Source organism: the organism of the source record quoted next, unplaced genomic scaffold, assembly GCF_019419815.1.
Source record: "Pyrus x bretschneideri cultivar Hongxiangsu unplaced genomic scaffold, Pyrus_bretschneideri_v1 Contig102, whole genome shotgun sequence".
Lineage (NCBI taxonomy): Eukaryota > Viridiplantae > Streptophyta > Magnoliopsida > Rosales > Rosaceae > Pyrus > Pyrus x bretschneideri.
In genome coordinates, this window is record NW_025999394.1 from 731,572 (window position 1) to 803,660 (window position 72,089).

Consider the following 72,089-nt stretch of genomic DNA (forward strand, 5'->3'; position numbering starts at 1 on the left):
TTGCCTATACAAATACTATACTAGTTTATTTTAATTTTGGACAACAACATATTAAGTAAAATTTATCCTAGTAATGATAATAAGTGTGACAACCCGTTCCAAATTTTACGTTTTTATTTTATTTTAAAAGAGTGAATTTACGAAAATGCCATAGAGACAAAGATTTTGACTTATGTTGACCATCGTCTAGATAGACGTATGACTTATTCTTTTAACATATTCTCGTAGTACTTGTTGGTGTAAACATAGGCGAAAGCCGTTTGCGAGTCCGGATTATAACGGTATAGTTATGGACGTTTGAAATTGGTTATTTAAATATTTGAATTCCCACCTTGTGGGATTAGTGGACCAATTAAATTAAAGGGACAAGGAACCAATTAGAAGGGAGGAGGAAAGCCTTCATCCAATCAGAAAGAAAGAAGAAAAAAAAAAAAAATGGGAAAGCTTCCCGTGCACCCATGCCCGACCTATGTGACCACCCATTTTCCAAGGTCGATTCTGGCCAACTCCGATGGAATTTTTCGACGCCACCACCACCATCTTAAAGCTCTTATTCCCCTCTACAAAACCCACCCAAGAACCACCTTGATTAACCACGGTATGTGGCGATTTGAGGCCACGAAAGTTGGCGGTTCTCACGGTACCCCGGGCACCCTTTTTGATTTTCCGGAAAATCGACAAAGTGATGGCTGATGCCACCACTTGGGCTTTGTAGCCCATCATCCTAGGAGCAAAACCCAACCAACCTTGACCCCGTTGGACCACTGTAGAAGATGAATCGACACCGGGAAGTTTTAAGTACCCGCCGGCTTTGTGGGCAAAATTGATCATCTTCTGTCCACTTTTGGACTTTATGGCAGGTATGAAAGTTGCTCCACTCACTGAGATCTTCATTTCTGTGAAGTTTGAGAATTTTTGGAAATAGTTGGATTTTCCGGCGAGTCGGGGCAGCCAACCGCCACCCGCGGCGGCGCGTGCAGCGTCACGTGGCCAGTGGGCCTCCAATGCTATTTTTAGGCTATGTCAAATGTGTTGAATTCAGTTTTGTTATTTGAATGACGTAGGTTGATCGTTGGAACCTAAATTCGTTACGATACGTTACTTGATAAAAATGTGAATCGACGATCCGACCGTTGGATCGTCACCAAAATTGGATACATTATAATACATAATATCTAAAGATCATAGGAATTTATGGATCGGGAATCTGACATACGGATTTTCCTGAATTAGATTTGTAAGTTAGTAAAATAAATGTTCACGGCCACTTGTTTTAGGCAATTGGTGGAGATCCGACCTTTGGATCGTAATAAAATTTTAATATATTATTCTAGAAACATATTGTGGATCGTTGGGAGTTGCGGATTGGAAATCTGATATGCGGATCTTCTGGGTCGAGTTATACAAGATTGTAGACCCTACCGCCGATCTTTGATCGACTGTTGACTTGTGGTCAATGGGTCTCAAACTATTTTAGAATGCCCTTGAGGTTGTGTTTTATGTGAATTACGTATTCTACGGATAAAAGTTCTGAGATGTGATTTGATAATTGGTCACAGGGACCAATCATTCAGGACGCCTCGATGCGTGCACTAGAGAATCATATCGTGGACTCCAGGTGAGTGGATCTTTTCCTTTTTATCGTACATATTATTGAGAGTTCTATCGACACTTTTAAATTGATTAGGTATATTACCTTCATATACAATTATTGTGAATGCTTGAAGTACTATATGAACTACGAATGGCTTGATCACTGTTTATGGTACATAGGCAGTCTAACGAGACGTTAGATGTAGCCATAATATATTTGAGATAAAAGCCTTATTTGGGAAATTGAGTAATGCGAAGGAAATTGGTAAAGGCAAGTTCTAGTTTTGTGAATTGGTTAGTTAAATTAGTGTTAATTGGGTTGTCATGGATAATTATCCCTGAAAATAAGTAGTTCGGGAGTAGGGCGTTATTGATTGTACATTTCACACCGTATTGTTTATAATTGAAAATGCTACGACATGGTTGAGTATTAGATTGCATCACGGTATATCCATATGTATATTACTTGCATATAATTATTGGGAATGCTTTCAAGTGCAAAGGTAAACGCAGGACACCTAGGGAAGTCAGGTGAGTTTTATGGTATTAGTTGAATCGATTGTGTTATAACATGACTACATTTATGTGTTAGGCAACTCCGATACTCTCGTACTGGTTGCCATGAGTTGCACATGTTATATTGAGATGCATTGAAAGCTCATAAACCTGCACCCCGGTGTTAGTGCTCCCGCCTGTGGCCAGGGCACAGTCCTTCATGTGATGTTCACCTCTCGCACCTTACACTCACCTTGGACTCAAGGTAGGTGCACAGGCTTGTCGTACAGACCACTATAGGTGGTTCCGACTCATAGGTGACCCGCGATTATTCGCATAGTTTTCACGTGATCGTAGCACTTGAGCGTACTTATTTACACCCAGTCCTGTCGTACATACCACTAAAGGTGGTTCTGACTCGTGTGCAGAGATGTTTGATGAGCTATAGATTAAGTCGTACAAGTCACTATAGGTGACTCCCGACTTGTATGCTAGTATTGATTGATAAGATGTGGATACCTGCACCCTGGTGTTAGTGCTCCTGTCCGTGGTCAGGGCACAATCCTTCACGTGATGTTCACCTCCCACACTTTACGCTCACCTTGGACTCAAGGTAGATGCACAGGCCTGTCGTACAGACCACTATAGGTGGTTCCGACTCATAGGTGACCCGCGATTATTCGCCCAGTCTTCACGTGATCGTAACACTTGAGTGTACTTATTTACACCCAGTCCTGTCGTACAGACCACTAGAGGTGGTTTCGACTCGTGTGCAGGGATACTTGATGAGATATAGATAAGTCGTACAGGTCACTAGATATGACTCTCGACTTATATGTTAGTAGTGATTGATGAGATATGAGTACAATCGTACGGGTCACGTTAGGTGATTCTGGCTGATGTATCATTTTATATTGATTAAGTTCATTTGGCCTACTTGTTAATGCATTGTAGAGTCTATGAACATGGCATACTCGTGGTTTTGGCCATTTTTGAGCATAGGTGGATATATATATATATATATATATATGTGTGTGTGTGTGTGTGTGTGTGTTGTACTATCCTATAGAAAACGATAAGGGAATTACAGTGAGGGGTTATTACTGATAGAAAGGTAATAGTTTTGGGAAGCTTGGTTTTACTGTTTACTCACACTTTTTGTTTTGTACCCCCTTCAGGTTTTAACTGCTAAGTTCGTATCGACGAGGATATATGGCTAATCTTAGTATTGGTGGCTACTTTTAAGGGTATGATTCTTATCCACATTACTGTACTTTACTTATGCTCTGACATCGCGTGTGAAATGGGTTCGCTCCCACTCGTAACGCACTCTGGTATTTAGACACTGTTAGGTTCAAATTTATTCACATTTTATACACTATCACACTTTATGGCTTCGTCACCTTCCAGGTGTCGGCCAACACAACTCGATTTGGGGTCCTAGTGGACATTCCGGGTCAAGGTGTGTCAATAAGGAACTCTCATAATAAAAATAAATAATGACTAAAACTTTTATTTTTTTTAACTTATATCGAATAATAATACAAAACTATATATTTAATATAGAATATATTGTATATATTAATATGGCTATTGTATTTTATAATAAATCTTTTAGTAATTAAACTTTAAAATTATCAAAATAATTTTTTTCTTAACAGGTCGAAATGGGTTACCCACGTGTTACCCGCAAGTATACCCGTTAAGAACCTATTATTAACGGGTCATCCGATAATGACCCGAAACCCATTATTTTTGTGTCATTTTTGTGTCATATCATCGTGTCGTGTTAGAAACTGCTGGGTTTTTCTTTTGCGTGTTACAAGAAGGGATGAGGTGTTCAATGCTTATTCGTATAATAATAAGCCTTTTCAAATAAATAAGAATTTGCCCATGAGCCTCAACTCTAATGACAAAAGATGAAATGAAAAACTGAAGGTAAGAAAATAGGCGTTCATTTTACTTTGTAAACAAATAGATTACAAAAGCCACCATCCAAATTTCACTGTGTATAATCCATCTATACATATATATACAGGAATTTTTTTTTTCTTTAAAAGCAGCGGCATATATTCATTAGAATAGAAATAAAAGACTGCAACATACAAAACAAGCTGGACACCAGCAAATTAAGGGTTAGAATCAGGAAACAAAACATCAAGGAGGTTGTCTGGGGGTTCCTCAGACTAGGGGCAAACGCAGGAGAAGGAAATGGCACTGTGAGCGAGAGTAGCTTTGGTAGCTTGGCGACGCGTGTGGGTAGTAGTAGCTCCTGTGATCCCGAGCAACAGAGCCTTAGAGTCCTCCATATATCATACACGATCTTTAAGGAAAGAGATTTTTATATTTTATTTTTCAAAAATGAGGATAAGTTGTGGGATCCACACCACATTGAATTTTAACGAGGTGACACGTGGACTTTTGGGTTAAGAGGACAAAATTACCCTCGAGACACACCGGGATTTCCACGCGCATCCAACGGACAATAACGGCTCAAATCAAGGAAGAGTCAAAGGTGATCAAAATGATATTTAATCAAATCCCTCTCATCACTCTTCATCATATCCTCACTCAAAAGTTAACTCTCAATTTTCCTATTCAATTTAGGATTAATTGACATAATATCTTACAATTATACTCATATTTTCATCACATATGAGCAGTCCCTATTCTCCAAATAAGGTCGGCCACTCCCCTATATATGGCTCTATTCTCCCACTAAAATGCTAAGCCATTCTCTACCCAAAAATTCCCAAACACATTCTCTTTCAAATTCTAACTTTGGCATCAGAGATTCTTTGGCCAAAGCCCCCTCCCATTCATCGTGGGCGCGTGAGGTTTTTGGCCTTAATATTAGGTGTTATTATTTTGCAGGTGCATTTTCGTCAAATGAGAAGAAGACGGAAATTTGCATCCAGAAATTGGTGTTTTCATTGAGAGTTTGATTCACACGCTCGAAGAAGACTCTCGCATTCAAAGTTTTTAATTTCTCGTTCATTTATAGATTTTTCGTATGTTCTTATTCCTATAATTTTTTATAAAGTTCTTTGAATAAATGTAAAAGAAAAGTACAATGAATAGAAATTTAGAAACCACAATGAACGAAACTTCCTACGTTCAAGGATTTGAACCACGACAATCCATGAGGCTCAACGCAACGACGAGTGGAGTGGCACCACCCCCACGGGGCATCACCATGGCAGCCACCATGGTAGCAACCACGGCAGCGGCCTTTAGCGAAGCTCAAGCCCACAGGGAAGGCGTTACCTTGCAGCCGCAAGCCTAGACATGTGCCACCTTGCAGCAGCGAGCCCAAACTTGCGCCACAAGGGAGCTTAGCATGGCCCAACTTGAGCAGGCCCATAACCACACAACTGTTGTAGGAGAAGCGGTACAGCACTCGTGGGCCTAATGCCAGCGCACTCTCGATCCGAGCCTAGGCCTAGAGCCCACTTGCACCGCTAACGTGGGCTGGGCCATGTGCTTACTTGCTCTGACGACCTGACTTGCTTCTGCTACCCAATTTAAGATCTAACCCACTCATGTGACCTTCCAAGCAATCCAAGACTGGTTCAACTATCCTGGCTTCAGGTTTCTGGACCGACAATTGAACTGTGGGTATTTTCTCTCCATTTCTCTGCAAATTTGACATATCTCAACTCAAATCTCATGCTTGAAGTCTATTACACTTCCATTACTCAAGGAAACGCATGTCGTCCAAGCTCTTCCAACCCAAATGGCAAACAACACTTGTCCCGACAAGTCATAAAGTTGACAAGCGCCCTCACACAGCAGACGACCTTAGTGAATCAGCTCTTGCAACATACCCTGGAAGAGATGTCCAGAAGTAGAACAAAGGCAGACGATAAACCTTTTCAGCAACATCCTAGTAAGCAGCTCTTTGACCAGCCACGAATCGAGCGTTCGTGTAGTGTACACTCCTGATTGGGTTCGCAAGATAGCGTATACTCTCGTCTTAGCACGCGGAGGAGCGTGCACTCTTGGTTAAGCCCACGGACAAGCATACATTCACGGTTGGGGCCACACTCTGATAATCAACATGAGCAACCTTCCAGGCAAAGTGTTCATATACGGTTAGGCCCACAAGGAGCATCATCTACCTCACAGCAAAGTCGGTAACACGATAGATGGAGAGAAACAGTTACTTAATCTAGCTCAAATTCAACCGACAGCCTGCGAAGAACTCACTCACCTGCTAGAAACGTACCACATGCACCGTAGCCGCAACATAGACGAGCCAAACACATGGAAAAATAGCCTAGACCAGTAGGTCACGACTGGGGGTAACCGAGAGCTCCACCACCCCCAACAAAGGTAAATTCAGGAAGAAGTAAAAAGGCTCTTGACCGAGCGATTGTGCGATTTCCAACGCAATGAGGCCACTGATAAGGCACTACGACGGGACATGACCAACATAAACAGGTCACCCTTCATAGACGAGATCAAGTAGGCAGAGCCCCCATGCAAATTCAACATGCCACATTTCACATCCTTTAAAGGAGATAGAGACCTAGAGAGAGAACTAAAGCACTATCGAAGTGCAATAATCCTCTATTGGAACAACGACGCTCTCATGTGCAAGATATTGCCACTACTCTACAAGACAAGGCGCAAGATTGGTTCCACACCTTGCCACAACAGTTCATCCGGATTTTCGATGAAATTTCTTTGGTTTTCACCAAGGAGTATTCACCTTATCACTCGATCAAGAAGAAGTTTGATCACTTGTTCAACGTGAAGAAGAACCCAAAAGAGTCGCTTCGTGATTATGTGAAAAGGTTCAAAGTAGAGAAGGAAAAGATAGTCGGATGCAATAATTCGATAGCTACTGCAGCTTTCCAAAAAGAACTCCCAGAAGACCAAACGTTGTTCAGGTAATTAATCATGAAAGAAGATCTAACTCTAGCAGACTCTTTCGCTATGGCAGAGAAGCATGCACTTTGGGACAAGGCTCGGCGAGCAGACAAGGCACCTGAGTAGCCTTGAAAAGAATCAACAGTAGCTTAAAAGAAGGAGGACGGGAAGTAGTACAACAACAAAAGCAGGCAGGAGGCCAAGCGAATGACTGATCTTCGACTAAAAGAGGTCTGATACCCAAGAACTACTCTAAGTCTTCGATCCCGATCCACCAAATCCTCCATGACATCAAGAGTGAACCTTGGTTCAACCTGCAGAAGCAATCAAATAGAGATACCTTCAAGTTGGACTGTAACAAATAATGCGCATTTCATCAAGGTCCCGGTCACACAACTGATGATTACTACACTTGGAAGAACTACTTAAAGAAGCTGGTGAAATAAGGCAAGGTCGACATATACTTGGACAAGCCAACTACGCAGCCTAGAAAGAACGCAGACACTGACAAAGAGCCACCAACCAAGACAATTCGGATTAATGGCATTTTCACCAAGTCCAAGCACTTGGGGGGCCACCAACAACTCCAAGAAGAGAAAGATCCAGCATTCTCTGCTAGTCTCACAAGTCCAAGCAGTCAACACCTAACCTGGACCCATTATTGGCTTCACTAAGCAAGATGTCAAAGGCGTCAATTTCCTACATGATGAAGCAATAGTGGTATTCGTCCAACTAGCCCACGCTATAGTCGACAAAATGATGGTTGACAATGGAAGTGCGGTCAATCTACTTCAGCTCTCAGTAATTCAGAAGATGAGCTTGGAAAACACAATCATACATCGAGCTGAGGTACTCACCAAATTCAACAGACACACCTCAACTGCCATCGGCAACATCACACTTGACGTGAGAACACCACCAATTGTCTTAAAGCAGATGTTCATGATAGTAAGAAACCTGCCTCCCTACAATGGGATTTTAGGGCAACCTTGGCTAATAAAGCTGGACGATGTAACCTCCGTCAAGTATCAAAAGATCCGATTTCGCATCTCGGGATGAGGAGTCGAAGAAATCAAGTCTGACCAAGCCACATCTCAATGATGCACTATTCAAGTACTGAATGAGTAGAAAAAAAAAATACCTTTAGCCCCGTAGAGGTTACCGAGGTCCAAAGGGACGACGAAGCTACCAAATAACAATTACAGCAAACGGATTAAGAATATGGTGTCCAAATCAACACGCCAGTAGACAAGACGGGATAGAAACCCAAAGAGGACGTTGAGCACATCTTCCTTGATCCCCAGCAGGTGAAGAAAACTGCTATAATAGGCTAACGTCTGAACCCGAAAGAAAAAAAGGAACTTGATAGAAGCATAGTTATACGACTTTGTTAGCTTATTTCTTTGCATTTACTTAGTTAGTTTCTATTTATTATAGTGATTTAAGCTATTTTCGTGTGTTTGTAGGCCCAATTGACAAATGTGACAATTTGGAGCAGTTTTGGACTTGGATTGGATAGCATGTGTATGGAGCATAATGGATGGACGTTTTTGGTGACAAATGATGCTAAAAATGTGCTACAAATCTGGAAGAATTAAATTAAGGCTTGGAAGACAAGGAATCAGCTAAAAACAAGGATATCTTATCCAACCTTATCCTTTCTTATCCAATCTTATCTTATCCCATATTATCCAAACATTATTTTATTTAATCCAACATTATCTAAACTCATCTCCAGCTGCAATAGGAGTCCTTATCCTATTCTAAATCCTTCCCATTTGAATTTAGGAGTCCTTATCATGTTTTAACAATGCATATCTGATTCTAGAAATCTTGAAATCATGCAAACAATTTAATTCATTTTCTCCTAGAATTGTGCCGTGCTCTATCCTTGTCCTCCAAGGATTGGTGCTGTGAGTCTGCATTTATATAAATTACATTGTGCCACTGCTTTGAGGGGGATTTTTGATAGAGAGAGTTTTAGAGAGAAAATACATCAATGTGCACAGGTTTCTGAGAATTTTAGAGACTTGTGCCTTGCTTGCAAGGAAGGAAGGAGAGAAGGAGTTTTGAGCCGTGCTGCATCCAAGGATTGTACAATCTGCCATTGGATTGCTGGAGCGTCTTGGGTTCTTTCTATCCTTAGTTTTAGTTTCGATGTTTATTTTAGATTGCTTTTCAACTATGACAAACATGTGTAACTAAATTTCTGTTTAGCTAAAGGTGAATTTGAAGCCATGGACATATGTTTTATATGAATTGATTTCCTTCAGTTATTGTTTCATAAAGCATGAATGTGATTTACTTATCTGTTTTATAGAGACCTTATTCTTGTATGTTTATTAAGGAGGCCTACTTAGTATGCATGCAAGGATTTGATGCTAGAATATAAGGGAATTTCACCTAATTGTTATGAACTTATATTTACAAGTAGTAAAGGTCACTAGTCATGATTGTGTTAAGTAAATTTTTGGCAGGAGTATTATGCAGTTCATAGTTACGAATGCCTTGTCAATGCTTATGATTTTCACAGAATTTAATGATCCTTGATATGTATCTCTATCATGCTGTTCATATAGGAAACTTGATAAGAATAATTTGATTGCATCGCTGAGTCCAATTCAATGAACTTAGGAAAATCTGAGAGTTAATTTGTGCAGTTCACGGTTAATTTGGGGCATTGTCATTCATGGTTTATAGGAATAATAACTGGAAATCGATTTGTATGCATATGGTTCATGTGTGGAGAAGAATCTTCTAGCTAGCCTTTCACCCAATTTTCGTACCAAACTTAATTTGTTTCTTCAATTTACTTGTTTTAAGTCGGAATTCGTCCAAACCCACCCCCCCCCCCCAATTGTTTTGTTGTTAGTTTAACTTCAGATTGCTTTTCATGACTTATCTTTGAATTACATCACCTATCACTTCCAATGTTGTTACTCACTGTTTTTAAGTGTTTTTATTGTGATTTAAAGTCAAATTTTGAAAATTTTGAAAAAATAAAAATTGAAAAAAAATCGAAAAATTTTGGAAAAAAAATACCAAAAAGAGTCGTCTTTGTTGCTTGTGTGTGTTTTAGGGTACCTTCCAACATAATGATGAGGATTTGGTTTTTAATTGCATGATTATTAAAGAAAGTTACAAACATGGGTGGAAGTTTGGTATGCTCTTTGGTTAATACTTAGTTGTAGTTGTCAATTATGAATTCACATGTAATCACAAAAAGAAAAAAAAAAATCAGTTTTTGTAACATGCTTGAAGGAAGAAACTCAAACTAAAGCTACGACCTTGTGAGACTTGAGCCTATTCTTTGTTTGGAGAGTTATTAATATGTTATATTGTTGTTTTCTAAAGTCGTTGCATGATCTCATTATTTCTTTGCTTGATTGCTACTTAGAATGCTTTTTCATTATTTTAGTTCCAAATACCAGAACTCATGCCCATTTCATTCAAAGCATAAAATTGATTGCGTAACAAATAACAACATGAAGTCGTTTAGTTACCACCAAAGCCAAAAAGCCTTATCCCTTGCATATGTATTGTAGGTTTAAGCCCATTGAGCCTTATTTAGCCTATTTTCTTTGTTAGCCTGCATTATCCCTACCTAGCCTAGTATAGGACTATCCGTACCCTTGTTCTTCAAGAATAGAGGAGCATGACTTGTTGGGAATTCCTTTTGATCTACAATATGCAGAAAAAAAAAGTGTGGGGGAAGAATTTGTCTTTGTGAATTGGTGAAGGAGTATGCTTTGTGTTTCAAAAGAAAGAAGAAAAAAAAAAAAAAGAAAAAAAAAACATGGAAAAAGAAAGAGAAAAGAAAAAGTTGTGTAGAAAAAGAAAAAAGACGTTGAAAAGAAGTGAGAATGAGCTTTCAAGTGTTGGTTGTTGAAGAAGGGTCCAAAAATGTGAATCTAACCCTAAAAGTTGTATAAATCTTCCCTTTATGTTTAAAGTTGGTAGTTGCAATCAAAAGTTGAATTTTAAGTGTTGATTTCATTATGTTGCTTACTATCACTTTAAGAACCTTTGTTTATCCTTAACCTTTCTTTATTAGCCAATACCTTAGCCCCATTACAACCCTTAGACTTCTATCTCGATTGTTATATGTTTCAATATGTGGAGTTTGAAATTGGTACGAGCATATGGGATCCCTGGTTCTCACTTCTAAGTAGTGGCATTCCATTCATGAGATCATATACATGTTGTATTAATAATTCAAGAAAGTGCCTTCTTTGTTATAACATACGTGAGTGTTAGTCTACATGTTTACATCAATCTTCTCACATATATTTAGTATAGGGAGTGTAGTCAGAAAATCTATGTGAAAATATAGAGTATATCCGGTGAGGAATTGAGTAAATTCTCTAAGGTATGTTACTACATTCAAAATATTGTTTCAATTGATTAAATGTGAGCTAGTGAGTGGTGACTGCGGTTTAATGTATACTCAAGAGTAAGGATGGCTAAAACCTATGTGGGTAGTGATTTTTAACATGTCATATTTCATTGGAAATCCCTGAGGCAATTGTTGGAAGGTTTAGGTTTTATTTTGTTTCTTTGTTTTGCTCGGGGACTGGCAAAAGCTAAGTGTGAGGGAATTTGATAGGAGCATATTTATGCAACTTTGTTAGCTTATTTCTTTGCATTTACTTAGTTAGTTTCTATTTATTATAGTGATTTAAGCTATTTTCGTGTGTTTGTAGGTCCAATTGGCAAAGGTGACAAAAAAAGGGCAAAATAGAGCAATTTGGAGCAGTTTTGGACTTGGATTGGATAGCATGTGTATGGAGCATAATGGATGGACGTTTTTTGTGACAAATGATGCTAAAAATGTGCTACAAATCTGGAAGAAATAAATTAAGGCTTTGAAGACAAGGAATCAACTGAAAACAAGGAGATCTTATCCGACCTTATCCTATCTTATCCAATCTTATCTTATCCCATATTATCCAAACATTATCTTATTTAATCCAACATTACCTAAACTCATCTCCAGCTGCAATAGGAGTCCTTATCCTATTCTAAATCCTTCCCATCTGAATTTAGGAGTCCTTATCATGTTTTAACAATGCATATCTGATTCTAGAAGTCCTGAAATCATGCAAACAATTTAATTCCTTTTCTCCTAGAATTGTGCCGTGCCCTATCCTTGTCCTCCAAGGATTAGTGTTGTGAGTCTGCATATATATAAATTACATTGTGCCACAGCTTTGAGGGGGATTTTTGATAGAGAGTTTTAGAGAGAAAATACATCAGTGTGCACAGGTTTCTGAGAATTTGAGAGACTTGTGCCTTACTTGCAAGGAAGGAACGAAGGAGAGAACAAGTTTTGAGCCGTGCTGCATCCAAGGATTGTACAATCTGCCATTGGATTGCTGGAGCATCTTGGGTTCTTTTTATCCTTAGTTTTAGTTTCGATGTTTATTTTAGATTGATTTTCAACTATGACAAACATGTGTAACTAAATTTCTTTTTAGCTAGAGGTGAATTCGAAGCCATGGACATATGTTTTATATGAATTGATTTCCTCCAGTTATTGTTTCATAAAGCATGAATGTGATTTACTTATCTGTTTTATAGAAAACTTATTCTTGTATGTTTATTAAGGATGCCTACTTAGTATGCATGCAGGGATTTGATGCTAGAATATAAGGGAATTTCACCTAATCGTTATGAACTTATATTTATAAGTAGTAAAGGTTACTAGTCATGATTGTGTTAAGTAAATTCTTGGCAAGAGTATCATGCAGTTCATAGTTATGAATGCCTTGTCAATGCTTATGATTTTCACAGAACTTAATGATCTTTGATATGTATCTCTATCATGTTGTTCATATAGGGAACTTGATAAGAATAATTTGATTGCGTCACTGAGTCCAATTCAATGAACTTAGGAAAATCTGAGAGTTAATTTGTTCAGTTCACGGTTAATTTGGGGCATTGTCATTCGTGGTTTATAAGAATAATAACTAGAAATTGATTTGTATGCATATGTTTCATGTGTGGAGAAGAATCCTCTAGCTAGCCTTTCACCCAATTTTCATACCAAACTTAATTTGTTTCTTCAATTTACTTGTTTTAAGTCGGAATTCGTCCAAAATCCTCTCCCCTTTTTGTTTTGTGTCAGTTTAGCCTTGTTTTCAGTTTTTAAGTCTAATTTGTGTTAATTAGCATCCCTTCTAATCCCCCGCCTAGAACGATCCCTACTTGCTCATACTACAACTGTCTAAAAAGGATTTAATTTGTGTGTTAGTTTCTACCACATCAGAACTCACAGCTTTCCTTAGGGAAAATCGTGATGTCTTTGCATGGTCACCTTCTGACATGCCCGGCATTGATCACAAGATAACTTGCCACAAGCTGCACGTCGAACCTACTGCTAAACCAATGATCCAAAACAGAAGGCATTTCATACCCAAACGAGCGGCGATCGTCGAATCGGAAATCGACAAGCTATTGGAAGTTGGATTCCTAGAAGAAGTAGCACACTCAACATGGCTTACCAACGTCATGATAGTAATAAAGAAAGTGAAGGGCAAATGAAGGGTTTGCGTAGACTACACCGACCTTAACAAAGCATGCCCAAAAGATCCTTATCTAGTTCCCCGAATCGATCTACTAGTAGATTCAACTTCCGGGAATCACTACAAGAAAACATGGATTAGGTGACAAAATTTTTTGTGGCGCATGCAAATTCATCACATTTGGATAAAATGGGTGACGCTTTTTTGAAAATCATCACATTAAGATTTTCGTAGGATACCAAAATATTTTGCGTCACTTATACTTTTAGATTCGTCACAAATAAGTGAGCGGGAAAGTTTGCCGCCCAATGAAATGTTAATATGTGACGAAATTTAATATTCATCACATAACAAAAGAAAAAGCCACCTGACCATTCCTCACATATAACATTAAACTAAAAATATTGAAAGTAATTATCAAAACCACCAAATTGTAAAACCTATTTCATTTTGTTTACACCCATCCCATCTTCAGTACCCCTTTGTTCTACTCCATCGCCTTCACTCCAAGGACTAGCCATCTGGTGGTTACCAACGACGACGACCACAACCTCTCATTCGTCTCCCTCCCTCAACCACTCGTCTATCTGTTTTCTGTCACTGTCGAAGTGCCCGGGCATTCAAGCTCTGAAATCCCCAATACAAGGGGCTTTTTTGCATTTCGTTCTCCAAAACTTTGGGTATGTTCTCAATCTCTAGATCGTATCCTTTTCCCTTTAGCTTTTTCTTTAGTCTCAACTTTATGGTGCTTTTCTTAGATTTGTTATATCACTGTAATTTTAAGTTATTTTAGGTAGTGAATTTGGTTGAGAATCTTAGTTAGGTTTGTAATTTTTTTTCTTCATTGCCTGGGTTTGAGGATGATTAATCCACTTTCTAAATTTTAATTACTTTGAACTTTGATTTTTGGGAAACTACAATTTTAAAAATCCAGACATGATTATATCTCCATAATTTCTATGACAAAATGTTCGCAAAAAGATTCACATGCACTGCCTGATTAGATTATTTGTCCTGAATCATGAGGTAGATCTATAAATGTGGACATTTTGCTTAGACGGAATAGCTTCCACCTTAATGCTTCAACCATGTTTTGTGTCCTTAAATCCAAGAAAACTGACTAAACTAAAATAAACCCTCCCAGTCATTTAGCATGGGTGGTGAGATGAAGACCGAAGGAATTTATAATGATGGATAGTTTTGCATTAATCAAAGAATTTACATGGTATTGACAAAATCAGGGGTGGAACCTAGTCTGGTCTAAACCCTTGAGCAAATGCAAGTTTTATGGCTGGTGTGGAGCATTTAGCATATGTGACCCCTTAGGAACTTAAGGCTTGAGCGAGTTCGAGTGCAAATGCCTCCCAGGGTTTCAACCTTTGTTGGAAGTTGAGTGGAACATGAAAAATGCTTCAAGTGGTTGCGTGAGGAAGCATGAGACATGCAGAAATGACGAAGATTTCATCAAAGTTGCCAATGTGAGAACTCCTAACACATCATGGGCACTAGTGGATACGAATTCGAGTTGGAAACAATGTGAGGATGAGTGCTTGAGAAACTGCTCTTGCTTGGCATACACAAAATTACGAGTTGGCTTAATTTACAAAATCCTGCTTCTTAATAAATCCCCATAATTTACAAAATCCTAGTTAACATTAGCCAGAATATTTCACAGTGTAAGGCTAAGTTAGAAGTCATAACCTAAGATTGTACGATTAACAAAATACATCCCATGCCAAAAGGCACCACATTGACACATTGCCTTTATATTTGAATTGAGACATAACACATTGATAGCTTTTGCTACTTCAATCAAAGTACCTTGTTTGAAAGCACCTGCGTCACACCGTTGCCTCCGAGCAACAAAATCCTCAAGAACAGATAGTAATGCTTCTTCCTCAAATGCTTCCTATTTACGCCTCATTCCTTCTATCCATCTATTATTGGTAAATTCTCCATTGGATCTATAGACATCTCTTGCCTAATAAGATTGTGTAGTAGGCAACAAGCGGTAATTATTCGACCTTGTGTCCTTATTGGATAGAAAGATGGACTCCTTAGTATCGCCCCCCTTTCTTTTAGCAAGCCAAAACGGCGTTCAATTACATTCCTTGCCTTAGAATGCTTCATGTTAAAACATTCTTCCTTATTGGAAGGTGTTCATCCCTCCCATTCAGATAAATGATAAGGTATTCCTCTAGAGGGTGCAAGGAATCCTTCACCATTTGTATAACCACCATCTACAAGGTAATAATAACCTAATAATAATAATAATAAAGGGACCTATTAGTATTTGCAGTTCACAAACAAAACTAGACCTAACTTACAAATTTGAGACTAACTAATAGTCTTACCTGCTGGTACCTTTAAACCATTAGGCCTAGTAATTGCATCATGTAGCACTCTAGAGTCTGATGCGGAGCCCTCCCACTCCGGAAACACATATATGAACTACATATCCCTTGAACACACCTAACACATTAGTTGCGACTCGACCCTTTCTTGTTCGGTATCTAGATTTGTCAATATCAGGTACATGCACATCAATGTGCATTCCATCTAATGCTCCCAAGCAATTCAATTCTAAAAAAATAAAAAATAAATAGAAAATAAATAAATAAGGCCTTTTGTTAATTTATACAAAGGGAATATCTAGTTAAAACTCAGAGAAAACTGAAAAAATTATCAATATACCTTAAAACACCGCCACCTATGATATGTAGAATCAATAGGCACATGCTGAGGGACTTTTAGTAGGATACCTTGTAATCGCAAAATTCCTTGAAATACACTATTGAAATATCTACTTATAGTCTCTCCGACCTATAAAATCTAGCACCAATACTACGATTCTTAGTATAATGTGCTAGTATTTGTAAACTCATACACACATGCTCCTCCAGAGACACCAAACCATCATCTTTTACCCTCCCATATTGACGAAGTAAGTCACATAATATGCCAAATGTCCTTCCATCCATTCTCAATTCGTTGACACATTCAATATTAGTATTCCCTATTATACCATTCAGATAACACAAACCAATATTTGATGCACGCCACAAAGTATACATACAAAAATACAAATTATTTGATACATGTAGCTACTTGATAATTAAGCAGCCACATGCTAATTAAGCAGCTTACTTCAAACAATTACAAACCCACTTTGCTCCCACACAAATAAATGTAACTGGAATGGGTTCCAAGGGAATTTTAAAACCCAGAAAAAAAAAAAAAAAAAAAAAAAAAAGGCATCAAGATTTAAGCCTTTGGCTCCAATCTAATAATTAAAAAAATTAGGATCAAAAGAATTAGTTACTCCCAAAGAAGAAAACTCAAAAGCAAAATGAATGGATTCCTAGTTCTTGGACCTCTAGTTACTCAGATTACCCGAAAATAGTAGAACTACAACAAAGGTAAATGCTTTCAAAGATTTACACTAGGGTGTCACTTAATGAAACCAAAAGCAAAGAGTATAAAGATCTCTTCAAGCGTAACTTCTGCATCTTATCCAATACAAATCACGATCTACAACCCAAGTGAGAAAACAAAACCAAATGGAAGAATCCCAAACACTAAAAATTAGGCAGCAACTGATTCCAAACTGTCCAATCTTAATCTGCAAATTGACCCTAAGAATCAAAACCCTAATTTGTTCAAGTGCGGAGGTCTATTATTGAAAATTTCTCAAACCCAAAACAACTAAATCAAATAATGCTCAGTAATATCACAAACTGCAAAACAAATCGAAGAAATAAATCAAAGATTCGAAGTTTACCAGGCAAGAGGAGTAGGTAAGGACGAGCAGGATGCAGATGAGGGCAAGCAGGATGTAGAGATGAGGTTGAGGAGGACGAGGATGAGGGAGCAGGGCAAGCAGGGAGCGATGTGCGACAACTCTCTCTCTCGCAGGATGAGCGAGGTTCTCTCTCGCAAAGGTCTTACGAGTCCGGCCGAATTTGGGGTTCTTCGCTAAGAACTCCTAGCGAAGCCATTAATCTGAGCGAGTCCCCCCTAAACCCATTAAACCTAATCCTTGTGCAAACCAAACATGAGACTAAACTAGCAATTAGTCTAGTCTAGTCCAATCCCCTCTAATCCGGTCAAACAAACGCCCCCTAATTGTATTGCTCCCACTATCATAAGCCTCGTGGTTGTCATTAAGATAAATATCATAGATAATACATTTAAACTCTCTTTGTGCATTGCAATCATATGGAGAAAGTAATGTGTAACAATTATAGATCCATTTTTGTCTTGATTAATTAACTTTATATTGATCTGCATATCACACTTCACAATTCAAATAAACCATAATCTAACAATCATGGAGGGAAACTTACAAGACTATGCTTCTTGAATTGACAAGGTGAGGTTTGGTAGTGGCTTTAATTTAGAGGAGGAAAGAAAAGTAACCAACCGAGAATAGTGCTGGGTTTCTACCTATGTATTCTAAGTTCAAAATTTTCTCTTTTTCTAGATTAATGTAATATTTTGAACTCTCCCTCTCCTCTTAATAAAAAAATAAAAAAAGAAAAAACAACTGGGAAGGGACTATGTGGTAGAGGCAATTATATGTTTATTGTGACATTGATGTGTCAAACTGGAGGAATGGAAGTATGAATATAATATGGTATGGCCAACATTTGTCTGGTTTGGGGGGAGGTGGCTACTATATATTTCTATTTCTTGAAGAAATAAATAAACAAAACAGAAGATGGTGGGAGTTCCAAGCTTGGAGGAGATCAAATTCATATCCCTCAGTGGCCCCAAATTATATGTAATAATTGGCTACATGTCAATCGAGAAAGATGGGATATGAATACGTTTTATCAAATTCAAGTTTTTTTTTTTTTTTTTTTTTACAAAGGTAAAATTCATTACCAACAACACAAATTACAGTACAAAGACTCAAAGACCAAAAAGCACAAACATGCAAGAGTGGACCACCCACACAAACCAAAAAAGAACCCAACCAAAAGTTGAGGCTCAAAAAAAAAAAAAAAAAAAAAAAAAAAAAAAAAAAAGAAGAGGGGCTAACAAAACTGAGATTTCCAGTGCATCTCGACCAGCACAAATCCATATCCCCAACCAAGCATCTCCTTGTCGATCTCATCATCCAACCCCAATCATCTATCCGAGCACAAACACGAAGTTAAGAGAACCAACGTCCAATGACCACGAGCAACATTGTCAATAAAGGTAGACGGCAAAAAGAAGGTGATGGTAGCACTGAAGCTCTACTAGTATACACTTTTATATATATATATATTAAAAAGGATAAACCTACTAGTATACCAAAAACTTAATTGAATTTATACATAAGCATATACCAAATATTAAGAAAATACAAAAAACTGCAAGTATGAGAAAGTCCAAATATATTAAAAAATATAAATGATTTGAATTTTCGAAATTTTTAGAATTCCTTCAATTCTGAAAATTTGAATATAAATAATCCAATTCGATTCCAAAATTTAAAACGAAATTGAAATGTTATATCCGGTTCAATCCTTCCAAAAACACCCCTAGGCCTATATCCTTTGATTTATTTACAAGAAGCCAAGATCAGATAAATAATTTTTTTTTTTTCAACAAACAGAAAGCAGAAAATGGGTAAACAAATGCTCCTCCTTGAAATATTTCGTGACTAATTCATGAAACTTTGTGTCTATAATCGAAATCGTCAAGATTATAAATCACTATATAAAGCTTTTTTTCTACAAAAAATCAATAAAATATAAAAAAAAAATCTAGCCATTAAACTATATAAAAATAATAAACAATTTTGATAAAAGTATTACAAACTGTCAATCTATTTGTTACAAGTTATCACTAAACAACCTTAGCTTTACTTAATTTTTTTTTTTTCATAGATGATTTTTTACACAATAATATATAATACGAATTATTTTGAATTATAAACACGAAATTATGTAAATCGTCTATGGAGTGTTTAGAGTATGAATCCTTCCTCAACATTGATGAGCTAACCATTATTCAAAGAAAAATATTACTCTGAGAAAATAAAAATAAAACAGAGTTTTGGTACCGTTTTACCCTTTCTAATAATTGTTCTTACAAAATCGACCCCTAAGAATTTTATCTGACAAAACCTAAATCACACATATCCACCATCTCTGACGCTGATCTGCAACTCTCCTTCGCCATATCTCCGGCTGATGTGCAGAAACCCTTCGCTACTCTCCCAACTTCGAATTCATCTCACGGTACTCTCTCTCTCTCTCACGGCACAGAAATATGAAATGTCTTTCAATTATGCAAGTTAAAAAAGATGAAAGATTTAACGTAATAGCAGATGTGATTGTTCAATGAATATTTAGTTTCCGTTAATCAATTTAATTCATATGCATCACTTGAAATCTCAAAGAGAGAGAATTATCGATCGCTTGATTTCTGAAACAAAAAGAAAAAAAGCTTCAAACTTGTATTGGACTTCTCTATATGGCAGTGTTGCTGTTGGTGTTCAATCATCGTATTTTATACTTGGTATTACGTTAATTACCCTAAAAAAATTGACCCAACATGTCGAATTAGGTTCTTTTTATATGTCAAGGCTTTCCCTCTTCCTACCATATTGCTGATTTCCGCTGCGGATTAGGCTAGTTGGCCAGTACAGTGTGCTCCCTCCATTGAATCTGAGTTCAAATCTCTCTCCCTGTAGATTAGAGTAGTTTAAAACATAGCCGTACAAAATATCATAGAATTCCCGTGCCATAATACGCCTGTAAATGATTTACAATTTCCTAGTAACAACCAAGAAGAAGCCTAAATAAGTGCAAGTGATTATTCAAAATCTTTTAATGGACTTAGATTTTTAACCCTTTTAAGCTCTCTGATTTTTACCTTCCTAACTCGAAAGGCGATTAGTGTAGGGAATTAACTCTCTCGTTATATTTTACAGAAATCCCATAGTTCTTTCACTTTATGTACACTGTATATCCAAATTATTGTATGTTAAGGTGGCTGTATGTTTTTGGGGGCAATAGACAACTGTGGAAAGAATTTGGAAATACACTGTCAGTCTTTGTTTGTTCTAGTGTGTAAGATGACTTATGCCATTGCCCTTGCCGTATGGGTCCAATGCCTAACTAGCTCCGAACTCATATGGTTGATGTGTATCCCCGTTGGGAGGAAACAAAGCATAGGGAGACTAAAGCCACTTATAGATCACATGGTATCCAAAATATGTGAGAAATACGATTTTCCATATCATTTGAATGAGTCAAGGGACTCTTCTACATTTTGATAAATTTGTGACACCTGATTACCTGTGTTCGCCGAAGATTTTCCTTGTAAGAATTTTTCGTTTGCTTTAAGCCATCAATATGAACTTTGATGCCCATTATATTCCCATATTGTTATTTTGTAAATTAGAAAACACCTCAATTGGAGAAAGAAAATAAAAACCCTTGTCTACCCACTTGTCCTGTTCTAAATAATTCTTAGTTGTGAAATTCCTATGGAATTACGAAGTAAGTTAATTTTTTTCTCTGAAGTATTGAGTTTTAACTGTTAAGTGTGATGTTATCAAGGGCTTAAATGTGAAAAGCCCTATCCTTTTTTTTGGGGTGTATTTCTCTTTTCGTGTTTTGAGAATAAACTATTTCATGTGAAGTTAATCTAGCCTTATTTATGTTGTTTCTTAATGTCTGTGTATAGGAACTTATTTGGCAGTTTCCAATCAGGCCTTTGATTTCTCGTGTGCATTTTTATCAGATACAGTTGTACGCTATGCTTTAACGTTTTAAGCTTGTAGGAATTCTTTCCTCTTTTTTTGTAGATCCGTTCATTCATTTCTCATCCCAAACTACTGCTGATACCGATACAGTGGTATAAATAAAAATGGAGCTGACCACCATTAAAGATGCATTTGATCGTGTTACAAAGAAACAAAAGCTGTCAAGTTCTAAAGCTCAAGAAGTGTTCGACCTGATCGACAAAGAAATCAAGCAGACATTACAGAAGCTACAATCATCTAATGATTGTGAATCTCAGATTGATTGTAAGTCTGCTCTTGCTGAACTTAAAGCCAAGTTAAAAGATATAGCTCCACTCAGTCAGTTGGAAAGCACGCAGAAGGAACTGAACCTAGCACTTAGCAAGTATCCAAAGATTCTGGAGAAATCCTGCATTCCTGATATATCCAAGGCTTATAGAAACATTGACTTTGATACCCACACAGTTAATGAGATAATTGGCAGCCATTTCTATCGGCAGGGCCTATTCGAAGTTGGTGACTGTTTTATAAATGAGACTGAGGAATCAGAATCTGCAGCCGCTATGAAATCTCAGTTTCAGGAATTGTTTGGGATAGTTGAAGCAATGAAACATCGGAATCTAGAGCCAGCACTGAACTGGGCCATGACCAACTCTGATAAACTCAAACCAAATGGATCAGACCTATTACTGAAACTTCACAGTCTGCAATTTGTCGAAATAGTGCAAAACGGAAATAGAGATGGGGCTCTCCAGTATTCAAAAACTTGTCTTGCTCCCTTTGCTTCTGACCATATGGCTGAAATACAAAAGCTCATGGGGGGTCTTCTGTGGACTGGAAGGCTTGAGCACTCCCCATACTCTCACTTATTATCACCAGCCAATTGGGACAAAGTGACGGGGGAGCTAACCAGGCAGTTCTGCAATATTCTGGGTCAGTCTTACAAGAGCCCGTTGAGTGTGACAATGGAGGCAGGGATTCAGGGTTTGCCACCTCTTCTCAAGTTTATGAATGTAATGGCAGGAAAGAGACAGGAATGGCAGTCTATGAAGCAGTTACCTGTACCAGTGGAGTTAGACCGTGAGTTTCATTTCCATTCTATTTTTGTGTGTCCAGTATCAAAGGAACAATCAACAGAAGAAAATCTGCCTATGTTGATGTCATGTGGACATGTGCTCTGCAAGCAGTCTATTACGAAGATGTCAAAAAACGGTACAAAATCTTTCAAGTGTCCATACTGTCCTTCCGATGTCAATTCCGTTCAGTGTAGGCCGCTTGTTTTCTGATGCATCTGCAAAAGGAACTAGTTGCAACCGTGTTTCTCCCCAAACTGGGTTCAGCTTGTAGAAACTAGTCATGCTGTGTTGTGTAGTTACGATATGTGGTTATGGTGCCGTGTCAAAAGTGTCAAAAGCCGGTTTGTTTGGTTTGTTGATGCATTTGTTGTAAACAGAAAATTCCTTTTACTGGCCGGCGGTTAAAGAACTCCACTTCCCCTGGGGCTAATTTGAATGCATCATGATCTGGACCCCAAGACAAGGACATGCTGCCTCATCCGTCTGAGTAAGTTATACTGCTCCTGCTGGGTCATGTAAACTCTAATGTGCGCCTCAGGCTTTGGGGCCTAAGTGTTGACCCGATATTACAAAGCTGCATCATTTGGGTCATGTAAACTATAATGAGGAATACCATTAGACCGTTGTTCTAAATGGCGCACACACATATATATATATATATATATATATATATTAAAAAAAGGATAAACCTACCAGTACACCAAAAAGTTAATTGAATTTATACACAAGTATGTACTAAATATTAAGAAAATACAAGAAATTGCATTTATGAGGAAGTTCAAAGAAATATCAAAAAATATAAATGATGTGAATTTTTAAAATTTTTAGAATTACTCCGATTCTGAAAATCCGATCCCGTTCCAAAATTTTGAAATGAGAATTGAAAGTGTTATTTCCGGTTCGATCCGTCCAAAAACACCCCTAGGCTTATATCCTTTGATTTATTTTCAAGTTACCAAGATGAAACAAATAATTTTTTTTTTTTTAACAAACAAAAAGCAGAAAAAGGGTAAACAAAAGAAAAAGGAATTAACTTGGCGTTCCTCCTTGAAATATTTCGTGAGTGATTTACAAAACTTTGTGTCTATGATCGAAACCGTTAATATTATAAAGCATTATGTATAGCTTTTATTATCAATAAAATCTTAAAAATTTACCCATTGAACTATATAAAAACAATTGGACGAATTCGGTAAAAGCATTACAAAACGTCTGTGACATCCCACATCGCCCAGGGGAGTGATTATTATATGTATATTCTCATCTCTACCTAGCACGAGGCCTTTTGGGAGCTCACTAGCTTCGAGTTCTGTAGGAACTCCGAAGTTAAGCGAGAAGGGGGATAGAGTAATCCCATGATGGGTGACCCACTGGGAAGTTGCTCGTGAGTTCCCAAAAACAAAACCGTGAGGGAATGGTAAGCCCAAGGCGGACAATATCGTGCTACTGTGGTGGAGCGGGGCTGGGAAGTGATCCGCCCCAGGCCTGGATGTGACAATTTGGTATTAGAGCCTAAACCTGGTCGCGTGTATGCCGACGAGGACGTTGGACCCCTAAGGAGGGTGGATTGTGACATCCCACATCGCCCAGGGGAGTGATCCTTATATGTATATTCTCATCTCTACCTAGCACGAGGCCTTTTGGGAGCTCACTGGCTTCGGGTTCCATGGGAACTCCAAAGTTAAGCGAGTAGCGCACGAGAGCATTCCCAGGATGGGTGACCCATCGGGAAGTTCTCGTGTGAGTTCCCAAAAACAAAACCATGAGGGCGTGGTTGAGGCAATATCGTGCTACGGTAGAGTTTGGCCCGGGAAGTGGTCCCCCCTGGGAAGTGGTCCTGCCCGGACCGGGATGTGACAATTTGGTATCAAAGCTTAACCCTGGTCGCGTGTGTGCCGACGAGGACATCGGGCCCCTAAGGGGGTGGATTGTGACATCCCACATCGCCTAGGGGAGTGATCCTTATATTTATATTCTCATCTTTATCTAGCACAAGGCCTTTTGGGAGCTCACTGGCTTCAGGTTCCATGAAAACTCCGAAGTTAAGCGAGTAGCGCGCGAGAGCATTCCCAAGATGGGTGATCCATCGGGAAGTTCTCGTGTGAGTTTCCAAAAACAAAACCATGAGGGTGTGGTCGGGGTTCAAAGCAGACAATATCGTGCTACAGTAGAGTCGGGCCCGGTAAATGGTCCCGCCCAGGTCGAGATGTGACAACGTTTATTTATTTGTTATAGTTTATTGACTAAACGACTTTAGCTTTACTTGATTTTTTTTTTCTTTTTGCAGAGATGATTTTTTTTTACAATAATATATAATATGAATTGTTTTGGATTATAAACACGAAATTCTATTAATCGACCATGAAGTGTTTAGAGTAGAAAATATTATCCGGGGAAAAATAAAAATAAAACAGAGTTTTGGTAGCGTGTTACCCTTTATAGTCATTGTTCTTACAAAATCGAGCCCTAGAACTTCAACTGACAAAACCTAAATCACACATATTCGCCATCTCTTTCGCCGATCTGCAACTCTCTTTCGCCATATATCCGGCTGATGTGCAGATACCCTTCGCTACTACTCTCCCAACTTTGAATTCATCTCAAGGTATCTCTCTCTCTCTCTCTCACGGCACAGAAATATGAAATTTCTTTCAATTGTGCAAGTTAGAAAAGATGAAAGATTGAAGGTAATAGCCGATGTGATTGTTCAATGAATCTTTAGTTTGCGTTGATCAGTTTAATTCATATGCATCACTTGAAATCTCAAAGAGAGGGAATTATCGATCGCTTGATTTCTGAAATAAAAAGAAAAAACAAATCTTAAAGCTTGTATTGGACTTCTCTATATAGCAGTTTAGCTGTTCAACCATCGTAATACTTAGTGTTATGTTAATTACCCTAAAAAAAATTGACCCAGCATGTCGAATTTTTCGGTTCTTTTAGTATGTCAAGGCTTTCCCTTTTCATACCATATTGCTGATTTCCGCTGCGAATTAGGCTAGTTGGCAAGTACAGTGTGCTCCCTCCATTGAATCTGAGTTCAAATCTCTCTCCCTGTAGATTGGAGTAGTTTAAAACATAACTGTATAAAATATTAAAATAAAAAAATGGTTGACCCTTGAACCAGTTTGTAATCTGGGGAGGATATCTAGTATTCTCGTGCCATAATACGTCTGTAAATGATTTACAATTCCCCAGTAACAACCAAGAAGAAGCTTGATTAAGTGCAAGTGTTTAATTCTAGTCTTTTAACTGACTTGGATTTTTCACCCGTTTTAAGCTCTCTATTTTTTACCTTGCTAATGTGAAAGGCGATTAGTGTAGGGAATTAACTCTCACATTATATTTTGCACAAATACCATACTTCTTTCACTTTATGTACACTGCATATCCAAATTATTGTATGTTAAGGTGGCTGTCTGTTTTTGGGGGCAATAGACAAATGTGGAAAGAATTTGGAAATGCACCGTCAATCTTTGTTTGTTCTAGTGTGTAAGATGACTTCGACATAGCTCTTGCTGCACGGGTTCAATGCCTAACTAGCTCCAAACTCATATGGTTGATCTGTATCTCCCGTTGGGAGGAAATAAAGCATAGGGAGACTAAAGCCACTTATAAATCACATGGTATCCAAAATATGTGAGAAATACAATTTTCCATATCATTTGAATGAGTCAAGGGACTCTTCTACATTTTGGTAAATTTGTGACACCTGATTAGCTGTGTTCGCCGAAGATTTTCATTGTAAGAATATTTCGTTTGCTTTAAGCCATCAATATGAACTTTCGCACCCATTATTCTTCCATATCGTTATTTTGTAAATTAGAAAAACACCCTAACTATAAGGTTTTTTTAATTTTATTTTTTAGAACAACACTTGAAGAGCTCAATTGGAGAAGGAAAATAAAAACCCTCATCTATCCACTTGTCATGTTCTAAATGATTCTTAGTTGTGAAATTCCTATGGTGTTACGAAGTAAGTTAAGTCTTTCTCTAAAGTATTGAGTTTCAACTATTTTTCTGTAAAGTGTGATGTTATCAAGGCCTTAAATGTGAAAAGCCCTATCCTTTTTTTTTTTGGTGTGTATTTCTCTATTCGTGTTTTGAGAATAAACTATTTCATGTGAAGTTAAGCTAACCTTATTTATGTTGCTTCTTAATGTCTGTGTATAGGAATGTATTTGGCTGTTTCCAATCAGGCCTTTGATTTCTCATGTGCATTTTCATAAGATACAGTTGTACACTATGCTTTAACGTTTTAAGCTTAAAAGAACTCTTTCCTCTTTTTTGTGCAGATCCCTTCATCTTAATTTCCCATCACAAACTACTGCTGATACCACTACAGTAGTATAAATAAAAATGGAGCTGACTGCCATTAAAGATGCATTTGATCGTGTTACAAAGAAACAAAAACTGTCAAGCTCTAAAGCTCAAGAAATGTTCGATCTGATCGACAAAGAAATCAAGCAGACATTACAGAAGCTACAATCATCTAATGATCGTGAATCTCAGATTGATTGTAAGTCTGCACTTGCCGATCTTAAAGCCAAGTTACAAGATATAGCTCCACTCAGTCAGTTGGAAAGCACACAGAAGGAACTGAACCTAGCACTTAGCAAGTATCCAAAGATTCTGGAGAAATCATTCGTTCCTGATATATCCAAGGCTTATAGAAACATTGACTTTGATACCCACACAGTCAATGAGATAATTGGCAGCCATTTCTATCGGCAGGGCCTATTCGAAGTTGGTGATTGTTTTACAAGTGAGACTGGGGAATCAGAATCTGCATCGGCTATGAAATCTCAGTTTCAGGAATTGTTTGGGATACTTGATGCAATGAAACATCGGAATCTAGAGCCAGCACTGAACTGGGCCATGTTTAACTCTGATAAACTCAAACCAAATGGATCAGACCTATTACTGAAACTTCACAGACTGCAATTTGTTGAATTAGTGCAAAAGGGAAATAGAGATAGAGCTCTCCAGTATTCAAAAGCTTGTCTTGCTCCTTTTGCTTCCGACCATATGGTTGAAATACAAAAGCTCATGGGGGCTCTTCTGTGGACTGGAAGGCTTGAACACTCCCCATACTCTCACTTATTATCACAAGCCAATTGGGACAAAGTGACAGGGGAGCTAACCAGGCAGTTCTGCAATATTCTGGGTCAGTCTTACAAGAGCCCGTTGAGTGTGACCATGGAGGCAGGGATTCGTGGTTTGCCACCTCTTCTCAAGTTTATGAATGTAATGGCAGGAAAGAGACAGGAATGGCAGTCTATGAAGCAGTTGCCTGTACCAGTGGATTTAGACTGTGAGTTTCATTTCCATTCTATTTTTGTGTGTCCAGTATCAAAGGAACAATCAACAGAAGAAAATCCACCTATGTTGATGTCATGTGGACATGTGCTCTGCAAGCAGTCTATTACGAAGATGTCAAAGAACGGTACAAAATCTTTCAAATGTCCATACTGTCCTTCTGATGTCAATTCAGCACAGTGTAGGCCGCTTGTTTTCTGATGTATCTGCAAAAGGAACTAGTTACAACCGTGTTTCTTGCACACTGGGTAAAGCTTGTGGAAACTAGTCATGCTGTGTTGTGTAGTTAGGATGTGTGGTTATGCCGTGTCAAAAGCCAGTTTGTTTGGTTTGTTGAAGCATTTGTTGTAAATAGTAAATTCTTTTTACTGGCCGGCGGTTAAAGAAATCCGCTTCCCTGTGAATAATTTGAATGCATCATGATCTGGATCCCAAGACAAGGACATGCTGCCTCATCCTTCTGAGTAAGTTATACTTCTGCTGCTATCTCCTGTTGGGAAATGTAAACTGTAGCGGGCTCCTCGGGCTTCGGCCTTAAGTGTTGACCCGATACTACAAAGGCTGTTCAATAATTTCTCACTTTTCTCTTATATGTATCTGTTTTACCAACACAACTCAGAGTAAATTTGTACTTTTAGTAATTCAATCAGGTCAGCTTTCTCCATTTCTTGTCTTAGCAAACAAATTTTAGATAGATCTTTGGATTCTTATCTCGTTTGTTGTTCCGGAAAGATAATGAGTGGCACTTTTGGCTTCTTTCCTCTTTTCTTGTTGCCTCCATGATCTGAGAAAAGTTTCATTCATCTTGGATATTTCTTATGTTTACGAGGGTTCTTTACAAATAAGCCCTTGAACTCCATTCATAGCGAAAGACCCCCGCTTTGAAGAAAGAACCCGTGAACTATACTGTTATCACCCGGACTGTTATTTCACTAGAGAGTAACGGTTTTATTCTATAGTTTAATCCTTTAGTTGTTTCTCGCTAACACGAACAAACGAATTACGTAATCTTATGAATCCCTGTTCATGTCACACGTTGTGGTAACTAGGATACCCCCACAGTTCCACACGCACATGTAATCATATCATGGTGGTGAATTATGTAGGCAGAGTTATAGTGTTAAGCTTATATGGATGTGCCTTTTGGGATATAAATTATATTGGTGGTGCTTTTGAGATGAGCACATTTGAAAAGCAGCAGCAGCAGCAGCAATAAAAAAAGCAGCCACTCATGGAAAAAGTGCTTCCAAATTGTGCGAAATTTAAGGAAATGATGAGTTTCCCCCTAAAAAGTGTTTCCAGTGACCAGAAGAGAACCATGGAAGAAGGAAGAGTGATTCAGAATAAATCAAAGCCCTTTTTGCAAGCTTAAGTTACTGTCACCTCCCTCCCCTTTATGTAAAGATTTAGCCTTTTAAAGTGTTTGAGAACCTTTTTATTATTTTTACCTTTTTAACTTTTTACTAACGTGCAACTCAAGTCATAGTATTAGGAGTAAATATGATGGGAATGTAAGTGGTCCATGAATATAAGCATGTGATTAGTTACTTACTAGTTACTTCCAGGGGAGGGGAAGATTATTTCTTAATTATACGAAGCATGTGATTATTTCCTGGTTAAAGGTGGAGATTTGGACATCTTGATATATTTACAAGTTTTGTTTTGTGAGTCTTGTTCTCTTGGTCGTATGGTGATTAAGAATTGGATTGGATATTACAAGTGGAGAATGAATGAATGTGCTTTCACTTGGTGACCAGAGAACATTTCTGTTTGTTTTGGTAAATCAGGTTGCTCGCAAGCTTTCAATGTACACAATTCATACTCTTGGTTTGTCGTTCTTCACTCATTTTGTAAAATATAGATGTTTGATTACAAAATGACATTCTCGGAGAGTGAATATCCGCAAACAAGTTATTTGAGTGAGTTTTAAATATCAAGTTGTAGCCACTTAATACTACAATTTAGTGATATTCCTTTTCATTTGCAAGTGAGAGGTCTTAAGTTTGATTCTCGCCAAAAGCAAATTTGAACAACATTATTGTTAGCCTATTATGAGGCTAAACTCGCCCCTCTCCCCCATAGTGTGATCATATCATTTATTCAAAAAAAAAAATATCAAGTTGTAGGACCTTGCCAATAATAGTTGCATCACGCAGATTCACACAAACCAATATATGTTATATGTAGGGAAGATGGCATGTCAATTCAGAAACTTAAATGTGGTTGTGGTGATACAATCATACAAACTTATATACATACACACACACACACACACGCATACTTATATATAATTTGTATTAAAGTAACGTGCATGCATCCTATCCAAACAAGTTCTCATGACCCCCATTTCATTTGTGACAATCGTGGGATCTCCATTGATTGGGAATGACCCTCCTCTCCTAACATTATGATGGAAAAGGGAACATGTGCACATCTCTCTCTTTCCTTTCCTCCTTTTGTTTTTAATTTTATGTATATTTTATTTTTGTGATACAAGTGAGAAAGGTGAATCCAAATACAGGACATCAGGTGAATGGTTAGACGTCTTATCTACTTGAGCTTGAGCTACATGTAATAATTTCAAAATAATAAACTAACAAATGAATTGGGATTTACAAAATAGGAAGTGATTTTCGCATTTCCTTTTTAATCTTTTGCACTCTTATGCTTAATTATATTTACGGATTCTCTTTTGATTAATTCAATCTAATAGCTAAAGCAAGATAGGAATGTATAAATCACTACCCTTACAAAATAGGATAATAAATCTCAGAAGTGCCCCACACATGATAAGCCAAAAAAAAAAAAGACCAAAAGCAGTCAAATTTGAACACATGCAATGTATCATCCATATCTAGTCCTAAATTCCCCTTTCATTAAATCAATCACTTGGTGTCCGTTAAAAAAAATCCAATTAGTTCATAGAAGGTGAACACTGATTAGGCCTAATCAAATCCCCTCAACTCTAAAATTCTTAAGCAAATGCAAAAAATACAATCGAAAAGTCCAGAAGTATACTATGAAACAGCATAGAATTATTGAAAAGAAAAAGAAAAAAACAATCTATATTCAAACTGTTTTGGCCCTTGGCATCAGCTGCAAAAGCATGATTGTTTGTCATGGAGTCAGTCATTTGGTGGCCAATTTGTCTTTAAACCCACCAAAAACCGCACCAACATCACACCAGCTCAGACTAACTTACAAAACCCGAACCCATACATTATCACCTGCACCTCTTTATTGATTAGACCCAACCACCATTTCCAAAAAAAGCCAAAAACAAAAACATGCATCATCGTTTAAAAAATCCATAACCCATCCCCTTCTGCTCCTTTACATAATATATATATATATATGGATTAAATAAATATCACATTATTGGGGTTTGAAGTATAAGAAATGCTAGCTTCAGTCGCATGTAAATGCTGATATAGCCGTTGATGATGATCGATCCCACTGCAGCTCTCGCCTTCATCAACGGCTAAGACGCCATGCGACTAATAAAGCACAACTCCTTGGGTTTTTGGTGGGGAATATACTGATTGATAGAGACAAAACCAAAAGAGTTACCCCCACCAACAAAACGTTCCATATAATTTTTTTCTTGTGGGGTTTTGTTCAATGTTTTTTCCTTTTTTCTCTCTTTTTCTCGACTATCACTATCACCATCCACTCCCTTCCAAAAGGGCCACGCCGTCCGTTACTGCTTGTTGCCATTATGGGCCTGGGCCCATTATTTGAAATATTTTTTCTCATCATCATTTAATTTTTAATATCATTATATTCCTTTTTGTATTACACTTACAAAATATATCAAAAATAAATTAAACTAAAATCTGGCATTTTCGAAGCCGTGTAAGTCGCTTACTCTGTTCATCGACTTCCTCATCGTAGCCACCTTAGCCAATTTCTCAGCCGCGCGCCAAGCCGACGTCGGCGTTAGCGGATCTTGCTTCTCCTCCGCGTGTCCATTATTGCATCCCTTCTTGCTTTGCTTCGCCTCAACCTCCGCCAGCAGCTGAATCTGCCGCCGCCGCTGAAGCTCCGCCATCTCCCCCTCCAAGCCGCGGAGGAACTCCTCCGCCGATGCCGAGCTCGACTGCACGAGCAACGTACGCGCCGACGATAGCAGGTGGTACGCGCCCGAGAAGTCGCTGCTCCTCTCCACGAACCTCCGCGACTCCGCCACCGCTCTTGCCGCCACGTGGAGGTTCCTTAGCCGCTCGATGTTTGGGTTCGACGATGACGATCGGACGGTCTGTGATCGAGGTACGAGGAGGACCAGCTCTTTTGAATACACAAGCTCATTGGACGACGGGTCCCTGTGTGTGGACCTCACGGACATCACGTTCTGGGATGAGTGGGGCCCGCCGGTGGCGGAAACCGGTACTTTTAGTTCGACTAACAACTCTCGCTCCTCTCCGGCGTAGAGATCTCCGAGTCGGATCGACCCGGATCCTAGAGCAGCGGGCCGACCCGTGAGTGAATACACAGCGGCGATCTCGGCCGGGCTTGAACCCGAAACGAAACCAAGTTGGAGACTGAGATCCTGGACCATGACGCGTAGTAAGCCTCCGACGCACTTCGTTAGCTCGTCGTCGCAACCATCCCCAAGTGCGATGGTGTGGACGGGGATGTCGAGGTGAGGGAGGCGCGTGGAGGACACGACGGGGGAATAAGATCGCTTCTGAGTGGCTTCTGGTTGTACGGCATCCAATAGAAGCATGATACTCGCGACGGTGTTTTTCTCGCGCCGGTCTTGGATCACCTTCGCGGCCTTCTTGAGCGCGTCATTAACACACATCCCCTCGCCGACGCCACAGAGCGCGTCCACAATCCGACGCGCCGAACGACGACCAGCAGAGGTCATTCGCCGGAGCGGTAGCAGCCTCTTCGAAGTGGAGGAATACGCGACGATTGAGAGACGGTCGGTGTCGCGGAGCGACGAAACGACAAGTCGCATCGCTCGCTTCATCATCTGAATCTTCGCATTGCTCGCACTTACGCTCACGTCCACCACGGTCACCAAGTCAATCGGAGCTCGACGCTCTAAAGACGCCGTCTTGGACTCATTGGTTTGCGGTGCTTTGAGCTTCAGAACCACCGCGTGCGTCTCATAACTCCTCCCGACAGCCACAACCGCCGATTCCGGCAACAGACTGACCTCCACATTCTTAACATTCCGGTCAGCCGAGGCAAAACGCGATTGAGGCTTGGAACTCGTATTCACAAAGAAACCCTGGAATTCAACGGCCTCGTTTTCGTCGTCGTTCTCTTCTGGTATTGGGTTGAAGCGGGAACCGGAAGTTGGGGACGAAAGCGGCTCATCGTCATTGTAAACTCTCAGAGGCTTAGTCTTGACGTCTCTGGGCTTCTTGGGCGATGAAATGGGCGGCGGTTTGTGTTGGGCTTGTTGTTTGTGGACGGAGATTAACGGCAGCTCCTTCCAGGCGGTACTGCAGACGGGGCACAGGAGGAGGCTGTTCTTCTTGACGTGGGCGGAGATGCAGGCGAAGTGGAAGGAATGGGAGCACTCCGCCGTAAAAATGGCGGTGCCCTGACCGCTTTTCACACTCTGTAAGCAGATTCCGCATCTACTCTGCAAAAAGAAGGAAAAGGAATCGTCACTATAATGTTTTTGGTACTAAAAGTTGAATTTTTTTTCCTATGTTTTTTTTTTATAAAAAAAAAAAAAGAAAAAAAAAAAGGAAATTATGAAAAGCGGATTGTGGAAAAAGAAGCTTACTTTGGAGAGGCGTAGGGTGGACTTGAGGAGGGAGAAGCTGGAAGGGGATTTTGGGGACGATGGGTTGGATCGCTGGAAGTGGAAAAGCAGTCTAGGGCTGTAGCTGCTGGCTTTTTTGGGGGTTGTGGCGGCGGAGGAGACGTTGCATTGGAGTTTTGGGGAGTTGGGTAGCGAGTAAGTGGGGGTGTTGGTGGCGGTGGTTCGGCAGCGGAGGCCGGGGCTGGAGACTACAGATTGAGCTTGGGATTGAGATTGGAGGCGTGTGGTTGAAGGGATGGAAAAGAATCCAAATTTGGAGTTGATTCTGGGGCTCTGCTGATTGTCGTTGTTGTAATGTTGCTGCTGCTTCTCAATAAGCACTTTTGAGTTTCTGTCTTTGGTGATGGATGTGCAGAAGGCCCTTCGCCAGCCAGTCACCATTTTCGAGCCTCTCTCGAAATCTGCTTCTCGAATAAGCACTTGTGGAGAAAGAAAAAGGGGGGTTTGATTTGGAAAGGAGTGGGATTTAGGAAGAAGCAGATGGGCTTGTCACCTTGGTCTTTCGCATGTTTCCATTTCCCTTATTACTCTGCAGCCTCTGAGTAAGAAGTACTTCTGCTTCTGCTTTTCTTACTGCATCAATTGCTCTGCGTTCTCCTTTGTGCTTTCTCTTTCTTTCAGAACACAACACAGCAATTGGAAAGTCTTTCGCTGCTCTTGCCAAAATTCAATGCTCTCTCTTTCTCTCCAATGTTTCTCTCTCTAGAACTCTCTCTCTCTCTCTGGGCCTCTACGGCTCTACCTATAGGATGATAGATCTAGGATATAATGGCAATATACAACAGAGGCATCCTTTCCCTTCCGTTATTATCAACATTTATTTATGATATTTATACTTTAATTGGGAAAAAAAAATTAGAAGATTGATGCCATTGGGATTAACATTTTTAATTAGGTGACCGGCAAGTGGAGGTTGTTTTTAATTTTACCTTTCTAGTAACATGTCAACGGGACCCGCTCTTGGAATTGAGGCATCACTGCCCCCATTTCCATGTTTGGACCGGACACCGACCTCTGCTGCACGCACAACTCCTCTATCTAATATGACATAAAGGCACACTTACACTAGACTAGAATCTAGAGATGTGAATTCAAACTCGAAGTTACATATGAATTTAAAACTTTTTACTTGCAGATAAAAAAAGGTATTACTAAATTGAATGTTTCTACAAAATTTCTACGAAATGACTCCTTAATTTCTCTGTATGCTCTAATTTTGGTGAGACTCTTTTGTGTGGCACTCGGACTATGGCTAAATAGATGAGGGTGAGACCAAACGGTGGGAGTTTGGTGAGCCTGAAAAATCAACGGATGGGCAAGTGTTGTTTTTTGTGTGTTTGTGCCATAACGATGAAGTAGGCCACGTTTTGAACCGAATAGTAACTTTGGTATACCGTGTAAATCATGTTTTTCAACTGTTAAATCTTTTATGTTTTGGCTTTGTTAATATACCGAAAATTTTAGTCATTAAATCATTAATCAACGGTCTAACTATCAAGATGTAATGACTAATAAGTTACGATCTTGAAAATACACCGAAGCATAGTACAATTTCGGACCTCTCACAGTACCATATTATTGTACTTTTGGGTAGGGAGGAGATCTTGGAATGAAATGGATAGGTTGGAGGGTGCTATCTTTTTTCCTACTCTTGTACACCCTTTTACCTTTACTTGACAAAGCAAAATACAAATTTCCAAATTGGTGATTCCTTTTGAAACGACTTGTTATTGCCATGAATTGGTTATTACTCAGCACAGTGAGGTTGGTGTTTCTGCAGTGTGCAGAGAGTCACAGGCTAGGAGGATGACCCCCCAAAGCTTTGATCCCTCACTCTCCGCTCCTATCCGTTCCAGTGTGGGGTCCATTCCGTTTGAGAAAAATAATGCCCATATTGAATGCGGATGAGATTCATTCTAGAAGTTTGTATTTGAAGATTGCGGACTGAAAGATCTGGATTGGTCAAGTTTTTAGAATTTTTATCAAGTGAGAGTATGTAATGAGTTAATAAGAATCGTATGATTGAAATTGAATCATTCGAATTTTTTAGTCCATGATTTTTTAATACAAAGATCCGAAGTTGATCTTTATACTATTGGGATTTGGATCCTCTCCTGAGCTAATGGAGAGGTTGCTCCTAACCAATCATCGTGGACCGTTGGATTTTTATCCAACTGCTACAAACATGAAGTCCCTTTAAAGTTATAATAATTGTAACCGTTGGATAAAAATCCAACAATCCACGATAATTAGTCAGGAGGATCTTTTCCATTAGCTCAAGAGAGGATCCAAATCCATATTATTGAATGGTTGGAATCATTGACGGGAGGGCTTTAATGGTCATTTCGCCGGCTGATTTGTGATTGTGTATTATTATTGCTGCATCGATCCCTAGGAGTCCAAAATCCCAGAGAAGCTAGAGACAGAGAATCAAGCAAATCCTAGCCCCATGAAATTTCAATGGCACTGTTGCCTATATTATTTGACTCCATTATTTGTCTTATTTTTAGGTTTTACAAGAGGGATTTGAATCCTCTCCTCCTGAGCTAATGGAGAGGATTCTCCTCATCAATCATATTTGGCCGTTGAATTTTTATTCAACGGCTACAATCATTATAATTTTAAAGGGACTCCCTATTTGTAGCCGTTAGATAAAAATTCAACGGCCAATGATGATTGATAAGGAGGATCCTCTCCATTAGCTCGGGAGAGGATCCAAGTCCCTTGGTCTTCTATAGTGGATTGGAAAAGTTAATCTTCAATTTAACTCAGCTTCATCAAACTCGCACTAGAGTTATAGAAATCGAACTCATACTAGATCGGGTTAAAAAAATCGAACTCACTCAAGTTAATGTGAATGACATTAGCATCCTATCCAGGCCACAATAAACCTTTTTTTTGTTTAAAATCTCGGAAACGTAATTCATTAGCAAAGAAAATATGTTAATTAGGATGAAATGGTCATATTTGGGATGCTAATGAGCTTACTAAATTGCCTATAAGTTTTGATAGGTTGACCGTAGCATAACCAAAACCTAAATCATTAAATAAAATTGATCTAATTGAACATGTATTTAAGTATGGCAACCCAGTTTTTCATTGGCCATAACAATTTAGAAAGCAAGCTAGGTGCCTACTTTGGCCAAAATAATTATCTAATTATTGAGAAAGCTATGAACTAACTTTGTTTATGAAAAACTTAGGCACGCCATTAATGCGATAAAGGTTTCTGAACCATATAAATTATATGCAAGCAGCGGCTTTTGTTGAATCTGGTGGCAAACCTATCATCCATAGATTTTTGGAATGGCCCTAAAATATGAAAGTCAACACATTTTTTTTTTCATGAAATCAATAATTAGTTTGGGTAGAAAATATGAATCTCTCATGTTTTGGTGCTTGTTTGTATGTGCTTTTAAAATGACTAAAAGCGTTTTTAGAAAAAAATGTTTTTAGGTTCCAAAAGCACTTTAAGTGCTTTCTGCAAGAAGTACCAGTTATATGCTTCTTCCAGAAAACATTTTAAGTGTTTTTCCAGGATTTATTGACATTTTTACTAAGGATTGATTCCAAAATATTTTCACCAAAAACGTTTTTAGTCATTTTAAAAGCACATCAAAATGAGCTCTTGGTTTTTTGGTTAATGATCTCTCAAATTTTCAATCTTAAAGTACAAGTAAAAGAGTTTATTTGTACGAATAGGACATCATAACTTATACTTTGGAGATGCTATCAACCTTCTTATTTGTGTGTTGTACGATAATCAGAATCGTCTATATTTAAGCACTGTTTAAGTTTATTGTTTAAAGAGGAAGAAAGTGAGGGTTTTACCATAAATATAATTAGCAATATGGAAAGTAGCCAACCTTTTTTTTTTTAACTCTTGCATGGTTTGGTCTCTCGTCATGTGTGGTGAATTCTCAATGCTAACACGTAGGCAACACAAATTAAGTGAATTTTCAATCGTAACAAGTGAGTAACACAAATTGAATGACGTGAAACACGTGTGAATTTTCGATCAACATAGTTAAAATTTTAGTGCTAATTGACTATCATGGTTCGTCTATTTATTTAGTAATATTAAAAATGACTATTTCAAATTTATTTATTTTTTATAAAACTGATCGTTAATGAGTAACTTTAATTAATTTATTTTTCCGTATTGTCAACTGATCTCGTATAACATTATCCAATAAATTAGAGAATGGAGAAAGTCAACAGAAAGATTGCTAGAATTCCCCCACTGGAAATTACTCATCTAGATCACCATTTAATTGAAGATTTTATGGATAAAAAAAATAATTCAAGAAGTTCATAAATATTTTTAGGTTAAAATGTTCATAAAATCGGCATTTAGTACTATGGTCTGGTGATATTCCTTTTACTTGTAAGTGAGAGGTCTTAGTTCGAATCACGTGAATGACGAATTCGATACCAAATTAAGTTGTTCATGTGATTTAGCCAAACTCTCCATCTCCTGAGTATAAAATATATCGTTGTACTTAAAAAAAAAATTTATAACATTAAATCTGGATAGTCTATATAATTTTTTTAGAAGTTACATTAACAAAAAAAAATTATTCTAAATTTATTTTTTATAATTTCGAACTAAAAATTTAATTCAAAAAATTAGAACATAAAAACTTTTTTTGAGTCAAAATTTAAATTTTCTATGTTAAAAATTTTAAATATTAATTCAAGCGTCGGAGAGGTTGTTACAATAACTTTATGAAATAATTCAACCTTTTTCAGCTGAGCTGAAGGACAAGTGAAGTACCCTTCTCAAAAAGAGCAACCGCGGAGGGGCATTGATTTTGACTAATCACAGCGTGTTTTACAGACGACTGACATTCACGTGCCCTATCCAAACACAAACGCCGTTATCTACTCGTTAACCCTCTCCCAAATGGGAAACCGGGTCAGCTGGACGGCGTTAGTCAACTTCCTCACAAGTCACAAATCCACATTTTGGTCCTCTTTAATTTTACCTCGGAAGTTGGAAATCGCTCAGTCATCATTAACGTCACGGTTAAAACTTGTGCACCGGCTCGACGACGTACTTAACAACAAATAATTAGGAGTTAACAATTGTTTAACTTTAACCTCCTCGTTAATTGGTACAAACCTAAAAGTCACTTTATCTCGCGGTTCACGCTGTTTTTTTTCTTCCTTTTATCCTATTTTTGTAGTCAGAGCTTTATAGATTTTACCGGCCACCGGCTACTGTGGACGGTTCAGTAAGTTACAAATTTCTTTTTTTTTTAATATATTTTTGTTTGGGGGCAAGAACGACAAGAAGGGATTTATATATGTGCCATGTGGCACGTGATTCCTCCCTACGAACAAGCCTAGGCTTTGGTTACCTGTCAGGAGTGACTAGCGATTCTGGTCTCACTTCTCAAGGTTGAGGAAGCATAATATAATAATTAAACCAAGAATCCTAGTTGTTTCTTTTTTTATTTGAGCGTTGCTAAATCCACATCATTGTCTTATTATTATTTATTTTTTAATAAAAAAATAAAATGCATTAAAGAGAAGAACCCCTTACATAGCCATAGGCATTACAATCGAAAAGAAAAACCAATTTTGCTTCCATTGGGAGACAAGCATCCCAAATACAAAGCTCCTTTCTCTTCAGCACAACATACGCTATGGCATCCGCAACAAAGTTTGTTTCCCTAAAGATATGCCTCCACTTGATATCCTGGAAATTTATAGCACACCACCTGATGTCTTCAATGATGGATCTTAAGTTCCAAGGCACATCACAAGCACCACGAACTGCATTAATGACAAGCTTTGAGTCACCTTCCACAAATGCGTATTTCAAGTTCCTCCTCCTAGCCCAGATCAACGCTTCACGTAAAGCTAGAGCCTCGACAACATTGATGGTCACAGAGCCTAGGTTCATGGCTCCAACAAGGATAGGTTTGCTATCCCAGTTTCTAATAACGAAGCCTTCGGCCACCACAGAGTTTGAAACTGAATCAACAAAGTTAATTTTAATGTAAGGGGACATTGGGCATTGCCACTTAATCATGTTTTCTTCTGCAACTGCTTTTACTTCCTCTAAGTGACCAGAATTTTCCTTGAAATAATCATTAACCGTATTCATGGCTCAAGTAAAAGATATATAATGAAAGGGATGTTCATTCTTGAAAACACTAGCATTTCTATCATTCCAAATTTGCTAGCAAATTACAAGAGCTTTGCTTAAACTACTCACTGTATTCTTATCATGTTGTGTCAAGCCACCTAACCATTCACTTACCTTGAGGTTACTATCAAAATTTGATAATAAACTATCATTTGAGCAGTTCCAAACCTGTTTAGCATATGAGCAATGGAGAAAAAGGTGATCCTGATCCTCCTCATGGCTATTACACAACGAACATTGGGTACTTATATTTGCTATAAACTTGCTAAGTCTCTTTCTAGTTTATAATTTACCCTTAACAAGACTCTAGGCGAACAACTTAATCTTTGGCGGTACTACTTACTTCCATATCTTATTCAAAAGCTTTTGCGTTGAAGAGGAACCCGAGTCCTCCATTTGGAGTCAAGTTGTTGATTTAACTTTTGCCATTGTTACTTGGGCCCCAAACAATAGTGTCTATGGAGGCAGTGAGAGGGAAAGGGTGAAGGAATATTTGTGAAAAACATGTTCATTTAAGCAACATCAATAGCATGCAATTAACAATTAAAGGCGGAATCATGCTTGTATGCACTTAAAAACAAAACATTTACCCATGAAATTCAAAGCCTAGTAGATAGGTGAACCAAGACTCAACTCAAAACAAAGTGAGTTGAGAAATCAATACCTTTGTAGATTCCTCTTTGCATAAGCAAAGGCTAATCACCCAAAGAGAGGGCCTTCATTCCTTGCATCTTAGATCCATGGATTTGGATGGATGAAAAGGTTTCTCCAAGTTCCCAAAATTGAGAACCTCTAATGATTCATCACCAAGGCATAATGAAGAAGAAATGAGTGACCTTGGAGGAGTTTGATTGCTAGATGATCCCTCCAAGGTGGCCGAAATTCTTGAGAGAAAGGAGAGCTTGTGTTCTCATCCTTTCCCCAAAAATAACCCTTAGTAAATTTTAGGCTATAAAGTCCTTTATATAGTCCCTTCAAATAAGTGACCTAATGGACCAAAAGCCCTATTCTTTTACACATGGCCGGCCTATAGGTTTATTGGGCTTTCAAGCCCTTTGTTTATTCAAGTTGCCATACAACTTGACTTAATGGGCTTGACATTCAAATCCCATTGGGCCTTGCGGCCCAAAACTAACCCAAGGTCTTTAACGAACTTATTCGTTTGATTAATTAACATATTAATTAATCCTAGCCTTAGATAAATAATTAAACCATTTAATTATTCTTACTCATCTCCGTTGTTTCTTCAAACTCTACCTTACTCGGTGAACAATCCATTAGGTTCCTTTTAGCGAGGCAGTGGGCGATTAAAACTCTTTCTAATCGATTGTGAATTCAAACTTACTTTCAATTCTCCCGTTAGTGATAATACACTTTTAGGGCTTCCACAAACCATGGTTGACGCCTAGCAGCATGTCATGGTTACCCAAGCTAATCAGAAGAGGTGGAGAACCTATTCAGTTTTAGGATTACAAATGCAATACGGTCTTTCTCTAATACAATACTCTTGACCACATTATTTGGTTTGATAGTTTATTCATGTCTACTATCCAATGTGAGTCTTGTGCTTATATGATTACCTTGAATGTGATTTGGAACACATTCCTAAATCTCATTCATACTTTGGCCAAAGATTCTCAATCATATCATAGAGTATTCTCCCTCAAATAGTTTGAAGGTTAGAGATCCCTTGTTGCGCATTCACTTGCCTCCATGGCTAAGTGGCTTAACCCCAACGATGCCATGGACACCCTCCTGATGGAGTGACTTTGACATAATCAAAGATTAAGGACCTAACCACAAGACAACTGTGATGCCTCAGGTCAAAAGACTAATTTGCATTATCCCAACCATGAGTTCTCATGTGACATGAATATGAGAACTCTTCGTTGATCGTGTTCAGTGAACTCATTCTCTATTGAGCACCTACGTACTTGTCTTGATGTCACACACACCAATGACTCGAGACTAGTCACTCTCCCTGAGAGAAGACATAGTACGTACTGATCTTAACGGACTGTCAATGCCCAATTGACAATCCTATGATCAGGAACGTTTAGGATGTGTCAACGAAAGAATGGTCTCATGAATCTAACTTCTTTAGATCGCATTCTTCCAATCACGTATTCCTTGGACTTATCGTTTAAGCATATGACATTTATATGAGACGGCTCAAACAATAATCTTTGCCCTTAATATTAAACTAGATTAGTTTAACATGTGAAATGTCCATAAAGTATCATCATATGATTGGTTTTAGGGCACATTTCCAACAAATGGATGTCACAGATTTTGTTCACAATGTCACTATCCAATACATGGCTTAGTTTGTTTCTATCCCATTGACTGTTAACTATCAGGAACCTTGATATCCCATTGGATACGATGCGTTTGGTTTTCTGGTATGAGGTGAAAAATGGGGTAAAGAAAAACCCAGCTGTGGGTCTAGAACAAAATGTCTCTGTCATCATCGACTACCCAACTCATACCCTTTGAGATAATATCCCTGGAGCCTAAAATGCCTTGCCAAGCAGTCGAATGGTTTTGCTTTGTTCTAGTCTCCATAAAAGAATCACTTCTAAGATATTTCCTTCTAACTATAAAGACACCCAACCTGTTTAGGTCTATAAACACTCTTCCAACTCACTGTATTACATTTACGAGCATTATCCTAGAAAAACTGTCTGCGATCTTTATTCAATTGACTGGTTAGTTTATGAGGACACTTGAAGCAAGACATTATGTGATTAGGCATACCTATAAGGTTTGATTGGATCATAATGAGTCTTCCAGCCTTAGACAAAGTATTTGTTTTCCAACCTGCCAGTTTTTGCTTAACCATCCTAATAAGCTCACTTCCATTCATAGGGTCTTTCCAAAACATAATATTATGAATGCCAAGGTATTTACCAATAATAGTTTTATGCGGGATTTGAAGAATAGTAACTAAATCAATTTTAACATGGTTACTTGTATTAGAAGAGAAGTATAGGGAAGATTTATTGAAATTTATTTGTTGTTCTGAAGCATTTGCAAACTTATTTAAGACCTCAAGAACTTTCCTAGCACCCTTAGTAATTGCTTTTGCAAAAATAAGACAGTCATATGCAAAGATTAAATTTGAGACTTTATAGCCAGAAAGGGAGGTGAGCAAACCAATATGGGATTTTGGGGTAATTGCTAAATCATTTAAGCTTCTAATTAAAGGTTCCATGCAAAGAATGAAAATATAGGGAGATAGAGGGTCACTTTGTCTAATGCCCATACTTGCATTAAAATATCCATGGGATTCACCATTAATATTAACTGAGAACGAAGTAGAAGTAATGCATTCCATAATTAAGCTGATCCACCTTTGACAGAAACCAAACTTTTCTAAAACACACTTGATATAATCCCAATTAAGCAGATCCTAAGCCTTTTCCAAGTCGAGTTTAATGGCTAGATCTCCCGTCCTACCCTTCTTCCTATTAAAACTTGTAAATAATTCATGAGCGATGAGTATATTATCTTGTATAGATCTCCCCGGCGCAAAAGCTCCCTAGTTATGTGAGATGCATAAATGAAAAAGGGATTTCAATTTGGTAATCATAACTTTTGTGATAATTTTGTAGCTAACATTGCAAATACATTGGACGACAATTATTGACCATCTTTGGGTTTTCCACCTTCGAGATTAAAGCAATGTTTGTATGGTTAATTAGCTTAAGGCTAGTATTATTTGCAAAAATAAAAAATAAAAAATAAAAAAAATCTTTTACCATGTTGCACATTGAGGGTTCAACCAACTCTCAACACTCCTAATAAAAGCTAGCATGAATACCATCCGATCTCGAGGCTTTAGAGCACCAATATTCTTGACAGCATTCCAGATCTCATCATTTGAAGGAATAACAGTTAACATGATAATTTGATCATTTGATATACACAGATCAATAACTTGAGAGGCCAAACTAAGCTGGTCATTAGTAGGATTGTGATATTTAGTGAACCGCATTTTAAACTCATGCATAAACATTTTCTCCATGCCCTATCCTCTAGCCCACCAAAGGCCATTACTATGACGACCCGTCCTTACTTTTCAATGTGATTTCTTTTATGTTGATGTGAGTTGACGATTTTACCCTTTTTGAACAAAAGTGGAATCTGACGTGGATGTGGTTTTCGGCTTTCAATTTCATTTTCCTAGTTTCATACTTGATTAGTACTTGTCACCACGAATGCGTAGACATGAGTTAGACCCAAATCGAATTTGTAACGAAAAAGTTATGCTCCGATAAAGTACGTTAATTACGGGTATTTTTGTACACATTCGTACAAAATATCAATGTCGGAAACACTGTTAAGGATACAAATTTTGTACATTTAAAATGGTACAAAATCTGAAAATCCTTCCATCCATCCAATCCCATTCCTCAAAAAGGGGATTCGTGTCCCCCTATCTCATCCACCAATCAACCTTTTGCTTTTTCCTTGAATCCCTTCTCACCACCCAATCAATTGTTTGCCCTCTCTCACTCAACCAATCAGAAATGCTCTCATTTATATCCCACCAATCACAACTCAAACCTCACACTCTCTCCCCCAAGGTCTATCTCTCACATTCTCTCTACAACTCTCTCTAACGACGTCCAAACCTTATAAACGTGACCTGCAACCTACACCTTTGAACTTCCCTCAACCCCACGAACACAACCGTGTAACCAGATCACGATTTGGTTGAGGTTTAACTCACCAACTCGGAAGGTCCGACTCGGTGAGTTTTGGGTCGACGATTTTCAAATTGAGTCACGGCGTTTTAGGACTCGGGGAGGCTCCTACTCAACTCCTTAAGGGTCCTAGTCAAGGTTTGAGGAAGAGTTGACGAGAAACAACCTCGTTTCAAGAGGTTGAGTTTTTGGCCGAACCTTTCGAGGCATTTACAGGCCACTTCCCGTCCATTTTTGGACTTCCAAAAAGTACAATCGTGTTCTACTTTTCAAGAGCTTCATTTCCATATAAATCCCATAAAAAATGGTTGAGAATTGGGCAAGTTATGAAGCTTTGAAATCTTACCCAGAAACTGGCAAAAATTTCTTGATTTCAGGGAGTTCAGACGATGGCGACCGGTGAGGACCATCAGAGAAGACGACGGAATATTCCCATCAATGTTGACAGAATATTCTAACGGCGTCAGGTAACACCATTGAACTCTGTTAGTTATTTAACAGAATATTCTGTCAAACTGACAGAATATTCCTGACAGAAGTCAGGGCCTTGCCTACGTGTGGTGAGGCATATGGCCTTGCCTTAGCCGACGTATGGCTGTGCGTCCAGCCTTCGATTGACGTTCTGTCAATTTCTGTAGGTCCGTGACATTGAGTAGATCGATTTCGTATATTCAAACCCTATGTTTGAGCAATCTACGGAGGTTTTATTTAAGTTTCCATTGATGTGTTATTAAACTAATTAAAATAGAAATTTCACATTTAGGGGAAACGTATCCCGAGGGCGTACGGGTCAAGTAAGGCTCGAAGGCTTCATTTCGACTACATAACTGTGAATAGGCAGTTTGTTTTTATACCTATATATACGTATAGTTTCCATAAATGCGTATTTACTTCATTTTTATGCTTATATTGCCAAGTATTGTTATTGTGATAAATGTTGATATATGGTTGGGATATTACTGTCATGACATTCATACATATTTGTACATGCTCATCTTGTTGCACCTCGGGGTTAATACTCCGCCTAGGACCAGGGCCAGTCCTTCACGTGTATGTTCACATCCGCACCATTAGCTTGCCTTGGATCCAAGTTAGGTGATAGTCTTGTCGTACATATTGCATTAGGCAATTCCGACTTGTATGTGACAGCGCATCGACCTTAGTCTTCACATGATTGTAGTAATAGAGCATATTGATTACACCCAGTCTTGTCGTACAAGTTGCATTATGCAACTCTGACTCATGTGCTAGCATAGATAGATGAGCAATTGATTATACTTGATTATCACATGATTGTATTACTGTGGCATTTGATATATCATGACTTGACATATTTTTGGTTATATTATTGTTGTACTATTGTTTACATACTTACGTAGTATGTTTTAAGGAAACTATACGTGTTTTACAGCGATGGGTTACTATGTTCAAAAATAAAGGTTTTGTCATAAACATTGTTTTGTTGACCCACTCAACCTTGTTTTTCGCCCCTCCAGGTCTAGTATCTATGCTTATGTGTAAACAAGGATTCTGGCAAATCTCAGGAGATGGTTATCTTCAGTGGTATAACCCTCATCTTATTTACTATATTGTCTTATGCTCTGACATCACGTGTGAAATGGGTTCAATCCTACTCACCTGCACACTCTTTTGATTAGGCACTTTTAGGTTTAAATTTATTCTTATCTTTTTTCCACTACAATACACTTTTTGGCTTCGTCACCCCTCTAGGTGTCGGCCAGCACAACTCGATTCGGAGTTTAAGGGGGCATTCTGGGTCAGGGTGTGTCAATTACCATCCCTAATCCTGTTGATTTCATTACACTTCTTCCTTATCGTGGCACTCAGTTGGAAAAATCTTGTATTTTTATCTCCATATTTTAGCCAGTTAGCTTTAGCTTTTTGAGCCCACATTACCTCTTCCTCCTTAAGAACTTGAGTAAGTTGCTCATTTATATGAGCCTCTAATTGGATTTTATCAAGATGAGTATTTGTAACATTGGAATTGTTATTAAAAGACATAATTTCCTACTAAACTCAATCAAGATCATTTAAAATCTTTTCTTTTCTTTCTTTGATCAAACCAAAAATCACACAGTTCCAATTTTTAACAAGGAAGGAGAACTTACCTAAGTAGCCCCTAAAATGATCTATAGGAGACATCCCCTCACTACAACTCTAACCACCCTTCACAAAACTTTTAAAGTCCGATGTAAGTTCCACATGGCCTCAAACTTGAAAGCCCTCCTTCGTTGCCTAGTTTGAGAGCCAACAGTGTCTAATAAAATAGGACTATAATCTGAACCCAAGATAGGATGATTATGGAGGGAGTAGTTAGGGTGCATTTCAAGGCAGTAGGAATTAGCAACCACTCTATCCAATCTCTCAAAAATAAGCATTTCATCCTTGTGTTTATTGGTCCAAGTAAAAGGAACACCCGGAAGCTTGTAAGGAAATAAGGCCATCATTGTTTAAGAAATTCACAAACTTTGTCATATAAATATTTCGACTCTGATTTCCACCCCATTTTTCTTGAATACTAGTAATACAATTAAAATCACCTAGAACCATCCAGGGTTTATTAACAGGGTTAAGACCTAATAACTCATCCCACATGTTCTCTTGAAGAGACTTATGGGGATAGACATAAACAAAAGTAGCAAAAAAATCAATGTTCAAGCACACATCTTTGACTAAAGCGTGAATAAATCTAAAAGAGATAGAAAACATAGTAACATTCATCATGCCAGAGTTCCAACAAAGATAGACTCCCCCGGATCTCCCTTCGGGGTTACAACCAAAAAACTAATCAAAACACCTACTAAAACAACTAACAGGGGGCCTTTTCTACATCAAATTTAGTTTCAACCAAACAAAAGAAATTTAATTTAGCCAAACTACAAAGATAACTAAAATTAATCTTGAACTTTGGTCTTCCCATACCCCTACAGTTCCACACAATTCCCTTCATCAGTCTAGCTCGTCAAGGTACGCAGATGGTCCAACCTCATCGGCATTCTCCTCTCAGACATGTATCCTCGGACTCAGTATTCCCATAATTGGCCTAGCACTTGTTGAAGTTCCTTCAGCTGCAAGCATCGCAGCCACAAAACTCTCAGAGTTCTCCCTAGCCTCAATATCACCACTTCCCACATTTGACATCTCAACATCCTGATTTTGTTCCAAAATACACATGGCATCAACGAAATTTATTTTGTCTAAGCTAAGATCACTAGCGTAATAAGACTCAAACTTAGGATTTAAATCAGATAGATCATCAAACACAGCATAATCGGGCAAGACCCAATCATTAAGGAAATTAACAAATAGTCGAAATTTGAATCTATAAATGCCCCAATGATATAAAAACCCTAAACTTACCTGCTGATCACGTTCATTTGCTTTCCCAGGTTTCCTCCAATCCTGCACCAAGTCCGCCTTAGCCACCCATTTTGGCTTCGGGCTAGTAACCACCTCTTTATACGATCTATCTTCCCTAAAACTATCACCCGATTTTCTCTTATCCCATTTTCTCCTCCACCTTGGAATCACTGAAGTTTATCCCTCCTCATCCAGGCCCTCATCCTCCACTCGCTGTCTAGATTCCTCATACTCAGTAAAATCCTTCTCCACAGTTGTAGCATTAGGAAAGCAAAGCATCACATCCTTCTGTAAGCAGGCTTTGACATCCTCATCCACAATCACATCCTCCGGGTAGACAAACAGCTCATCCTCAAAAATTTTATCAATCATAAAGCAGCCACCGTCCACTTCTACTTCCAAACACACATATCCTTCAATCATTCTTCTTCTGCAATAGAAACAAACCTCAAAAAAAAAAAAAAAAAAAAAATCATAGATAATCAGGATTAGACAATCCTCATCATGGTTGACAATAAGCACGCATTTAAGGGGAAAACGCAAATCCACCTACAAACAGGTCATTCAATCCCAGCATCACTTCATCCACTTTAATCACTCGTCCAATAGGTTGAGTAATATCCTTGATAATCTTTTCCTCTTTATATTGCACCGGGAGCCGAGGTAAACGCTCACACACAACCAACTTAGTCATGACATCAGTATCCTTAAAGCTTGTTGTCCACCTTTCAAGATGGAAGATTTGGCCATGCATGTACCACGACCTATTTGTTATGACAAATTTTAGATCATCTTCATCAATAAACTCGACAGAAAACCATTTTCTACCGAAGTGATCTAGATTAAGTATGCTCTTCACCTCATTTTTCCATAAGAGTCCCAGCTTCCACTTGATCAAGCGAGCATCAAGTTGTTGACCAAACATCTTCCCGATAAATACCCTAGAAAATATATGCTCAACATTGATGGATGAGCAAAGGTGGGTATTAACCCTAGTCACACCACGTTCCATAGTGAAAGTGCTCATAGCTTTTTCGACAACCACTAGGTCATGCCCAGGTTGAGGAACAGAAAAAGGGTTCTACCAACTCGGGATATAACCCTCCGAGCAAATTCTAGGCCTACGGGCATTGTTAGAAAATGAAGCAGCAAGCTGCGGGTTTGTCATTGTGAAAGCACTAGGAAAGGAGAAGATCAAAACCAAGGAGTTTTGTGGGGAGAACAAACACCCCAAAGGTTGAAATAAATAAAGCCACTTAAGGGGAAACCAACTATTAAACCCTACTAACACAATGAAACTAAACAAGCTAAATAAAGCTAAAAGACCTACAACATAGATCATAATTACAAAAAACCACCAAAACCTAGGAAAGAAATCCATGTGCAAGACATCATGACCAAAACACGCCAAGGTAATCAGTCTAGCTCCAATCAAAATGAATAAGTCTGAGCTTGGAAAGATCAACCATCTCCATGAAGAACAGACCCTAAGGGAAGTTAAACCATCCTAACACCCCAATTAAAGCCAGTAATGATTTAAAAAACTCTCAAACAATTCAAGCGTGGGGCAACAAGTTCTCCAGAGCACATCACACAAAGAGTCACCAAAAACCACAAGCCAAAAAAAGCAAATACCAAAAACACAGCCAATCACACAGACCAATTAAAAAGTGGAAAACACAGCAAGCAATACTTAACTAAGTTGAGAAGCCTAAAAACCCTAACAAATCATACCACTTCACCAGACACCACCGAACCCTTTTAACCCTTAGGAAACGAGAATACCTTAGTTCAAAGGTCTCCTCGGGGTTCTTTCCCCACTCCACTAGTACCCAATTATCAATCCATCCTACCCTATTCAAGCTCATGATTAACTTTTTCCCGATTATCAAGCATCTAATTAGGTTTTCTAGGAACTCACCCAATACATAATCATCAAATCTCACCTTACCCCAAAGCCACTCAACTTCTTTCCAGTTGATCATAACCAACGGTGTATCCTGGATATCAGCACTATAGCGCCCACGATGCCTCGCACCCAGAAACCCTATAGCCCCTATTCTTGTATTTTTTTCGTTCATATTATAATCTCATCTACTATAAAAAAAAATGATATTTATCCACTGTTGAGATTCCAAAAATAACCTCGAACTAGTCCCATTCTTCTACAACAATTCTTTCTCTCCCTGTTACCTCCCCTGCTTCTTTTCGATTGAACATTTTTTGCCTAATTTCTGATTGCAAATTTGCTCTATGGTATGAGACTTTAAATCAATGTAGCACCAAATTTTTCTATGTCAAATTCCCTGTCAAAGTGTAAAAAACCTAAAATTCACAAGACTCGAAGAACAATGTCATTAGCAAGAAGGCACCTAACAATGGCATCAAGAAGGATGAGAAAGTTGTAAAAAATCATGTTGACCAAAAAAAGTCAACCTATGTTCAAGAATCGGACCAGTTCCAATTTCAATTTTCATCTTCGCAGAACCGCAGTAACCAAACCAAACCTTTTATTTTTATTTTTTAAAATATCTAATTCACTTAGTCCATTTTATATATAGACGCAAGCCTAAAAGCCGTAACTAAACCCTAATGTTTAAAGCTAGCATTATTGTTTTTTTTTCCCTCATCTTTTCCTCCCTTCTTCTTTTGCACCGCACCACTTTCCCAATTTTTTTCAGTCCTTTTCTTCAATTTTTCTCCTCATTTTTTTCTTCTTCTTATAATACCCCAAACCAAGTTTTTTTTTTATCCAATAAGTTGTGCTTGATGTTTTCTAATGGTTTACCAATATTAGAATTTATTTTATTTTATTTAAGAGTGTTGCGTGATGTAGTATTGTTAGTCATTAGTTGAATATATACTTCTTGCTGGCACTTATTTGTGTATTTATGGCATGCTCTAGCTTGGTATTAGGGTAGAGTAAAACTAGCTAGGTCAGGCAGTATAAGACTGCTGCAACTTGTCAACAATAAAGTTGATCAGCAAAGTATCCCATACATGTTCCATAGTAGGAGGGTCTTTCTACATGGGCCTCTCTGCTCCTTAGGTGGTTGCAGCCTCAGGAGTTTCATTACTCACTCCTGAAGTAGCGTTAGTGGTGTTGGGGGTAGGTTGTTGCCGACCTATAGGAAAGAGACATTTGTAGCTGGGCCACCATCAGGTGCCTGGGCAAGGCTAGCATTGACAAATTTTTCATTGGCGTTCATCGTTCAGGGGTAGAGTGATCTGGTCGAGAGGTTCTTGAATTCAACTTTCAATAAAAGTAACAATTGCTGGAACCAAATTCACGCAGCATCGTGATTGACAGAGATGCTTGAATCCATTTACTTGTAAAAGAACACACAATCGTTGGTACATCTGGGTAGGGTGTGCCAGTCAAAGGTAGTAAGCAATATTAAAACTCAAGCAGTGGACGAGAGAATAATGTGTAAAGTTTGCGTTACTAGAGATGAACCCTAGAATGGTATATTTATACCAGTTGAGGAAAGGACTTTTTAGGATAGTAGAATCCTTACTAAACTAAGAGAACTCATGAAGATATCTAAGACGTAGTTACTGCATCCTCTCAGGAGTGTGATTACTTGCGACGCACCCCAACCTTGAGATTGTAAGGCCTCCAAGATTAAAGGAAACTTGCTAATTCCATACTAGATTGGATTACTGAATGTTGCGGAACCAAAATGGTCTATCTCAGCAAAGTCGACGAAATTCGTCCACTGATTTAGGAACAAGATGATGGTGGCATCGCTAATCTGTTTAGTTAACTCTACTATGAAGGCTGTGAAGTCTATGACCGGTCTTCTGAGGTAAGCGTACTTCGATCCATCTTACTCTAGCCTTAGGAAATCATGGTCCCACAGCCTTGATTTCTCCTCTAACCCACGATGGACACATAGTCAGCATGCACCAACGATAAGTTGCACTAATCTCCAACTCCTAAATTTGGAGACTGATGAAATTCCGAGCCGAGCATCCAAGGCCCCAACCGCCATAGCCCTTACTCTCGGGATACTACACAAATTTCAAAATGCCATTTTTAGGTCCTAACCAACTCTTGCAACTCCTTGCTCAAGGAATAGCTCTTGGGCAAGGAGTTGGATGGATTTTTAATACAGGGTCTTTTTCGACCCTGACAGGTGCAAAGAAACACGGGACCCAAATGAGAGTCAAGGCCCAAAGAATTTGCGCACTCTGAAGGGCCCATGGCCTCCGAGCGTCTTATCAATAATCAAGTTGAGTGTTTCTTCTTAAGGCATTTTCCGAGCACCAGAGAGCAAGTTGGCCACTAACAACTTTAAGGCCCGAGATCCTAGAGACAACAAGAGCACACCTAGTTAGACGTCAACTCCAAGTCACGTGGTATCTAGACAAGAGAACATAAGCTTACAAAGGGACATAAAGGCTGATATGTAGCGCGCTTAAATACAAGATCTACCAATCAAAGGTTGAGCAAGGCGCTCGACTGCATCATCCTAGAAAATGACAAATGGACTTGCTCCAGTATCCCCTCGTTTCCACGTGGCTAAAGAACTGAGGGACAGTTAGTAGGTCTAGTATATGGATTTTGCACATTAAATGCAAAGAAGTAGGGGACTTGGACCCAAAAGCTGAAGGTAGAGAAGAATGCCTATATAAGGAAGACAAGTAATCCTTTGAGGGGGGGTCCGACGAATTAAGAGATGAATTATACTATTCTAGCTGAGTGCTATTTGTAACCTTGTCCTCAGTTTATGTAAGAAAACTCAATGGATGTAGCCCAGTTTTGAGGGGTCAATCACTTAAATTCTATGTCTATTCATATTTGTTTGCAAAGGCTAAATCTATCAAAGATAAACACTTGATCCATTCAACTTTTGTTAGCCTCATTAGTTTTGACTATTAACAACAAACTTGATAAATTAAAATATATGTATATAAACGACTAGTTCGGCTATTGATAAAACATCACACTTGCTGCCATGTTAAATTGGTCAAGTTAGATAAAGTACTCGTGTTGGACTAATTAATAGGAAGCAAGCTACCAACGCTTTATCGGCGAAAACCAAGTTTGGTTAATAGTGTCCGCCAATTCTGTCTCGTCTGCCTGTTGGCCCATGAATTCTTCATATCGAAATTACTAAATTGTGTCTCAGTGAAAGTTTGGTTAATAGTGTCCGCCAATTCTGTCTCGTCTGCCTGTTGGCCCATGAATTCTTTATATCGAAATTACTAAATTGTGTCTCAGTGAAATCTATCTTTATTTAATTTTTTACCACAAGTTAAAATTTCTATAATGTTGCGGCTTAATTTGACTATCAATGCACCTCATGTATATGGCAACCATTTATCATGCTCTTTTGCTTGAGTTTTACGAGGACACAAGATCAAAAAATCGGCCACAAGTTGCTTGGTACTATCCAAATCATTTTCAACTCAATATTTTTATCGACTGTTTGAATGATTAAGTAGTGTATCCCCACGCCCATACACAGAAAATCCACATGGTAAGGCAAATATTGCCAATAAGATAACCCTTTTCTCATATGTTAAAGGGGACACATGCCTTTGACCACACTCCATGAATATACGTAAGAAAACGACTTGATATAAAATATATAGCAAGAAGGTTATGTATTGGTGAGCTTTATAATAATTAATAATTATCGATATTAAAAATAATAAAGGGTCCCAAAATTGTGACCACTGACCAGCCCAACTTAAGCTACCCCATTTCTCTTTTGACCTATAATAATGAGAGATTTTGATTATGTTTTTGGCTACACAAAAAAGTATTTGTATCAAATCAAATGAGAGATTTTTTAAAACACAACTCGTATATCACGTATAATAATAATATAAATAAAGAGAGAATGTATTTTTTAACATTCTTCTATTTATATTATGACGGTTCATGTTCAAAATATTAAAAAATCTCTTGTATCAAGGATGGGTATCTTACAACTTCAATGTCATTTAGGCACCCACATTATTGCCATTCTTAATCTATATATAGTTTTGTTAAATCACCATGGCACATGAAATTTGAACCAATGCACATGATAGATCGATCCAATAACAGTTGAATAAGTTGATCCGGTAAAAATAAAGTTTTGCAAAGTTTAGGACAACATAATCATATCTGCTTAGATCTTAGTTAGGCTTTAAGCCTACACGATTACATATTTTACAGATTGATGCACATTCCTGCAGCCATCAATGTCTCCCTCCAAAATTTTCTTTTATGAGTATCATTCTCATCATGAGAAACTTTAGTGCTAACCCGGTTGTATTCGACTATCTATCTTTCTTATTTTTTATCACATAACCAATCTCGCAACAAAATAGATAAACACATAATTACATATAAGGTGATAGAGAAGTTTTTTCACCATTCTCAAAAGAGAATACCTCATGTGTAGAAGGTTACATATTATAGACAAATTATGCTCATTTTTCTATTATCTTTTTTTTTTTTCTTTTTCTATCGTTCTCGTCACAAGCAAACTTTAGTCTTAACCTATTGTATACGATTGTCTATCTTTCTCGTTAAATGACTAGTTTTGTGATAAAAGAGAGATACATAATTGCATACAACTGGTGGTAAATTATAATTTTTTTTTTTTTAGAGAATATCTCAAATGTAACCAGTTGCATATAAATCGTAGGTTAAAACTCAAAAATCTTGATGTTTAAATTTTCTAACCCACCCCATGTTATAAAAAGCAACATTTGCATAATGAGGATGTGGGGCGGATAAGCACTAATGTTGGAAAGGAACACCAAGATAACACTTGAAAAAAAGGATGATTAATAAGCATTTGTCAGGTTCTTAAACAGCTGGGGTTCATAAGAATTTGGTGAAGAAAAGATAAAGGTTTATAGTAAATCATCTCTTCCACCAGCATCTGGTGGGAATATTATTTCTCTCCTTGCTAAAAGTCTAAAATTCATCCCAAAAGGGACAGAACCCAATGATGGGCAAACTAAATTACTCGGTCTACATGTCCAAACATAATAATAACTGTTTTATATTTTTTTAATCCAATCTTGTTTTTAACATACATATCGACGTGCATGCATCCAATGATCCAAACGTATGTACGTATAATATAAAGTATGTGGTTAAGTTGTACTTTAGGCCTAATTTCTTACAATCTCTATAACTGCATCCAATTAGATTTATTAATCATTATGTATAGTTTGCAAATATTTCAAAGTGCTCTAAAATGTATATCTCCCTGGCATTGATGGGTGGGAGACACACAATTTTTCCCTAACTTAGTTAACCAAGATAGAAGAATTAAATTAATCTTTTCACTTTCCATTTTCTTTTAACTAATGTGGCGATAATAATGTTTGCGACCTCTTTTCAAACAACTTTCTCAGCTTTGCTTTTAGTTCTACAATGTTGCCTTGTAATTTGAATCGTTTACTGTTTACAACACTCTTTAAGGATCAATTATGCAAAAATAAAGATTGGATCATTTTGCAACTTTTCAAGATAAGAAGAATACTTAATAAGATAAAATGAGAAGCTCCAAATAAGAAAATTGTTAGCATTTCTCTTATAAAGATTGGATGAATGAAATTAAGTACCAAAAGTACTGTATTGATTTCACATAACTGTATTCAATGGCGTAGCCATGTTAAGGGCTACCCTAGGCTATAGCCCAAGTAGCTTTCTGTAAAAAAAATTAATATTTTATATGTAATTTTTATTGATTTTCAAATGTGGCCCATTATATATTTAGTCACTAATCTTAATTCTTTTGGTTTAACCATATAAAATTATATAATACAGTTTACAAACCATCTCTTTTTGTTACATCCTTTTTCTCATCGCTTCTTGTACATGTACAAGTTTGGATTTGTTTGAATTTTAACACATATTTGTTTAATAACCAAAATTCTCAGCTCACCTTGTGAAATTTTCTTAAGCTAGAGCATACTCTTAAAAATACAGTATTAAGTTTATTTGTTTATAAAGATTTAAATCTTTAAACTAACTCACCTGGTAAAAATTTTCTAGCTCCGTCACTAAATGTATTAGGTAACCCTCTCAGTGCCATTAGATGATTAAAACCTAGCGAGGTAAAGTTGCATGCATGCATAGTTAATCATATTACGTACATAAAGGATTAATCAGATTATGAAGTAGCTAGATATAATTAATCAGTTGGCAAATACATAATAAATCGAACTATAATAATCATTCAAAATTGTGATGAAACTCTGAACGATTATCCCCGGCCCCTGGTTGGTAGATGCGAGAAGTTGTCACTGTTGAAGCACATGCCAATGCCATGCATATATAACTGCTACGATCCCTGTGGCTGTCACCCAATCATAATAATTGCATCGAAAAAGAGAGAATGTATTTAGAGCACGTAGCTTCCCCCATCAAGATTATCATTCATCAGTACATGCGTCGGACTCTTTCACATTTGTTATGAGATTCCAAGGCCTTGATTATCACGTATTTAAGTAGTGCATGAACGTTTCCTTGTTTCATTTCCGCGGGACGTCGATTTCGTGAAAAACTGCTGAAACTTGGTTGATGTGGATGAAGGAGAGAAATGAGGACGTCTTAAAAGATTTGTAACGAGAAAATTTATTATTAGAATGGCATATTTTTGCATCAAAACCAACATATGACATACACAAAATGATTGATCGATTTATATCGGAAACGTGTGAGAATATTTATTTCTAATTGAGCAGAGGTCTTTTGTGAGACAATTCAACATCTGTCGAAACGTGCAAAAAGTTAAATTAGAACAACAATGTGATTAGTAGTTAACACTAGCTAGTATGTCTCTAAAACTTTGACAAAAATTATCATTAAATACGTGTCGTAAGTAGCTAGTTGAATAAATTATATACGTAGATCGGTGGCACAAGCATGTTTCACTGAAAGGGAAACTGAGAGGGAAAGATTTCCAGCCATTTGATTAGTATAGAGAGCTAGTAGCATTGTGGCATAATACAGAGCACATAGCAATGACAGCAATGTGGCAGCATAGAGATCATGTATATGCACAATATATAGTAAGTGACTGAAGCATCATGGCACTGGTGAAAGTGAATGCTTTGATGAGCATAGTGAATGTGGTGGGGGTGGACCGGGTGGTGAGGGCTGTATTAAGAAGGACACGAAAGGAATGTATGAATTTGCAACACTGCAATGGGAAGAAGCATTATTAATTGCTGCTCAACGACTCTCATTCCTACGTTAAAATGTTCATTTTTTCTTGTGGACCTACTATTTAGGGCATAGGTATTGATGAGAATGACGGACACATGGACAACTACTATTGCGATACAAAATACTATCATACCATCCTCTGGAGACGAGATTTCTATTCTCGTTAAACTTAAATACTTATCTCATCCTTTAACAGATATACCGTCCCAACCAAACTCCACGTCCTACAATATTTGTAAACAAAGCACAAGCTCTCCATCGATGTCTATTTTTCAAAATTCTATATGCTAGAGAGAAAACAAAGCAAAGCCTCCCCATCATCGACCCCCTGCCTTTGATCTTGGGATCGGTGTCAATTTCTCTTGGTCTGCTCCCTCTCTTCTCTCTCCCTAATTCTCTTATCCTCTAACTTTATTCATATCGAGGTTGTGATTACTCTTTCGCTCCATTAAAAAGAGCATTTGTGGTTGTAGTCGCTCTCTCCTCTATTGAGGACAAACTTTTGTAGCGGATATGACTCACTGCTCAATCATAAATCATGGAGCAATGACTTTTGATCATATCTTGGATTGTGGTTTGTGCGCTTGGTAAAAGATTATGAAGAGGAAGTTTGACATTTGTTGGAAGTAATTCATAGCAATGCTTCTTTGTCGATCATTACAAGAACAACAGAGTTTGGCCCAATTTTTTTCCTTAATGTTCCTTTATGGTAGTTCATTGACTTGCAAGGTTTATGTCTTGGGAATATTATCTTGGGGTTTTTGAACTTTAATATTATGGGGTTCTTGAACTTTAATCCTTGAAGAAGATTAAAATTCAATAAAAACCTGGTGTTAGATTAGATATTGATTTTAGTCCTCTAATGTGTACTTAATTCAAATTTATATTATATTTTTGTTTTAATATTTAATAGATATCTTATTTAATGTCATTACATTAAAATTAAAATTATTTATTATTATATATATTTTAATTCATTATATTTATTTTACTTCCTCTAATTAGTGTACCTAAACGTTCGTATCATAATATATTTTACTAAATTAGTGTACCAAAATGTCTACACCTAAATATATTGTAGTGAATTAATGGCATATAAGAAAATATGCATAAACATAAGTGTACCAAAAAATTCCGTACCTAAATATATGATACTAAACTAGTGTACCGAAATGTTGGTATGTGACATCCCACATCGCCCAAAGGAGTGATCCTTAAATGTATATTCCCATCCCTACCTAGCACGAGGCCTTTTGGGAGCTCACTGGCTTCGGGTTCCGTAGGAACTCCGAAGTTAAGCGAGAAGGGGGCTAGAGCAATCCCATCATGGGTGACCCACTGGGAAGTTGCTCGTGTGAGTTCCCAAAAACAAAACCGTGAGGAAATGGTAAGCCCAAAGCGGACAATATCGTGCTACGGTGGAGTTGGGCCCGGGAAGTGATCCGCCCCGGGCCGGGATGTGACAATTTGGTATTAGAGCCTAACCCTGATCGTGGTGTGCCGACAAGGACGTCGGGCCCCTAAGGGGGGTGGATTGTGACATCCCACATCGCCCAGAGGAGTAATCCTTAAATGTATATTCCCATCCCTACCGAGCACGAGGCCTTTTGGGAGCTCACTGGCTTCGGGTTCCGTAGGAACTCCGAAGTTAAGCGAGAAGGGGGCTAGAGCAATCCCATCATGGGTGACCCACTGGGAAGTTGCTCCTGTGAGTTCCCAAAAACAAAACCGTGAGGGAATGGTAAGCCCAAAGCGGACAATATCGTGCTACGGTGGAGTTGGGCCCGGGAAGTGATCAGCCCCGGGCCGGGATGTGACATGGTACCTAAATATATTATAATAAACTAGTGTACCGAAATGTCTATACCTAAACATATTATACTAACCTAATGTAACGAAATGTTCATACCTAAATATATTGTAATGAATTAGTGGCACATAATAAAACATGAAAGAACATATGTACCGAAAAATCTTTACGAAAATTTTTCTTATATAAGATACTTACCATAATGAGAATTAAATTTATAATATTTTCACAAATTTAATTTACAAACATGATAAAATTATAAATAAATAAAAGACATTTAATATGCTGTCATTAAATAGATTCTATGGACTAAAATCAAATTTTAATCTTGTATAAGACATTTTCTAAACTTCATCTTATTTAAGGATTCAAATCTAGTTTTCTATATTATGTTTCTTATAATTTGGATGTGAATCCACTGTGGCTGAGAAATTGTCTTTTATTTGTGGTGAGTTTGTAATTGTGGAGTTATGATGTTTCCTGTGGCATGTGTGGTCTCTTATTCATACTCCAAGAGTTGTGTGGTTTCTCTTTGACACACGTTTTGACATGCATTTTCTATGTTAGTCTTAATTGTTCTTAACGAAGATTTGTTTGATATTAAAAAATAAATATAAAACTCCCTCACTGATTGGTTTAGGTTATATAGTAACAAATCTTTAAGTTATCCAATAAATTAAAGAGTTGTTATTATTGGATAAGTTAGTAAATTGGTGATTTTAAGTCACGTATTTTAGGAATTTTATGTGCTAGAATTTTTTAGTAGGATAAGAAATATGATCACTTTCCTATTATTTACTAACATTTACTATTGCTTTCTTGTTTATTAAGAATTTGGTCTTTGTAATTACAAATTGTGACTTACTTAGTCAACATTAAGTTCGACAAAACGTAGTCTTTTCACATCATGCAACCGTCATTGCAAATATATAAGGTCAATGAAATAATGATAAGAGTTTGTAATCAATTTGTTCTTTTCTTTCTTTGAATTTTAATAGCTTTTGTCAAGTTTTACCAAGCCTCAAAGGTGCAAAATTTGGTAGTTTTCATTTAGGCCAACCCAATGACCAAACCCTAAATCTGTCAAGGGCATCCATCGTACGTGTATAAGTGGTAAACAGGTCCTACGTACCAATACTTATATTTAATATTTATAACTTGACTTGGAAATGTATCGATCTATGACTCGGGCAATTGCTCTTCGCACTAACCTTTAAAATTTGACTCAACCAGTTTCATTTCTTCTCCCACTTCCATATGTGCCTAAGTGCGTGCTGATCAGTGCCACCATCTGGTTTAAAAGGGGGATGTATTTGTCAACTACAACTAGAAACATCAACTTTATGGAAAAATAAAAACACCTTTGATGTACCGAATGTCAACATACGTGTGATCCAATTTCTTTTCCGAATGATGAATAAAGTTTCATCCACAAATATTTGCACACCAACGAAATTTAGGTAATAATATAACACACATGTGATAATTTTCGATGTTTCTAAGTATTGGATACTGTGAACATTTTAACCGTTAGATTGTTAATAAAAAATACATTAAGATTCAACAGTTAAAAAATTCAAAATATCTTATACTCCGAAGCATCATATGTAAAATTTTTGACATAAAAAAGGTGAATATGTAAAACTCTTATTTCAAAATCTTATCTTGTCCTGTATATGAATCATTGATAATCCTAAAAAGCACATGAGACAAAATAAAATGCATATGTAAATACATATAGTTGTTGTGAGATGCCAACACCAATAAATCCAATGATGAAATGTCACACTCATGGCAATTTCATAAATGTGAGTTGTCTTTGAAAATGATCACTCAACTCCTCCCGTGTGACAACTTGATCAAACGTCCCATTTTAGAAGGATTTCTATATCACTTATGGAAAAAAAGGAGAGATGATCGTATACAATTTCCACGCAATAATTTGAACATCTTCGGATAACATTGGGTGGCCGAGATCCTAAAGCGATGGTTCAATGCATTACGTTTGATATATAACTTGCTTAGCTTTCGTCACGTCCACGTAGTTTCATTTTGATAAGTTCTATCCTCGTTGTCTAGAGTTTGCAATTTAAATACAAATCTCTTTTTTTTGTGAATCAATGGACGGCATGATTATGTCTTTACACATTTTTACACATGTTAAGTTATTCAAATAATTTTAAATAGTCGAGACGACGTTAGTGAAATTGCCAAATTATAAGAACTTGGTTGAAAATAGGGCAAGTTAACTACATAAATCTCTAAATAGTTTTTTTTTTTTTTTTGGGAGGAAATTGAAGGCGGCAAAAATTTCTACCATAAAATTAGAACCATAAGAACTTTTGGAGAATTCAAGTCAAAGATTAAATTAAATGTTTTTTTCGTTGAGCGCTTCACCGATGTTAGTGCAATACACCGTGTGACAACATCTAGCTGATGAAATAATTATGATCGCATAATTGGAAGTTTTAACGAAACACTTCCGGTACTGTTCATTATAACGAAAAATGACATTTTTACTCTAAAAAGTCATTTATGGTACTATTCACTTACAACACATTTTTGTCCTTTTGATTAAAATTTAAAATTTTCAAACCATTTTTATTAGTTTTCCTCACATATTTCACTAAAATGATCATCATGATATATTCCTCTTTTGGGTTTGATGTTTAAACGATGTTAGTTATGATGTCACATTTGAAGATTGGAAATAAAATGGAAAGAAAATTGCTAACGTCGCAAGATGGATCGACGTTAGTGGGATTATATGTCACCTTTCAACCTCCAAAATATCACACGTTTAGGAACATACCACATGAAGGAGAGAGTACTTCCAAATTTTACCAATCCTTAAAGATTACTGAGTACGAGTTTTACCAGCATGTAAGTACGTTCCCCAGTCCATCGGCCCAACAAACAATGACCTTTGCCGTCTATCACATTTACTTGGTACTGCGCCCAATGTGCAGCACACCAAAGAAGATTTGAGCCACTTTATAGGCCTATTATTGGTCACCGTAAAAAAAAAAATAATAAAAACTCATATTTACTTATATATATTTTTTCTTTTTGTCAAAAGGCAAACTTTATTAAATTCTAATATGAATGTTTACATCTCAAGAACATTAAATAAAAATTCCAGACCAATAGCGTCCCAACGGAAGACACCTCTATGTGAGGCAACGTACGAGGCTCCAGCATGAGCAGCGGCATTTCCATTCCGCTTGACAAACCCAAACCGAAATTGAGATACCAACTGACCAATATCATGAATATAGCATTCCAAAGTTGCATTTACCACATATCTCCCATTAATCATACTAATTATCACCTGATGATCAAACTCAATTTCCACTTCCTCATAACCCAATTCTAGACAGACTAGTAATGCCGCACGAATCGCCATAGCTTCCGCCATAGCCGCCGTGTTGAAAAATAGACCGCCCACCCCCCAACCACGCGTAACAACCCAGCAAAATCCCGCATAACCCAACCATATCCACCTTTGCATGTCTTAGCACACCATGCACCATCGCAATTGACCTTAATCACTCCAAAACCTGGTCGCTTCCATCGTACTGGCTGCCCAGCAAAAATATCCCCAGCCACGGCCTCTCTCCCCCGGATTCTTGATTTGCCGCAAAGGAGCAAACTTTAAATTCCAAAAGTTGCTTACGTACCAAGTGAACCATCTCCATAGAATCATTTAACACCTCATGAAATACCATTTCATTCCTACTCTTCCATATTCTCCACATAATAAATACACACTCCTGCATCAACTCATCTTTCCTATCATTTTCATGAAATCTCATACATAACCCCTTCCACGTCTCATGAAAATCTCGCCCAATAATAGTCGTGATATCTAACTGCAGAGAACAACAGTACCACAAAACATGACTAAACTCACATGCAAAAAACAGATGGTTCTCCATCTCCTCCACAGCTCCACACATCACACAATTACTTTGTACTCACATTCGTCGTCGAAGTAGGTTAACTCTAACTGCTAACGAGTTATTGCAGCAGCACCAAATAAAAAATTTCATTTTATTTGTCACAACCAAACTCCAAATTTCCCTCTAGTCCCGATCAAAGTCCTTTCGCCGGCTGCTACTCCTCATCCTTTTCCTTCTAAGTTCCCCATTTTCCTGCATTTCCATAGCAACACCATGCCCCGTTCGAACTGTATAATCATCATTTTTGGAATAATGCCATATGACTCTATCAGAACAACCTCCAATACTCACTGGTAATCCCAAAATAAGATTAGCCTTTTCTTTCATAAAACATCGTTGAACTAAATCATGCTTCCAAACCCCCACCTCGAGATCAAGCAGCTCCTCTACCATTACAGGCATGTCATTATGGTTTGATCGAACTCTAAAAGTATATGGTCGAGGAAGCCATGGATCATGTCTAATCCAAATACAACTCCCATCACCAATCCTTTATCTCATGCCTCTCACAAGAATCCTTCGTCCTTGTATAATACCTTTCCAACCCCACGAAGACCGTCTACCTAACTTAGCCTCCATAAACGAACAGTTTGGAAAATATTTTCCTTTAAGGATTTGGCCCAGAAGCGAACTCGGATTATGCAAGATACACCATCCAATCTTTGCTAAATAAGCTAAATTAAAGGAAACTAAGTCCCTAAAACCGAGCCCACCAGATTTTTTTCCTTCTTTTCATTTTCTCCCACGATAGCCAATGCATTCCATGTTTATCCTTGTTCCCCCGCCACCAAAACTTAGCAATACTAGACTCCAATTCCTTAAACAGACTCACCGAAAGTTTAAAACACGACATAACATAATATGGCAATGCCATAGCAACCGCTTTAATTAGCACTTCTTTGCCAGCAGGGGAAAGAAACTGCTCTGCCCACCCATTTATTCGCCCTTCCAACACTTCCCTAACCCCTTCAAACACCGCCTTCTTAGAAGAACCAAAATCAGCCTTTATCCCTAAGTACTTACCAAGTTCTTCTTTGCCCGTGATATTTGTACAACGAATAATTGCCTTCCTCTGAATCTGCGAACATCGCGCCCCAAAATACAACGAACTCTTCTCTCTATTTATAACTTGCCCCAAGGCTTCCACATAGCATTGTAAAACATCCATGACCACATAAGCTTCATCCTCCTCGGCTCTGAAGAAGATAACAGCATCATTGGCAAAAAATAAATGGGATAATGACATTCCCCCAGGCACCACCCACATCCCATGCAATGCACCCCACTCCTCCCTCCTCCGAAGCAAAGCCAAGAACCCTTCAGCACAAATTAAAAATAGAAACGGAGACACATGATTCCCTTGTCGTAGCCCTTTTTTGCGGGTGAAAAAACCCAGTGGAAGCATCATTAATCAACACACTATAAGTAACTGTCGTAATGCATTCCGCGATTCTATTTCGAAACTCATCCAGAAAGCCCATAGCTTCCATCATTGCCAATAGAAAGCTCCATTCAACACAATCATAAGCCTTCGCCATATCCAACTTCATAGCCACCGACACCTCATCCTCATCGCCCTGTTGATTAAGAGAATGAAGTATCTCATGTACCACCAAAACATTATCCTGAATCTGCCTCCCAGCCACAAACGTCAATTGATTCATACTAATAATATGCGGCATAGCAAGCTTCATACAGTTCGTGAGAATCTTTGCAATTACCTTATAAACCACATTACATGAAGAAATCGATCTTAACTGAGTCATATTCCGTGGACTAGGGACTTTCGGAATAAGAACCAAATGAGTATGATTTAGTTTTTTCAAGAGTTTCCTAGAAAACCAAAACGCCTTCACCATCTCCACTATATCACGACCAACCACATCCTAATACTCATGATAAAAACTCCCCGTAAATCCATCTGGCCCTGGAGACTTATCAGGTGGAATTCGGAACAGTGTTTGCCGTACCTCCTCATCCATTATTGATTACAACAATCTTCTCTTATCCTCATCAGATATCTGAGCCTCAACACAATCCGCTATCTCTTCTACCCTACGCGGAGTACACATGAGGAAAAGATCTTTGAAATAATTTACTGCAATCATATCTATGTTGGAAATGTGCCCTATAACCAATCATATGATGATACTTTATGGACATTTCACATGTTAAACTAATCTAGTTTAATATTAAGGGCAAACATTATTGTTTGAGCCGTCTCATATAAATGTTATATGCTTAAACGATAAGTCCAAGGAATATGTGATTGGAAGAATGCGATCTAAAGAAGTTAGATTCATGAGACCATTCTTTCGTTGACACATCCTAAACGTTCCTGATCATAGGATTGTCAATTGGGCATTGACAGTCCGTTAAGATCAGTACGTGCTATGTCTTCTCTCAGGGAGAGTGACTAGTCTCGAGTCATTGGTGTGTGTGACATCAAGACAAGTACGTAGGTGCTCAATAGAGAATGAGTTCACTGAACACGATCAACGAAGAGTTCTCATATTCATGTCACATGAGAACTCATGGTTGGGATAATGCAAATTAGTCTTTTGACCTGAGGCATCACAGTTGTCTTGTGGTTAGGTCCTTAATCTTTGATTATGTCAAAGTCACTTCATCAGGAGGGTGTCCATGGCATCGTTGGGGTTAAGCCACTTAGCCATGGAGGCAAGTGAATGCGCAACAAGGGATCTCTAACCTTCAAACTGTTTGAGGGAGAATACTCTATGATATGATTAAGAATCTTTGGCCAAAGTATGAATGAGATTTAGGAATGTGTTCCAAATCACATTCAAGGTAATCATATAAGCACAAGACTCATATTGGATAGTAGACATGAATAAACTATCAAACCAAACAATGTGGTCAAGAGTATTGTATTAGAGAAAGACCGTATTGCATTTGTAATCCTAAAACTGAATAGGTTCTCCACCTCTTCTGATTAGCTTGGGTAACCATGACATGCTGCTAGGCGTCAACCATGGTTTGTGGAAGCCCTAAAAGTGTATTATCACTAACGGGAGAATTGAAAGTAAGTTTCAATTCACAATCGATTAGAAAGAGTTTTAATCGCCCACTGCCTCGCTAAAAGGAACCTAATGGATCGTTCACCAAGTAAGGTAGAGTTTGAAGAAACAACGGAGATGAGTAAGAATAATTAAATGGTTTAATTATTTATCTAAGGCTAGGATTAATTAATATGTTAATTAATCAAACGAATAAGTTCGTTAAAAACCTCGGGTTAGTTTTGGGCCGCAAGGCCCAATGGGATTTGAATGTCAAGCCCATTAACTCAAGTTGTATGACAACTTGAATAAACAAAGGGCTTGAAAGCCCAATAAACCCTATAGGCTTGCCATGTTAGAAGAATAGGGCTTTTGGTCCATTAGGTCACTTATTTGAAGGGACTATATAAAGGACTTTATAGCCTAAAATTTACATATGGTAATTTTTGGGGAAAGGATGAGAACACAAGCTCTCCTTTCTCTCTAAAATTTAGGCCACCTTGGAGGGATCATCTAGCAATCAAACTCCTCCAAGGTCACTCATTTCTTCTTCATTATGCCTTGGTGATGAATAATTAGAGGTTCTCAATTTTGGGAACTTGGAGAGACCTTTTCATCCATCCAAATCCATGGATCTAAGATGCAAGGAATGAAGGCCCTCTCTTTGGGTGATTAGCCTTTGCTTATGCAAAGAGGAATCTACAAAGGTATTGATTTCTCAACTCACTTTGTTTTGAGTTGAGTCTTGGTTCACCTATCTACTAGGCTTTGAATTTCATGGGTAAATGTTTTGTTTTAAGTGCATACAAGCATGATTCCGCCTTTAATTGTTAATTGCATGCTATTGATGTTGCTTAAATGAACATGTTTTTCACAAATCTTCCTTCAATCTACCCTACTGGGATCGGTACACCAAACACCTTAATCATCCTCCAATTCAATAATTTTATTACATTGTCGCCGTTTCGCAATTTGAGCATGAAAAAACTTAGTATTCTTATCTCCCACCTGGATCCACTAGGTTCGAGATTTAAGCTTCCAATACATTTCTTCCTCTCGCACCCAAGCCTTTAACTCCTACTCCTTACGCCGCACCTCATCATTCACAAATGTCAAAGATTTATAGGCATTTCGAAGGTCAATCTTCAAAGACTCAAGACGAGCCTTCGAATTACGACAATTTGTTCGCCTCCAATTCTGCAATCCTTAACATACCCATTTCAATTTTTCCACCACCTGAAAAGCATGGGAGCCCACAAAACTATGCTGCCAATTTTCCTCCACAATGCCGTGACACGCCTTCTCCTTATTCCACCGTGGATCATAAATAAACCGTCTCGGTCTCTTTGATGATATAACGTTCATATCCAAAATAAGCATTGCATGATCAAACCCTTCTAACACTTCATGTAGAACTTTCGCATCTGGATACACATTAACCCATCCATTTGTTGCTAAACCATGATCCAAACGTTGTTGTATAAGACCCTCATCCCTACGATTCCTCCACGTAAATGGATAACCAACAAAACCCAAGTCAAGCAACCCATTACAAGAAATAAACTCTCTGAAATCCCTTGTACTAGCGACAGACCGATAATTTCCCCCTTCCTTCTCCTAATCATCCAGGATATCTTTAAAGTCGCCCATAACCAAACATTTGTCACTAGCAACCTCAAGCCGTTGAGACAACACCCTCCATTGATCCCTCCTCTTCTTATCTTCAGTACTCGCATAAACTGCAAATAACCTCCACGTCTCAGTTTTTATTCCATCATAAATTCCTACCTCAATAAAGAAATCTGCATACTTAACAAGCAACACTTGATCATAGTCCTTCCAAAAAATACACATACCACCCGCAATTCCTTTTGGCTCCACAGCGTGCATAAAACTCATCCCAAGCCGTATTTTTAAATAAACATAGCGATTACTTTGATTTTTTGTCTCCAATAAAGTCACTATGTTGACGATGTAAGCCTATTCTGCTCCAACAAATTGTCAACTGTCAGTTCACCCCCGATACCCTGATAGTTCCAGCAAAATTAGCTTCATGGGGACTTGGGAGACCCCTCAAGGCTGGTCTCCTCTGCCTCAAATAAAGACATCTTTTGTGGTCGATTTTTTACTTGTTCAAAACACGCTACAGGCTCCACATACTCCACCTCCTGAAAGGAACGTTTTTTCCCTTTTGTCTCATTCATGATAGCCTCAATAATGGGAGCCAAGTCAAACGAATCATCATTTAGAACTTCATGACCTCCAAGCCCCACTTCCACTGTCCGCATTTCCATTCCGACTACCGTGTCCTCCATATCCCCGACTATGGCATTAGTTAATAGCACCTCTACATTCAAATCATTCCTTGCCATTTTCCTGCAACACACACACCCCATTGACTCATTCCTCCCCTTCAGGAAACTCCTTAAGGATAACATTCTCTACCTCATCCGTAACCACTCCCCCAGAGCCAATTAACCCCACATCGTAGGCCACCTCCCTATCCCTCCTCGCCCTCTCTTCTTCCTCTCTCTGACGTCGAATTATCTCAACAAGGGAAGAATCATCAGCACCAGAGATAAATCATTCTCCTCCTTAGCAGTACCATAGCCTCCACTTAAAGAATCCTCACCCTCAGTATTCCCACTGCCCCACCTCCATACCGCCAATGAAGATCTCGCACCTCTCCATGATCCATCCTAATCATCACTCATCGCCTCCTTCCATCTCCTTAAGCTACGCCGGCTCCCTTCAAACCCCCCACTTTGAAACCTGAATCGTAGTGGTTTACCTCAAAGATCGGTCTCTGCATCCAAACCGCAGTACACCAGGTTATCCTTCAAGTCCCCAAAATTTGTACCACATGCCCTATCCACCTCCAGGACCTCATTACAAACCCTAGTTACATGCCCCATAATCCCACAGATAAGGAAATACTTTGGCAAAGCCTCATACTTAAATTCCACCCAAACCTTCCCTTCGTCTGGGAAGTGGACAAACGTCCCGCTCATTAATGGTTCACAAACATTACAACGGATTTTAACCCGTAAGAACCTACCAATGCGACTTATCAAAGTATCTACATTCCAAACACTTCCCATAAGCCTTCCAATAGACTCCGCAACCGCATCAGTCATACTTATAGGTGGAACATTATAAATCTGCACCCAAAAAATACCAAGGGATAGTGGCGCCCATCTGTTCAAAGCAGTCCCCGTTCGATCTGCCACCATCACCAGATCACCCTTAAAGGTCCAAGGCTGATCCGCATCCATCACCCTTTGCAGATCACTAGATCCAACAAACCTGTCTATGAACCTACGGCGCCCAATGTCTCGAATGGATACACCCCCTTCCCCACCACAGCGATGTAAAACAATCAATGAAAGCTTCGCCATGCACGTCCTTAAAAGTAAGCACTTCTGCAACCAAGGTGTATTGGAACCCAGGTAGCACATCTACCCGGTCACGGTCCGCTGCCGTAACGGTAAAAAATAACCCCCGTGCGCAAGCACCATACTCACACCCACACTACAGCATGCTCACCAGATCCCAGAACACCCTCCAATACCCTCACTCAGTAGAATTCCTCAAAAGTATTGCAGAAAACAGACGCCGCCGGAAACAATTGCAGAAACCCTAACCCTAGGCCACACCCTAAACCCTTCTTTCGAGGAAACAAAAGCTAATAAAATGGAGCATTTTACTAATTAAGGTTGTTGGTGCTCACTTTTCTTGTGGTGCATGTTGTTCGTTACACAACAATATGCAATTAGATTGAGGTTTGTGTTGCTCAATAGTCGGTACAAGACATTGGGAATCACTACTAGCATCCATGTATTCTTACACATTGAAGACAAAATCAAGATCAAATTTTGTTGTAGACCCCAAACTATTCCATTGCACACTTTATGCAATTATTCATATTTACTTATATTAAAAATTGTAGAATGGTCCCTCAACTCAAAGTTTAGGACTATTGGTCATTTAACTCATTAAAATAGGCAGCTGTGGTCATTTTTGTCAATTTCGTTAAAAGTTTCATCAAAATGAGTCACGTGCCACACACATGAGGCTGAATCAAGGGACAAATATGGGAAACTAAATGAGAAAATAGTAGAAATGGTCCCTGAACTTTAACTCAATTGGGGAAATTGTCCCTCAACTTTAACCTAATTGGAGTAATGGTCTCTTAGTTTTAACCCAATCGTAGTAGTGATTCTTTCAACATACCTCGTTTTGACAGAAATTCTGACGGAGTTGGCGAAAATAACCATCGTTGCATATTTTGAGGAGTTAAGGAACCAATGGTCATGGATTTTAGTAGAGGAAGCATTGCTACAATTTCCTCTTACTTATACTTTAAATCCCCCTATAAAATTCATTTTTAAAGCCAGACAAGAATATTTCCAACTGAACAACTTTAAATGAACTCATAATTAACTACAATGAATCTTACTTCACTTCAAATGAACTCATAACAACAGTTAAAAATTCGAAATATCTGATACTCCGAAACACCATAAAAATCGCTTAGTTTTAATCTATCTTATGATATTATGTTGTTTTGAAATTGGACACAGTAATAAACTCAATTCAGATTCTTAATGTTAAACTCTGAACCTCAAAACAAGCACCAAGTTTAGTAGAAGATATTGTTCAATTTTTTTTGTTACCATGAATCAACGTACCATAAAGTATACGATAAATTGTTTTTATTACCCAATTCCCACATCGAAAATGCGCATAAGAATATTTTGGGTAATGAAACAAGCAAGGGCTAGGAATCCAAAAGTCAATTTCAGTTGACTTTTTTAAATACGTGGAAGATTTTGAGATCCATTAAAAGGTGAACTATGATATTAGAATTCCAAATTGAAAATGTATTGGGAAGATTTTGGGTGCTGAAGCACAATTGAGAATCTAAAGTAAAGATTTTGAAATCATATTAGCGATATATTACTAATTATTGTCCAAATTTAGCAACTTGCACAGCTCGACAAGTATTGAGTTTTATCGCAAAATGTTTGATGCAAATAAGAGTGGAATCATATATAAATTGCAATCTTTTATGTCACGTTTCTGATGTCAACTTAACAAAATTCAAATTATTAGTTTGATTTGATTTGATATGCAATAAGATTCATTGTAACCACCCTTAGATACTGGATATCCTTAAGCGTTACCATGAAAGAGAAGTGCTACTTTAAGCTTGTACTACAAATCAAATACCACAGCCTTGTTGAACTCTCTTTGCCTTAATTTGTCACACTAATTAAGTCCCACTCTCCTTAATAGATGGAAAATGGGAAGACAATGACAAAAAAATTCATCTTAATTAAGTGATTAGTCAGAAGCAGCATCATAAGCCACCCACTTCATATGATTGAAATCAAAAGTAACATGATGATTGATGGAATCTACAAATTAACAAATCCAACTCCAATCAAAATATCAGTTTAGAAATTATATTATTAAAATGCAATGTTATGATTATGCTTAACACTAACTAACTCACTGACCTCACAATAATTAAATTAAATTAAATTAGGCTTAAATCCACAATAATTCAAGATCACAAGGCTAATAGTTTTGCCATCCAAAATGATCAACATTTCACAAGAAAAAAAAGTCAAAAGGTTCATTAATCAAAGTTGAGATAATTGTCACATCACATATAATGACAAATCAAGCTTAATTTATGATAATGCATTTTTATTTTATTTAAGAAAATGTTTTTTTAATTTTAATTGTTGACATACATACATATATACCCATTAAATCTTGCATTATTATTGATTCCACTTAAGAAGATGGATCATACTATATACTTTATTAGCAAATCTACCAAATATTGATCTTCTGCCACAAGAAAAGAAAAGTGAAGGATTTGCTTTTGCTGCATCAAAAGTCAATGTATCTATCCAACCATGTGAAAATATGCGCTTTACCTTAGTTACTGGATCTTATAGATTCACCTGAATCATAAAAAAATTGACAAAGCGGTCCACAAGCGCAAACTCTACTTTTGGCTTCAATATATGCAATTTTTTTAATAGTACGTAAAGTCTAATGAATCTTTGCAACGATTAAATTTTGTATAAAATTCGTATTATCTAATTGGTACATACTATTGTAATGGGACCTTAATATACGATACCATTTTGATTTAAGTGAATTTTGAACAATGGGTTTGTCTTTGCCACAATATATTTTTCTTGAGTACATGAAAATCATCCTATAATTTCAAATATGAAGTTCAAGTCCCCTCAGAAAACCAACCAAAGAAAATGAATTTCGCACTCTTTTTGCACCTAGCACTACTCTTTTCTTTTCAAGCTTTTAGATGAATAAATTATAGAAGAATCAAGGAACAAGGGGAGAATTGTAGAAGCAAAAAACACGAGTGTGAAAATTGTTACCATTTTAAAGAATCGAGTTCAAAAATATTTTTC

General features: G+C 37.9%; 4 protein-coding genes across 9 annotated transcripts; 2 read left to right on the forward strand and 2 right to left on the reverse strand.

Moving 5' to 3' along the window:
* Positions 1–19,564: 19,564 nt before the first annotated feature.
* Positions 19,565–22,976, forward strand: LOC103936403 (protein RMD5 homolog). Of its 5 annotated transcripts, XM_018644783.2 has the most exons (3): positions 19,572–19,720; positions 21,174–21,238; positions 21,343–22,976. In XM_018644783.2, the coding sequence occupies exon 3, from the start codon at positions 21,357–21,359 to the stop codon at positions 22,515–22,517; it is 1,161 nt and encodes a 386-aa protein (XP_018500299.1). In that variant the 5' UTR covers positions 19,572–19,720; positions 21,174–21,238; positions 21,343–21,356; the 3' UTR covers positions 22,518–22,976. The 5 variants fall into 5 exon arrangements, with proteins under 5 accessions (XP_018500296.1, XP_018500298.1, XP_018500299.1 ...); XM_018644780.2 differs by lacking the exon at positions 21,174–21,238 and having other exon boundaries at positions 19,565–19,720; positions 21,295–22,976; XM_018644782.2 differs by lacking the exon at positions 21,174–21,238 and having other exon boundaries at positions 19,566–19,720.
* A 1,765-nt stretch (positions 22,977–24,741) lies between these two features.
* Positions 24,742–28,290, forward strand: LOC103936402 (protein RMD5 homolog). 2 transcript variants are annotated; one of them, XM_048570620.1, is made up of 3 exons: positions 24,742–24,912; positions 26,177–26,283; positions 26,603–28,290. In XM_048570620.1, exon 3 carries the CDS (start codon positions 26,667–26,669, stop codon positions 27,825–27,827), a length of 1,161 nt encoding a protein of 386 aa, XP_048426577.1. In that variant the 5' UTR covers positions 24,742–24,912; positions 26,177–26,283; positions 26,603–26,666; the 3' UTR covers positions 27,828–28,290. The 2 variants fall into 2 exon arrangements, with proteins under 2 accessions (XP_048426577.1, XP_009344510.1); XM_009346235.3 differs by lacking the exon at positions 26,177–26,283 and having other exon boundaries at positions 24,743–24,912.
* A 3,094-nt stretch (positions 28,291–31,384) lies between these two features.
* On the reverse strand, positions 31,385–33,824 carry LOC103936404 (probable E3 ubiquitin-protein ligase EDA40). Its single transcript, XM_048570624.1, has 2 exons — positions 33,373–33,824; positions 31,385–33,225 (listed from the first exon to the last, which is right to left on the reverse strand). The coding sequence occupies exons 1-2, from the start codon at positions 33,790–33,792 to the stop codon at positions 31,456–31,458; spliced, it is 2,190 nt and encodes a 729-aa protein (XP_048426581.1). The 5' UTR covers positions 33,793–33,824; the 3' UTR covers positions 31,385–31,455.
* A 28,916-nt stretch (positions 33,825–62,740) lies between these two features.
* On the reverse strand, positions 62,741–64,383 carry LOC125470719. Its single transcript, XM_048570182.1, has 3 exons — positions 64,038–64,383; positions 63,450–63,934; positions 62,741–62,932 (listed from the first exon to the last, which is right to left on the reverse strand). Exons 1-3 carry the CDS (start codon positions 64,381–64,383, stop codon positions 62,741–62,743), a joined length of 1,023 nt encoding a protein of 340 aa, XP_048426139.1.
* Positions 64,384–72,089: the final 7,706 nt, after the last annotated feature.

Excerpts from the sequence above, each read along its gene's own strand:
- LOC125470719 (XM_048570182.1), bottom strand. The coding sequence starts at position 64,383 with ATGACTCAGTTAAGATCGATTTCTTCATGTAATGTGGTTTATAAGGTA. Across the intron at positions 63,935-64,037 it reads CATTACGACAGTTACTTATA|GGTTCTTGGCTTTGCTTCGG; the intron begins GTGTGTTGATTA and ends TTTGTGCTGAAG. Across the intron at positions 62,933-63,449 it reads TGTCGTGTTTTAAACTTTCG|GCTAATCTTATTTTGGGATT; the intron begins GTGAGTCTGTTT and ends ATGAAAGAAAAG.
- LOC103936404 (XM_048570624.1), bottom strand. The coding sequence starts at position 33,792 with ATGGTGACTGGCTGGCGAAGGGCCTTCTGCACATCCATCACCAAAGAC. Across the intron at positions 33,226-33,372 it reads CCACCCTACGCCTCTCCAAA|AGTAGATGCGGAATCTGCTT; the intron begins GTAAGCTTCTTT and ends TTCTTTTTGCAG.
- LOC103936402 (XM_048570620.1), top strand. The coding sequence starts at position 26,667 with ATGGAGCTGACTGCCATTAAAGATGCATTTGATCGTGTTACAAAGAAA.
- LOC103936403 (XM_018644780.2), top strand. The coding sequence starts at position 21,357 with ATGGAGCTGACCACCATTAAAGATGCATTTGATCGTGTTACAAAGAAA.